Source organism: Phacochoerus africanus, chromosome 2 (genome assembly GCF_016906955.1).
Source record: "Phacochoerus africanus isolate WHEZ1 chromosome 2, ROS_Pafr_v1, whole genome shotgun sequence".
NCBI lineage: Eukaryota > Metazoa > Chordata > Mammalia > Artiodactyla > Suidae > Phacochoerus > Phacochoerus africanus.
The window spans coordinates 181,962,548-182,034,636 of NC_062545.1; the positions used below are offsets into that span (position 1 = coordinate 181,962,548).

Below are 72,089 nucleotides of genomic sequence, written 5' to 3' on the forward strand. Positions count from 1 at the left end.
GGTGTATACCTGGACAAAACTACAATTCAAAAAGCACCAATGTTCATTGCAGCACTATTCACAATAACCAAAACATGGAAACAACCTAAATGTCTATTGACAGATGAATGGATTAAGAAGATGTGGTACATATACACACTGGACTACTACTCAGCCATAAAAAGAATGAAATAATGCCTTTTGCAGCAACATGGATGCAACTAGAAATTCTCATACTAAATGAAGTAAGTCAGAGAGAGAGAAAGACAAATACCATATAACTTATACGTGGAATCTAAAATATGGCATAAACGAACCTATCTATGGAACAGAAACAGACTTACAGACATAGAGAACAGACTTGTGGTTGCCATGGGGATGGAAGGAGTGGGATGGACTGGGAGTTTGGGGTTAGTAGATGCAAACTACTACATTTAGAATGGCTAGAAAAGAGGTCCTACTGTACAGCACGGTGAACTATATCCAATCTACTGGGACAGACCATGCTGGAAAATAACATTTTAAAAAAAGAATGTATATACATACATATACATATATATATTTGTAAGACTATGTATATATGCAAGCATATATGTGTATATATATACATGTATGTCTGGGTCATTTTGCTGTGCAGCATAAATTGGCACAGTATTGTAAATCAACTATAACAAAAAATTTTTTTCCCTTTGGATATACACTCAGAAGTCAGATTGCTGGATCATGCAGTATTTCTATTTTGACTTTCTTCAGGAACCTTCATACTGTTTTCCATAGTGGCTGAACCAATTTACATTCCCACAATAGTGTACAAGGTTTCCCTTTTCTCCACATCTTTGGCAGCTTTTATCTAAGGTTTTTTTGTTTTGTTTTGTTTTTACTTTGCAAAAAACAAGATCATGGTCTGGCTGGCTGGGGTTTTGATCCTTCAAAACATAACCTGGATGACAGTTAATTTTTAGGCACTAAGCGTTAGACTAGATACTCCCCTCATCCCAAATGGGATGTCTTAGTCTGTCTACAGAACCCCACTAATGCAGCTGAAGATATTTATAAATTAGTCTTTGGGGGAATGTTCAACAAGGAAGAGCATGGGATCAGACCCAGAGGCTTTCTGCCCTGGTTGGGGAGAAGGCTTGTGGGCAAGAGGGGTCTGGCTTGCAGCCTCAGTAACAATCTGGCAGGAGCAGCGGTGGAGGCTGAGGCTGCGGCTGAGGCTGCACCCAGGGTCGCACAAACGTCAACAGCTGGGTCCGCAGAGAATGCCGGAGGAGGATGCCGGCTGAAGTAAAGAAGGCGGAAAGATCACAAACCAAAGAGAGAAAGGACAGCCAATGTGACTGTCGCCTGCCAGGACAGCCAGCCAGCCCTTCCCGCTGCGGAAAAATAAGAGTGGATCTTGGACGGGGTAGAGCAGACGAAGCCGGGTGAGACCGTGAGGCCCCAAGGGAAGGTGGAGCCACCAGGGGGCGGAGAGGCGGGGCCCCCTGGGGAGGAGTGACAGGAAGGGGAGGAGGGGCCTGGGGCGAGTAGGGACGCGGGGGTGGTGGGCAGGGGTTGGGGATTGGGAAGGAGGGAGAAAGAAGGGGTGGAGAAGGAAGGGGACGAGAGGCGGGGCCACCTAGGGGAAGGAGAGGTGGGGCTTCTAGAGGCGGAAAGGCAGGACCCGCAAGGAAGAGGAGGGAGCCGCCAGGGGGCGAGGTGAGTAAAGTACCCACAGACACCTCGGCACCGCCCCGCTCTCCCCCACCCCTCGCCCGGGTCCATTCATGTTCCTGGGCCCCACATTTTGGTAGATTTGCTTGCCGCCGCTCACCGATGTGGGGGCGTTTGTTACAGCTGGCAGGATTTTCATTACGATGCGTTATTCGCATTTCAGAGACATGCCCCTGTGGGCTGATCCTGATTCTATTACATTTAACGAATGAGAATTAACACTTTAACATAATAAACATTTACTTCTTGAAAGCACTGCACAGAGGAAAAGCCTTTAATGTGGTTAATACGCAATATTTCACAATATCCATCATCGACCCAGAAACTCATTTCTTGTGGCAGGTTTTCAAATATCAGAATAAATCCTAAGAGTGGACACAGTTACTTACACAGTGTCACGCTACTAGGCCTGTAAATATAAGTTAAACTTGCAGGGCTATTTTCTTCAATTTGAATATATTTTGACTTTCATCTGACAGTTTTGCCGAAATGTTTGAAAGTTTTAGTACTTAGTAGAACTCCATTATAGCATGACTATTTGTTACATTGATTCTGATCTGACAGGGAATAAATTATGTCCCCAAACCAAAACTTCATATATTAAAATCTCAATATTTAACAAACTTTATTGCAGCTATTGATTCTGTCTTTTCACACCAGTGTGGCAAAAGCTTTCTGCTGTATTTAATTTATTTGTTTTGAAGGTATTAGAATGTATTAGAATGTTTCACTTTCATCAGATAACTTTTTAAAGAGTGCTTCCTTTGTTTGGGGACTCCCTAGTCTTAGGCTAATGTCATACCCGGCTAGAAGAATTGTCAGATTGATTTTTTTTTTGTAAATTTCTATTATCAAGGTTAATTATTTAATCGAGGTCAATATATTTGAACAGCCTGGCTTTGGGTAGAAAAATAAATACTTTAAACAGCATGCAGCTTTTTTTTACTAAGGTGAGAGGGGATCAAGATAACATTCTTTGTTTAAATCATTCATTCACACATACAACAAATAACTCTTGAGCACCTGCTATATGTTAGGTGCTCTGAAGTGTTGACTGTTAGTTAACATTGGGGATAAAGGTTAGTTTTGAGAATAAAAGTGTTATCAGAGAATCAGTTAAGGAATTTGCTTCACATGGTACAAATAGTCTATAAAATAGGTTTATGTCTATTCAACTTGGACTGGGAGGAAAGGGCATAATTTCTTTCTTTTTTCTTTCTTTTTTTTTTGTCTTTTTGTTTCATTTTGTTTTATTTTAGGGCCAAACCCACACCTGTGGCATATGGAAGTTCCCAGGCTATGGGTCAAATTGGAGCTGTAGCCACAACCACAGCAACATGGGATCTGAGGGGAGTCTGCTACCTACACCACCCATCACTGCAACGCAGAATTCTTAACCCTCTGAGCCATCCAATGAGACCTCATGGATACTAGTGGAGGTTTGTTACTGCTGAGCCAGGATGGGAACCCCTGGGCATAATTTCTAAAAGAGGATTGATTAGGAAAGTTCTAATCTCACATGACTAATATAAAAATCCTAGGGCTTTCCCTATGTAGAGATGGGAAGGAGGGTAATATCTTCCTGTAGAACTCTTTCCCTTACTATGAATCGGTGGAGATCATAGGGGGCCTTCTGGGGTTCAAATGGCAACCTACTTTCACTTTTATTTTGGAGGGGGAAATTTTAAACTTTTCCAGTGTGGTTTAGACAACTCCTTAATATTACTCGTTGAGACTGTATGATGGGATGGTTGAATATATAGAACCATGGTGTTTGCTAGGGGATGCTTTATAAACACATTATGTTACCACAATTTACATGGTTAGTAATTCAAATATATTACGTTACACTATGTGTTCTGTGTACCATGATTTATAATCAAAGTGATTCACAGTTTCCTGCTTTTAAGGCTAATGTGAACTGTTTATACAGAGAGTAGTGAAGGCACAGATTGCTTGTGCCTGTCCAAGTGAGCCCTCCCACTGTACATTGGCAGATATCTCATTCATTTTGTGGTCCAGCTCATTTCTCAAAATGCAATGGCTTGGCATGTGGCAAGAAACAAAGACAAAACCATCACATAATAGTTGCAATATTCTATAAAAGTAGACAATCTATAGTCATCATGAGGTATGGATAACCAATATTATATACTGCAAAAAAAATTGTTTGTATAATCAAAATAAATATATACATATGCCACTATGATTTATCATTATCAAAACCAATGTTAATGCTCTTTCATGGTAATATAATAATAATATAAACTGGAAGAGCGATTTATCCTCTGTGATTAAAAAAATTTATTAAAATAGTACATTTCTTTATGCATTCATTCATTCAGTCTACCCCTTAATTTTACACCATCAGTCATTAAGGAAATGTAAACAAAACCACAATGAGATACCACTTACACCTACTAGGATCACTATATACATATATATATATATATTTTTTTTTTTTTGCCTTTTTAGAGCCATACCACAGATATGGAAGTTTGCAGGCTAGGAGTCCAATCAGAGCTACAGCTGCTGGCCTACACCATAGCCATGCAAGTTCCCAAGAGGCGTCTGCAGTTCTCACCATAGCTCACTGCAATGCTGGATCCTTAACCCAATGATCAAGGCCAGGAATTGAGCCCCCATCTTCAAGGATACTAGTCAGATTTGCTTCCACTGAGCCACAGTGGGAACTCCAGGATCACTATAATTTAAAAAACAAAACTGGATAATAACAAGTTATATGTATAACAAATATATAACAAATGTATAACAATTATGTAACAAATGTATAACAAATATGTATAACAAATGTATAACAAATGTACATTTTTGGTGGGAATGAAAAATGATGCAGCTGCTATGTTAAACATACAATTGCTATAAGGTCCAGTGATTCCACTCCTAAGTATATACCCAAAAGAATTGAAAATCAGGAGTCAGTTACTTAAATACAAATGTTTGCTGCAGCATTATTCACAACAGCCAAAAGGTGGAAATGACTCAAGTGTCCCAATAGAAGACTGGGTGAACTAAATGGAGTATGGAATATTGTTCACCCATAAAAGGAAGGAAGTTCAGATACATTGCTATAACATAAATGAACCTTGAAAACATTATACTAAATTAACTATGCCAGACACAAAAGGACAAATATTGTATGATCTCATTTATATGAAATAGGTAGAAAAGGCAAATACATAGGGACAGAAAGTTGAAAGAGGCTAAGGGGAACAGAAGATGGGGGGTTATTGCTTAATGGAAGTAAGGTTTCTGTTTGGGATGATGAAAAACTTTTGGAAATAGTGCTATACATTTCCCTCTCAGCACTGCTTTAGCTGTGTCCCTCAAATTTTTACATGTTGCATTTTCATTTTCATTCATTTCAATGTATTTTTCTTTTCCTTAAGACTTACTCTTTGACTGGTGGGTATTTCAGAAGTGCATTGTTTACTCTCCAAGTGTTTTGATATTTTCCTGTTACCTGTTATTATTTTCTAGTTTGATTTCATCGTGGATGGAGAACTCTGTATGATTTACAGTTCTTTAAAATTTGTTGAGATTTGTTTTGTAGCCCAGGATATGTTCTATATTAATATATGTTCCACTGGCATTTGTTAAGAATGTGTGTTCTGTGGTGTTAGGTGAAATGTACTATAAGTGGTTTTTTTTGGTTGTTGTTGTCATTTTGTCTTTTTAGGGTCACACCTATGGCACATGGAAATTCCCAGGCTAGGGGTCAGTCAGAGCTGTAGCCACCCACCTATGCCATAGCCACATGGGATCTGGGCCAAGTCTGTGAACTAAGCCACAGTTCACGGCAGTGCCAAATCCTTAACCCACTGAGTGAGGCCAGGGATCAAACCCACGTATTCATGGATGCTAGTTGGGTTCATTACCACTGAGCCACAATGGAACTCCCTGTAAGTGTTGATTATCCTGTTGGTTGATGCCATTGTTGAGTTTTTCTATAATCTTGTTGATTCTCTAGTTTGGTCTATCAGTTATTGAAAGAGAGGTATTGAAGTCTCCAACTCTGTGAGTTTATCTATTTCTTCTTTCAGTTTTATCAGTTTTTGATTCACATGTTTGTGTTCCTTTGCTATTGTTTATAGTTGCATTTAATATTTCCTCTACATACATTTAGAACCACCCTGCTGTTATAAATTTCTGCTGGAATCATCAAACATAATTTATAAAACTCAAAAAGAGAAGGTAAATCTATTGTATTTACCTGTATTTTTGCTTACCATGTTCTTTTTTCTTTCTTGATTTTCCAAGATTCTTTTCAAAAATAGTCTTTTATTTCTGATCAACTTCTTTTGGCTGTAAGTTAGGATAGGTCTGCCAGTGAAATTCTCTTAGTTTCCTTTACCTGAGAGTGTCTTGATTTTTCCATTCATCCCCCAAAGATATTTTCACTGGTTATAGGATTTGGGGTCAATAGTTCTTTTCTTTTAGCACTCAAAAAAATGTTATGCCACTTCCTCCTGGCCTCTATGGTTTTTACAGATAAGAAATCCATAGTCATTTAAACTGTTTTTTCCCTTGTAGTTAAGGTACTGTGTTCTCTGCTTTTGTTCAATATATTTTCTTTGTCTTTAGTTTTCAGAAGTCTGACTATAATGTATCTTGATGTGGGTCTCCTCATATTTATCCTTTTAAGAGGTTTGTTCAGCTTCTTGAATCTGTAGGTTTATGTCTTTTGCCAAATTTGGAGAGTTTTAAGCCATTATTTCTTCTGGAACTTTCTCAGCCCACCTGATTTTTCCTTTCCTTCTATGAGTCCAATGATAAGAATATTAGAAGTTTTGTTACAGTCACACAGATCTCTGAGGCTCTTCTCATTAAAAAAAAAATTTCTACTTGCTCTCTGTTATTCAGGTCAGGAAATTTCTATTACTATATCTTCCAATCCACTGATTCTTTCCTCTGTTTTTTCATTCTGTTTTGAGCCCAGCCACTGAGCTTTTTATTTCAGTTATATTTTTTTACTTCTGAAATTTTCACTTAGTTCTTCCTTATATTTTCTATGTCTTTGCTGAGACTTTCTATTTTTTTCAATTAAGTGGGTTCACAATTGTTCTTTGAAGCATTTTTATGACGGCTGCTGTAAAATCTTTGTGAGATGATTCTAACCTCTTTGTCTTCATGACATCGGCATTATTTACTGCCTTTTTTGTTTGTTTGTTATTTTTAGAGCTGCACAGGTGGCATATGGAAGCTTCCAGGCCAGAAGTTGAATTGGAGCTGTAGCTGCTGGCCTATGCCACAGCCACAGCAATACAGGATCCCAGTGCATCTGCTACCTACACCACAGCTCACAGCAATGCTGGATCCTTAACCCACTGGGCAAGGCCAGGGATTGAACCAGAGTCCTCAGGGATACTAGTTGGTTTGTTACCACTGAGCCACAATAAGAACTCCTTGACTGCCTTTTAAAATTCAGCCTGAGATCTTTGTTTGAGAATTTGATTTTTTGAGAATAATGTGTGATTTTTGGTTAAGATCTCAATATTGTGGGTATGATAAAACTCTGATCTTATTTAACCTGCTATTTTAGCTGGCTTTCTCTAATACCTCTCTAGCAGGGAAAGTGGTGCACCACCTCACTACTGCTGGGGCGGGGTGGGGGGTGGGTGTGGGAGCAGAAGTCCAGGTTCCTCAGTAGGTGGGTGGCTCTTTGTTCCTCCTGGGTGAGAGTAGGAGTACTGGCTCCCCACTAAGTCTTCAGTATCTGCAAGAGGTAGAAGTGCCTAGTTACTCTCTCCACATGTTTTCACTGACACCACACCAAGAGGGGTGAGCACTGGTAAGGATGAGGAGGATAATGGTGAGAGAGGGGGGGCTGGCCTCCATATGGTGAAAGTCTGGACTCTGCAGTAGGTTTCCTCTGATATCACCCCAGCAGAAAGCAGAAAGCATACTTCCTTACTACCAAGTGGAGGTGGAAGTCCTGGCTCTCTGTGGTCTCCAGTGGCCCCAAGGGCTTGGGTGGGGCTCATCACCACCTAATAGGGATAAAAGTCCCCATTCCCTACTATGCCTGGTGGGGAGGGAAGAGATTGGGGCATGTTATTAAGAGTCTGGCAGGGGTAGAAGTCTAGGCTGCTCACCTAGCCCTGGCTAAACTGGGTGAAGTTGCGGCTGTGGTTTTCCTTTGGGTTTTGGCTGAAGTAAAGTGGTTATTTTCTAAAAGTTTTCTGACTTGCCAGGTTGCCCCTTTCCTTATCCTTTGACTAAAGAGAGCATGTTTTTCTTGAGGCTTTTGGGCATTTCCAAGTTGCCAGCTTCTTAAGCTCCAATTCTGGGACAGATAAGGCAAAAAGAAAACCCAGGGGACCCACTGCCATGTCATTCCTTTGGTTTCTAGTCAGTCTGCCTTCTTCTTTCCATCTTTCAAAGTCTTCTTATGCTTGTCTTTTATGTAATGTCCGGGGTTGTTAGTTGTACTCAGAGGGAAGAACTGGAAAAAGTTTGTCTTTCCCATCTTCCTGGAAGCAAACTGTATTAACTTTTATGATTACCTTCTATTCAGGGAAAATGATATTGATTGAAAAAGTCCTCCAGCAATTTTGTGATGTCTCCTTTCCTCTAACGTTAAGAGAACTATTGTTATAGCATAAGGGAGTGCATTAAATTATTGTAAGAGCTCTAAAAAGCAATTCAGGGATAGGTCAAAAGACCAGGTCATGGACAAGTTTAGAGCTTTTTATAAGTTGAATTAGATTTTTCAGTAGTCTCCTCCTACCTAATGGTGGTTTTATTATGTAAGAGTGATGGTAGTGTATAGTTATTTTATATTAGATATTCTTAAATCATACATATTATAATTATCCATGAAGCGTTAATGCCTGAGACTTTGATATTTATTTTATTTGGTTATTAAAATTTTGTTACGCTTGCACAGTACATTGATACTTTTCATAAAGCTATAACTTTTCCTTGTAAGTAACAAAGGCCTAGTGGAGCTTGCTTTAGCAAAAGGAAAGGTAACTGTATATAAAGTTACAGATGTGTCATGAAGTTCAAGGGTTGGTTTGAAGATAGACTCCAGGAAGATCCTGAAACTAACTGTGCAGTGGAGCCTGAGGAGTCATCTGTTTTGTCCCCATTCTTCTCTGTACATTTTCTTTTCCTTTCTCCCCAAGACTCTGTCTGCCACACAGGCAGAACATGACTGTGACATAGTCCCTAGTTAGCAGGATATGGACTCACTGGGAAGAGACAGACTGATATGGTCTTCCTTCAGATCTGATTTTAAATTCTCAGAAATAAGAATCTGATTAGCAAATCAGGATTAGTGGTCTACCTGTGGCCCAGGTGGTATGGCCAGACATGTATGTGTGGAGGGGTCTCATGGAAAAACCAGGACTGACAGGAGCCTACTCCTGTATTCCTATGGATGGGGGGATGGGTGGCCATTTCCAGAGACAGCCTAAAAGGGTCCAATATACTGGTATCTTGTTCTACTCCTAGAATCTTTGATATACCATTAATGATGTGTCCATACTGAAATTGTCATAAAGTCCCAGGTTAACCTTCTTACAGTTGGTAACCGTTATTACTGTGTAAGCAAGTTGAATTCATGACTTATGTTTCTCGTAATGTTAAAAAGACATAATAAGCAGCAGAAAGACCCTTTTTTACATTCAGAAATGAAGTTGTACATCAGCAACTGTTTCAGAGGTTCTAGAACTTTCCTTTTCCAGCATTAATCTAGTTAACTTGGGAAGTCAGTGCACAGGGTAGCAGGCCTTCCCATGATGAAGGGACTGTTGCCTGGTTCAGGACTCTTGCCCTGGTTCACCAGAGAAACATACCACTATCGACCCTGTTTTATGAAACTGTAATGTTACCCCTGAAGCCAGTGTAAGCTCAGCAGGCTTATGTTATCTGACTATTATTTGTGGTCATATAATCCAGTAGGTGTCTTTCTAAGCCTTTTGGAATATAAATCTTTCTTACTTGAAGTGGAAACAAACTCATAAATTTTGTCCAGCTAAGCCTTTGTTAAATTGGTTATATATAACATTTAGCTAGGATTTTATGACCATTTCCACACTTATAAATCTTGGTCACTGTGCTCAGAACTTTACATTAGAGTAGAAGCAACTATAGACAATTATACACTGATGGTTCAAAGGTACTGAACAGCAAGAACTGTTCTTGGTACCCATAAAGCAGTATTTTTAAAAAAGTCTGTGGAGGAGGAAATCTCACACAAATCTAACTGGTTTATGCTTTTCTAGGGAATTCTTCCTTTCAACCCAAAGCTGGGTTTTGGATTAGGCCAGGTTTACCACACTGTCAAGCTCTACTTTTCAATACAATCCTTTTCTTTTTTCCTTCCTTCCTCTCTTCCCTTTTTCATTCTATCTTCCTTCCTTTCTTCTTCTCTACTCACTTTTTTCTTTTTACTGATGCACCTGTGGCACATGGATGTCCCCAGGCTAGGGGTTGAATCAGAGCTGCAGCTGCCGGCCTACAGCCACAGTGACACCAGATCCAAGCCAAATCTACGATGCATGCTGCAGCTTGTAGCAATGCCAGATCCTTAACCCACTGGGTGATGCCAGGGAACCTGCATCCTCACAGACATGACGACAGGTTCTTAACTTGCTGAGACACAATGGGAACTCCCCTACTGACTTTTTAATTCATTCATTTATTCTCTCTCTTTAAAGCAGCCCTGTGTGGCATTTAAAATCATTATATTTATTTAGTTTCCAGTCTATAAACAGTTGTAAATTTACTGGCTTACCAATTGTTTCTTGAGATTTGAAAGATTAATTCTTTTCTCTAGGTTCTGTAATATGGAAAGTTCTTCACTTTTATGACCAGCCTAGCCATTAGAAAGATAGCCCAGAGAAGCTGAATCTCTAGCCAGCAGGTCAGAAAGTAAGGCAGATCAAATGCAAAATACTATGCTAGAGGCAAAAAGTAATATAGAGATAGATATTGCATGATGTCTTAATTAGTAAATCTACTTGTTTAGTACCATTGAGATTTGTTCACCAATTAGAGGTCAGTGGTTTGCTTATATGCCATTTTTTTTCATCTATCTCTAAAAATAAGGGAAAAAGAACACAGAAACAAAATAAGACAAAGCAAAAGATAAAACTTGTTAAGTTAGGAAATTTAAAACTGGAACCACCAAAAGATAGGACAAGTACTTCAGCCCTCAGATCTTTGGTGTCCCTTGACTGTCTTCCTGAAGAGCACGCTATGCACCAACACGCTACTATATAGTACGTTATTGTAATTTTTTAATAGGCAAAAAATAGATTTATTAAGATGTTTGTGAGAGAAGTAAGCAGGCAGGCAAGGAAGCTCTGCTAGTACGTTACTGTATGATAACAACACATCCATGAAACTGATAGCATAGGGCCCAACAACTGTTACTGCAAACACACCTCACACTGTTGTTTTATTACTTAATTATAAGGTTTGGAGTATTCAGTCAATTAAGAAGTCTGAATGCCTTAGCCTCTCTGTTCCAAGCATAACTCCTTTTCAGAGCAGTCAATATTGCAAACTGTCAGTTTAGGCCAAAGTAATAATTTTGCTTTACCTTAAAAATACTCTTTTCATATTGAAAATTACATTCCTGAGATTATATGCTTCTTCTTAACAGGAGATATTATAGATACTCCAGGATATGAAATGTATCTCAGTATTTTAGTGATTCAAGTAGTTGATCTGAAAACAATACATTCAATAAACTTCCATGAGAAGGAACATAATTTAACAGGTTAGAAATGATGATTAGTCTACACTTTTGCTTGTCTGATTCTTTTTTCAAATGATCACCTAATGGGCAGAATTTATAGAATTTTTGACATGGAGGGAAGTTAGCAGTTAGCTCAGTGGTTCTCAAATTTAGCTACACATTCGAATCACTCAGGGGGCCTTTAAAAAATTGTGGTGGTTAGAACTTCATTGGCCACAGATATTTTGATTTCATTGATCTGGGGTGGGTGTTCAAGCATTTATGCAGTTTAAAAGTGCCCCAGCTGATTTTCATGAGCAGTGAGGGCTTCCTAAGTTCACACAATAGAGAAAAGAACACCAGACTTGGATAAAAACAACAATGACAAGAACAACAAAAACTTAATTTGAATCTCCTCTGTACTATTTATTGATCTTAAGAAAGTTGCTTACCCTCTCAGTGACTTGGCTCCTTCAACCAAAAAGGGAAATGACATACTGCCCTAATCATTAAGAGAGATTTCTCTATTGCAGGAACAGAGCAACCGATGATCAGTGACATGAACAAATTATCTAAATTAAACCTGTTAAGAAGTGTTGGGATTAAGTTAAAGATGTAATTTAGCTTTTTCTATTCCCTTCTGCCACCAGACCATGTTGCCCCAGTGTTTATATTTATGGTCTGGAGTCATAACTCTTAAGCAATTTTCTATAACATCAACTGTAATTCAAACTTTTGTTTTTAGTTCTATCTTTCCCACATTTTTCAATTTTTTTTTTCCTTTCCTTTTTAGGGTCACACCCAGGGAATATGGAAGTTCCCAGGCTAGGGGTTGAATCAGAGCTTCAGCTGCCAGCCTACTCCATAGCCACAGCAACACCAGGTACGAACCACATCTTCACTTTATGCCAAAGCCTGCAGTAAAGCTCGATCCTTAACCCACTGAGTGAGGCCAGGGATGGAACCTGCATTCTCATGGATACTAGTCGGATTCTCAACCCACTGAACCACAACAGGAACACCCCCACTTTTCACATTGCTGAAAATGAGATGAAGTCTTCATACTCAGGCATAGCTAAAATAATTATCAAGGTTTTAATGAGAATACCATTTATTTATGGCTAAAGAGGAGGAACTAGCAAGTGTTTCCTCAGTTGACACACGGAGAAGAGGGAGTAAACTACCATTCTGGTTTCCACAATGTCCCTTTAGATATTTTAAAAATTTGCATCCATTAATGTGACCAAGAATACTTATAAATGAAAATGATTTGTTTTCACTGTATGTTTTTTTGTTTTGTTTTGTTTTGCAATCCTGCAGCACATGGAAGTTCCCAGACCAAGGATTGAACTTCAGCTACAGCAGTGACAATGTTGGATCCTTAACCAACTAGGTCACCAGGGAACTCCCTTCACTGGGCTTTTCGGTTTTATTTTTGAAAGTCTCAATCTTTACTGTGTTACCATCAGAAATGTTTGAAACTTTTTTTTTTTACACTACTTACCAGGAATCTTGCTGGGTATTAAGGATTCAAAAATGAAAAGAATATGAAATCTTAGAAAGCTTGTAAACACATAGGTATAATACCAAGGTATGTGGGTGGGGGGGTGGCTAATTATCTGGTCTCAATTAGTTTCAGTTGGGAAGGATTAGAAATTTTTCTAAATCTATACTTTGCTTTTTATTCACTCTTTATTTCTGCTGCGAATAGGTTTCCTGGGGGCTCAATGGCTTCTTTAAAGTAGCTCAATTCTAGGTGAACCTGGACTAAGGGCTCAAAATGAAGCCATGAGCAAGGCGAATAGGTATGAGGTGAGACCACCTTCACTGAGTGGTCAGAATTTCCCTGGCCTTACATAGGATAGAAAGAAATATATGACAGTCATACACTCGAGTGATTTTCAAGAGCTATAGGAATTCAGATACAGGGCTAAATAGCACAGGGTGCCCCTGTTAAAGAAGACACTTATTTCATTTTAAAAGTGGAAAGCTAAGTCATTTTCTGAAAGTAAGTATTTTTTCTTATAAGATTGTGTTTTAGTCAGGGATGTGATAAACGTATTGTATGAGGCTGTTGAAGAGATTAGAAATTATGTGTTTTCTAAAAGGGAAGGTTGGTTTGAAAGCAAACTGGAGAAATCTCTTCATTTGCAGGCTTTGAGTTAAAAAGCAGAGATCTGGAGTTCCTGTTGTGGCTCAGAGGGTTAAGAACATGACTAGTATCCATAAGGATGAAGGTTTGATCCCTGGCCTCACTCAGTGGGTTAAGGGATCTGGCATTGCTGAGAGCTGTGGCATAGGTTGCAGTTCAGCTCAGATGGAGCGTGGCTGTGACATAGGCCAGTAGCTGTGGCTCTGATTTGACGCCTAGCCTGGGAACTTCCATATGCCATGAGTTCGGCCATGAAAAGAAAAAAAAAAAAAAGGCAGAGATCCATTTTTCTATAATAGTTAGTCTTTGAAACTTTCATTTGTGTCTAAAACTTAAAGCAGTGAAACAGAATGCAAATAGAGATCTAACCATTTTTTTTCCAAAAATGTAAATTTTATTTGTAAAATACTTCACTGAACAATGTTTTTAAAATTGAAATTTACCCTTTTTAAACTGTTCACTGTTTCAGGAAAACAAAATTTCATCAGTGGTATGATTTAGTAGTCACCCGAACTGTTACTTTTGCAGTAATTTGGTTTTATAGAAATTCATTTACTTAAAATACTTTTGTATATATACAGAGTTAAAAATTTTCACTGTCTGTAATTATATTCTGGCCATTATCTGCTTTATGATTATTACTTAAAATGTACTGTATAACTTACTGTATGATGAGCCACTATAAGATACTCCACTGTATTAAGATTATTAACCGATTATTTCAAACCCCAGATAAAAATAATATGTGCCTTTCCTTTTTGTTTTATTTCATCTGTGGTATAAAAGGCATTCATTCATTCAAACAATGACTGAACTCCTGATACCCAACACTCCATCACTAAGGATATCAGGTTGACAAGGCAAAGTCTCTGCCTCCATTTATTCTGGTAGAAGATAAATGGAAATTGGCTTTCAAAAATAAACTTTTTTAGGCCTAGCACAGTGCCAGTGCCAGGTAGATGCTAGTGCTTCAAGCTGCTTCTATCTTTTTTGGCCACACCTTGGGCATATGGAGTTCCCGGGCCAGGGATCAGTACTGAGCTGCAATTGCGACCTATGCCACAATTGTGGCAATGCAGGATCCTTACCACTGTGCTGGCTGGGGTTTGAACCTGGATTGGACCTGTGACCCAGTGTTCCCAAATGCTGCTAATCCTGTTGTGCCACAGCAGGAACTCCAAGTTGCTTCTATTTTTAATAATATCACACAGTCCACTGAAAAATAAATCTAAGCCCAGGAGCTCAATCTTCCATCTGGATGGAAAAATTGGTATCTGCTCTGAGAAAACTATTATGTTGGAATGAGGCAAAATATAGCACTCACTACCACATATAAAAAATTCCTTCCTCAAATGTAGTAGTAATTACTATGACACTTTCTTTATAGTTATAAAGCATTTTAAGAAATACAGCTGACCCTTGAATATTGGTACAGGGCTGGGGATGGGGGTAAGGTAGGGTAGTAGGGCTGACCCCAGTCTAAATTCTGAGGATAACTTCTTAGATGGCCCCTCACATCCCAGGTTCTGCATCCGTGGATTCAACCAACCCAGATTGTGTAGTGACAAGTGTACATATTTATCTAAAAAAAGACAAGTACAAGTGGATCTGTGCAGTTCAAACCTGTGTTATTCAAGGGTCAACTATACTGTAATCAGATTTCCAAACAACTTTGTGAAGTACTTACAGGGGGTGAAAGAGCCTAATTTTGGGGTTGAGAATGAATAAATTCACCATATCAGCTTTGTGACCTTTGAAAAATTACTCAACATCTCTAACTCTCGGTTTCCTCCTAATTAATACTAATTAATGAACCTCAAAGCTAACTCACATGGTTGCAATGCATATTAAAATATTTGAAGTATTTAGTGCAATGTTTATAACAATCAGTAAATAATGACTATTTTCATTCATGGTATCATTCTTCATTTGGTTCAACAGGTAAAGAAAATGAAGTTTGCAAAGGCTGAGAGAAAAGGATTCACAGCTATAAAATGGAGGGTGACATTTGAAACCCCAGTCTTCTGACTGCACATCCTTTCAGTTTTAAGACAGTACATATTAAGGAAGAAAGTAAATTAAATCATTGCCAAAATATTAGTAACTTCAGTAAATTTACTTCAGGCTGAAGCTTAAAGGTTATCACTTAACCAATCTACCATTATCAAATTTTTTTTAAACTGTGAAAAAGTATGTTACCTTATGCTATCACATCATATTCTTTAAAAAAAAACAAACACGCTATTTTCCTGTTTTTCCTCCTTTTGGTTTATTTCAAGCTTTCTTCATATTTGAACTTAAAGTCTAACTTTATCACTAATCATTTGATACAAAGAGGGTTCCCTTTCTACAAACATTATACATATAATAATAAAAGCCTTCAAGTGGGCTTCTAGACAGTGAGGTCAGAATTACACTCAGTTTACGCGTGAGATCAACTCGATAAGGTCAAATGTCCGAATCCAGGCGTCAGAAGTAGTTTTTCCTATTCTAAATCCAACGCTAAAATTATGTAGACGAGGCTGCTGAAAATTAAGAATGAGAAACTACTACTAATCACAGTGAAAGATATTTAAAAAGGAAAAGCATGGGAAGTCTTGAAAATACTGTAATTTTTAAGAAAGGTGGATTGCTCCTGACGGCTCACTCAACAGACGGACTTTAGAGGAAACCCAAACCCGGTGAACGCGCCTCACTGAACGGCAAATCCCACGCGAACCACTGGCCTCCCACGTGTCTCTCGGGAAATGCACAAAACGAAGGAAAAAGAAAGCCAAAGGGAGTTGGGTGAAAGGTTTAAAACAGCAGATAGGGATTCACAGGGAGATGGAGGGCACGCGAAGCCTGGGGTGGGCAAGAGAGAACTCGCAGAGTATCTGGCAGGCGCCGAGGACGGAGAAAAGGCCTGGAAGCAAAGCAGGGGGAGGCTTTCATCTGGAGAGCGGGCGGCCAACGGGCCCCACCCAATGGATCTGCTTCTCAGGTTCCAATGGGGGCGGAGGAGGAGAGCGCGCGGAAGAGAAAAGCAGAGAGGGGAGAAGACGCTAGAATAGCTACAGGTGGGCGCGGGTCAGAGCCCGAGCTGCGCGGGAGCAGGGCTGGCTCCACCTGGGAGCCTCCGAGCCGCCGTAGCCCCGCCCCTCCGCGCGTGGCGCCCCTGACGCTTGGCGCGCAGGCCGCTCTCCTTACAGAGGTCGCTCTTGTCCCGAACGGTCGGCCTCTGCTGCGCCTGCGTCGTCGGGAGGGGAAGTGAGGCGGTTTCCTCGGCGCCTTTTCCGGCGGCGGCGGCGGTAGAACTGGGAGGAGGCGGTGGAGGCCGGAGGGAGCCCGCGCTCTGGGCGGCGGCTGGAGGTAACCTCCTGGGCTGAGCTGGAAAGGCGGGCTCCTTCGGCCTCCGCTCTCTTCTGGGGCTCCCGCAGTAACTCCCTTTTTCCTCTCTGTGTTTCTGCAGGCAGCGCACCGAGTTCCCGCGAGGATCAATGACCCGACGGGGCGCCGAAGCCGCTCTGCTCTCGTGTGGCCTGGGTCAGTGGTGAGCGCGGTGCTCCGCGGACCGGAGGCCGGGCCGAAGGGCCGCAGTCTCCCGCGGCGGAGTGAGGTGAAGGCGGCCGAGCGGGAGCCGGCGGCGGCGCTTGTACGGCGCCTGCGGGGGGAAGGGCAGTTCCGGGCCGGGCCGCGCCTCAGCAGGGCGGCGGCTCTCCCGACGCAGACTCAGGCCGCGGCGACGGGAGGAATCAAGTTGTGTGGTCGGTGATGCCCGCATGAGCTACGGGTCCGGGCCTCTGCCCTGAGGAGGCAACTCCCACGCAGGCCGCACGGGCCCCCTCGCGACTGGGAAGCTCCGTTTCGGTTTCGCGGCGGCGGCGGCGTTGTTGGAGGGGACCCGGGACACCTGAATGCCCCCGGCCCCGGTTCCTCCGAAGCGATGGGGAAGGTGCTATCTAAGATCTTCGGGAACAAGGAAATGCGAATCCTCATGTTGGGCCTGGACGCGGCCGGCAAGACAACCATCCTGTACAAGTTGAAGCTGGGCCAGTCGGTGACCACCATCCCCACCGTGGGTTTCAACGTGGAGACGGTGACTTACAAAAACGTCAAGTTCAACGTATGGGATGTGGGCGGCCAGGACAAGATCCGGCCGCTCTGGCGGCATTACTACACCGGGACCCAGGGTCTGATCTTCGTAGTGGACTGCGCCGACCGCGACCGCATAGACGAGGCCCGCCAGGAGCTACACCGCATTATCAATGACCGGGAGATGAGGGACGCCATAATCCTCATCTTCGCCAACAAGCAGGACCTGCCTGATGCCATGAAACCCCACGAGATCCAGGAGAAACTGGGCCTGACCCGGATTCGGGACAGGAACTGGTATGTGCAGCCCTCCTGTGCCACCTCGGGGGACGGACTCTATGAGGGGCTCACATGGTTAACCTCTAACTACAAATCCTAATGAGCATTCTCCACCCATCCCCCAGAAGGAGAGAAATCAAAAACCCATTCATAGGATTATCGCCACCATCACCTCTTTGAATTGCCACTTTCTCTTCTTTTGAATTTGAACTTTGGAGTTACAGTTCTACGGTTTGGGGGAGGGGGTTAGGGGTTTTCTTTTTTGTTTCTTTTCTTTTTCTTTTTCTTTTTTTTAGCTTTGCGTTAGGATGCTCTGAGCTGACTTTTGACACGAACACAAAGTGCTTAGATACTCTCGTTGACTTCCAGCAAATGGGATGGGGGAAATACAGCAGTTCTTGATAAATTCCTTTATAATAATGGTTTGATTTTTTTATTTCGAGAGAATCTTCTTTTCCAATGTATGCTTTTTTCCTTTTTGCCCAGTTTCCTTATCACTTGCTGTAGATGGCTTATTTTGCATTCATGCAGACTATGTTGCAAGTCTGTTTCATCTAGTAAACTGAAAATTATTGCTTAATCAAACTGCCGTTTGTCTTTTATATTTAAGGCCTTTTCCCCCTCCCTTATGAATTCCAACTTAGTAAATTCAAATGTGACCTTTTATATCTAAGACCAGTATAGTAAACTTAGCCCACAGGGGCAAATAATGAGTAATATCATTGTAATATGTTCCAGTTGCACATCAGTATGTTAAAACAGGTAATGTAAGTTCTTTGAAATGTCAGCTTTTAAGTTCTGAAACATACATCATGCATGAGTAAGGATAAAACTCAAGTTCCCCTTTACAGAGCTAACTTACAGTGCATAAAAATATGAAAATGTAACCAGTCAAGGACACAGATTTTTTTTTTTCACTGCAAAGTTAGCAACTTTGCTGTGTTTTCCCTCTTTTATAACTTTAAAAACAGACTCTTCCAGAAAATGGAGCAATAATGTTGTATGCCATATACAAAAGAAATATTTGTAGATATTTTAAGTGACTTTTGGGCAAAACTGGAATATATCTTTTACTATGTTTCAAATGTCTAAGACCAATCATATTAAAATTACCAGAATGTTTACTTTGTTCATTAATAAAGCATTTAACAATTCAAGTTATATGCACCTTTTACCTAGTTGGAAAGAAAAACATTCCTGTTTCCACATTACAGCAACTGAATAAGCTGAAGATGTCTTTTTTTAATAGACGAGTGATTCTTATCTCCATTAATTAGAACACTGGAAAAGATGTTTTATAAGAAAGGTATTCTTTTTGATTGTAGGATTAACTCATGCAAATAGGCAGATATCCTGTTGGTTCAATGATACACCATCTCCTTTAAGGAAGGAAATGTGAGATGAATGAATGATGTGTAGACTTGAAGAATGACAAAGGGGAAGTAGGATGTAAAGAAAGAACCTACAGATGACAATGAATGTAAACTTATTCAAGGGTAAGCAGTGTGCTCACTGGTGATATCCAGATCTTAACAAGATGACTTGCTTAGCTGGTTAGGACCAGTAACATGATTATTGAGACCACTATGGTAATACTTTGAACCAAATGTTAATGCTTGATACAGAATTGTGTGTAACAGCATCTGGTTCTTATATAGCCTTAAGGATTAATTTTAGAGATCCTCAAGGAATTAGGGTATTTCACAAATGTAGACTGCAATGGCAGCATACAGGAAAAGGCCGAGTGGGTTTTGTTTATGAGGGTATCTGAAAACTAAAATTGAGCGGGATGTCATGGTATATGATTGGACAGTATTGGTCCTTCATGCTTTGGCCATATTGTATAACGGAGCTTTTACCAAAGATGTTTGAGCAACATAAGGCTATAAAAAAGTAACTTCAAACTTTTGACAAACATTTTACTTAAAGTAGAGGAGAAAAGGTGCTATGTTGTAGGCTCCTAATGGTGCAGAGGGATTTTTGAATTCAAAATGCAACTAAAGTATAAAGTTCAGTTTCACTTTAGTAGAAGCATCTCTAGAAATGAAGCTGATATATCTAAATATTTTAGCTGCTTTTAAAATTCCCAGTTTCATCATAAATTTAGTGTTTTAAATGATTACTTATTAAGGTACATAAACATGGATTATACAGATATCAATGTTACATCCTGAAACAAGACAAGCACAAAGGTATTAATGCCTAAACTGGAGGAAACTTGAAACCCTCATGTAATTCTTAAATGTAGTATTCTAACTTGTGACAGACAAATTGGTAGGCAGCCATTTTTTTGTGTCTTAAAAAAAACTGGGGGCATAGTTAAAATTTTATACATCAAGTGATTGCTATGGAATGTAGCAGGTGAGATGTTATTTTTAGTTTATTTGAAATGTCTAACTGAAGGTTGGGGGAGGGGGTAGCAAATATTTGAAATTTGGAAAACCCTAAACATTTTGGTAAGAAATTGTAATTTTCACTTATATTTTCTTTAAGGATATAAAAGGTTGATAATTGATAAATTGAACCATAACCATTGGTGATCATGGAGCAGGTAATTATAGCCTGCAGAAAAAGTTATAATCTTAAGAGTTTAAGAAATAAGATCCTGAAGTTTTTGTTTAATTGCATCAATTTCTGTATTTTCTGTGAATTTATAAACTGCAGTAAGTTTTGAATGAGGTTGATCTTGTCTAATATAAGTAAATGAGTCTGTAGACTGTGATCTCCCCAAACTAAAAAGTACAGTACTTGGAATTGTGTTCTTTATGGTTGTAGTGTTGGTAAAGCACTAATATGCAGAAAATAAAGGAATTACACAGTGCAGTTTCTCCCTTTATGTTACTCGTTTGAACTAGGTTAAGTGGGATGTGTGGTGTGTTGGGCCATGTTACTCTCCAGGGATATATGGTATAAAGTGACTTAATTTGGGAGTCAGCTAGTTTTTAATAAGAGCAAAAAAGAATCATTTTGGTTCTTGTAGTCCTGGCTGTTTAAGAAGATTTTGCCCTGACTTAGTTCCACCAAATTTAATTTGATTTTATTATAACTCATGACACAGAAACAGTTGAAAACTTGAAAAAAATTAAGGTTTTATAGCAGTTTTTCAATGTTACTGTGAACATTTTTTTCAATATAACTGTCTTTTCAAAAATCACAATCTTAGTGTTTTTAGAACAGAATTAGGTCTCTATAAAGAATTGGCCTACAGAGTAGTCTTAACCCTTGACAATTAACTTTTGGATTTTAAAGTTTGTCTTTTGAAAACCAAGGTTGCTGATAAGAATGGCAGAATTGTAGCCATATAGAAAATAGATGAAGAATAACTTGTTGGATAAGGGGCTTTTAAAATAAATTTCCTTTCTTATAGATACTCCTTGTATTAGCAATTTTTTGTAGTTTGATTTTGGAATGTCTTAGTATGAGCTCTAGTATGTATTAACCCCCATGTCAATGTTATTAATATATTTAGTTCTTTGTTTTAATTGCTATCAAATATCGATTTATCAGAGACAGAAGGTATTTTATACTTTAGTGGGTTTTTATGTTTTGATATGTTTAGAAATACAGTAGCCATAATCTGAATGGTAGCAGAGCTTACTAAATTCTCCAAGTTATTTCCTCGATACCTTGCCAAGTATATATATGGGTTATGGTAAGGCAGATCTTTCCTTATAGGTAAAAATTACAAAACCATGAATAATAGCCGTTAAAAAAATAACTTATATAATCACTGAGCATAGTGTGTTTGGAGTATAATATTCAATAGAATCTAGCCTTTTGTTTTTATAAAAAGGGAATTTGGGGAGTTCCTGTCGTGGCGCAGTGGTTAACGAATCTGACTAGGAACCATGAGGTTGCGGGTTCGGTCCCTGCCCTTGCTCAGTGGGTTAACGATCCGGCGTTGCCCTGAGCTGTGGTGTAGGTTGCAGACGCGGCTCGGATCCTGCGTTGCTGTGGCTCTGGCGTAGGGTGGCAGCTACAGCTCCGATTAGACCCCCTAGCCTGGGAACCTCCATATGCCGCGGAAGCGGCCCAAGAAATGGCAAAAAAGACAAAAAAAAAAAAGGAATTTGGGAGATGGAGCGATAGAAGAGACAAAGTAACTTTCTCCCTGCTTTGCTAAACTTGAAAGTTGGGGGTCTATATTAGTGAGTTGAATGGGCAGGAAACATAAAGATAAGGTCAGAGGTGGAACAGGACTTTAGAGGGGTTTAGAAATAACAATTGAAATTTGTTATTAAATAAGCCAAAGGTAATGATAAACTGGAGAATGAGCCTATAAATAACCTTACTTTGTGGGACAGTAAGAAATAATTTTGAACTTTTTTTCCCTTTATTTAAAATATTTTATGGCTACTTGAAACAGTTTTTGAAAAGTTATCAATCTGGTTTTTGCATCGCTTTTCAGCTGTCTTCAGTTGACCCTTGAAGAACACGGGTTTGAACTGTGTGGGTATAAGTGGTCTCATTTATACATGAATCTTTTTCAATAGTAAATACTGCAGTATGACACAATCTGGGGTTGGTTCAACCAGTGAATGCTGTGTAACTACAAAGGCAAGGATTTGGATTTTCCATTGCACAGAAGGTCAGCGCCCCTTACCTCCAAGTTGTTTGAAGGTCAACTGTACATTTACTTCATGGTATTTGTTTCATAAGGATGATGGTGGGTTTATTGAGAGTCTACTGATGTGCCTGGTGCTGTTCTAGGGATAGGAGATATATGAAAAAGAAAATCGTTCTTCATGGAACTTATATTGGTGTTTGGGGTGGAGGTGATAAATAAAAATGTGTTAGGTGATATATATAGGGAGGCAGGCATGTATTCAGAGAAGGTGACATTTGAGCAAATATTTGAAGGAGGAAAAATTAATAACAGTGGAATTGACATAGTAAGAAAAAAATATGTATAGTATAAAGCAAGGGTGGGGAAACTGGACAAGCCAAGTCTGGTGAAACCTGTTTTTTTAAGGGACTGAGTTAAGAACAGTTCTTTATATTTTTAAGAGATTTTAAAAGAACTTGAAAAAACAAATGTGAATATGTAACAGAGACACTATCCTGAAAAGCCTGGAACATTTACTATCTGGATCTTGATGAAAAATGTTTGTTGACCCCAGATCTAAAGCCCAATTTTTATAACATTACCAAAATATATAAGAATCCAACAAAAGATCATTGTTAACTAAGTCTGATGAAAATGAGGAAACAGTAGCACACATAATTTACCACATTTGAACATTTAGTGATCTTTGAGACTTGTTATTAAGCAGTCTAATCTGGATTTTTTTTTTCTCCTAAATAAGTTTAAATGTGTGAGGTCAATAGTTTTTCAGTAACAATTTTAACATTCTTAAAGTTTTTATGAATCATTTTATTAAAATATTTCCTTTATTTTTATGGTAGTTTTCCTGGTCTTTGGATATAAGTTAAACATGTATTTCTGTTCAAAGTGCCCTTTCCCTCACACAACCTAGATTAGTTTGGAATAATTTCAGGTAACATCATTGAACTGTGGCTTTTATACAGTTGGTATTATTGTAATCAAGTCCTGAATCCAGTACTTTTTACTATGAAACTTTGTAAGAGGAAGTGTTTTATTGACTTGAAAATTAATATGATGCATGATTTTGGTTTCTTCTTGTATTATTCCTCTAACTAATATAAACTAGAAAAAATAATTTACTTCAAACATGAATTATTTCATGCCTAGACAGTTGTTCTATACTACTTAACATAGTAGGATGTGGAAATCCATGACTATCTTAAAGAACCTAAAAAAAATTTTAGGAGTTATGGAAATAGGTTTTATGGAGGACATTTACAAGTGGGCTTTAAAAAGTAGAAACACTTGTTCATAGAAAGACCAATGTGAAACTGGTTATTCATGACTTTGAAAGTTGTTTCCTTGGATTAACCAAATAGACTAGCCTGAGAAGGTCACAGCATGAAAAAATAGGCAAAACTCAAATTTGTTAAAGGAGTTATAGGAGCAGGAATCTGGACCTTTGAAGTTTATTTTAATATGGAAAACCAAAGTGCTTTCTCTCCATATCTTTTTTTTCTGAAAAGTTAGTTTTGTGAATAAGTCATAAGTTGGAACTAGGCCTGAGGAAATCAAATTGGGAAACACTCTAAGAGCAATAAGAATTAGCATTTTTTGAATGTTTGACATGTGCCAGGCATTGTTCTAAGCATTTCATGCACATTTTCTCTCTTTCTTAAAATATGGAACGCTTCACAAATTTGCATGTCATCTTTTGTGCAGGGGCCATGCTAATCTCTGAATTGTTCCAATTTTAGTATATGTGCTGCTGAAGCAGGCATTCATGCATATTCTCTTAATCCTCCCAACAACATTGGGAGAAAGGGCTCTCATTTTATAGCTGAGAAAACTGAGGCTTATATGTTAATAAGTAGCAGAGCCAGACTTTGGACTCAGGTAGTCTGTACTATACTGGAAATGTGACTAAGGTGAACCATTGGTTAACAATGTACTTAAAATTGCGTGCGTGTCTGTTTATAAAAAGCTTTCTCTGAGTAGTATCCCATAATTTTCTTATTTAATCATCAACAGATTTTTGAGTCCCTGTATAATTTGAGTCTTCTGTACAACAGAGAACATGGTATTGTATTAGAGTGCTTGAGAAGTTTTTTTTCTGTAAAAATCACATGTGACTACTTCATAGATTGTGAATTTTACAGATCATTGTAAAGAATAGGGAAAGTTAAAGTTTTCATTGAACTGATTATTTGCATGATTATTTATATAGGCTCCCCCCTCCTTTTTTTAAGGGCCGCAGGTGCAGCATACGGAAGTCCCACACTAGGGGTTGAAACAGAGCTACAGCTGCCAGCCTGCACCACAGCCACAGCAATGCCAGATCTGAGCTGTGTCTTCGACCTACACCACAGCTCAGGGCAGCGCCAGATCCTTAGCCCACTGAGTGGGCCCAGGGATCAAACCCACATCCTCATGAATACTAACTAGTCAGGTTCATTTCCATTGAGCCACAATGGGAACTCAAATATAGGCTCCTTTTGATTTAAGAAAGTTTTAGAAATTCAGAGAGCACAATTTATATTGTCTTTGCCTGATAAATTCATAACTATAGACATTTAAGTTATTGTTGGAGTGAATTTTTTGCACTTTAGATCTTGTTACAGCTCACTTTTTGAAAGTGAGGTTTACTGAATACTAAGTCCTCCTGAGAACAAGAGTCAAGAGCCTCCTAGAGTCAAGGCTCAGCTAAGGTGTTGTATTCATGTACTTTATTTTTATTTTTGCCTTTTAGGGCTGAACCCATGGCATATGAAAGTTCCTGGGCCAAGGGTTGAATTCAAGCTGCAGCTGCTAGCTATACCACAGCCACAGCAACACAGGATCTGAGCTGCGTCTGCAACCTATATCACAGCTCACGGCAATGCCAGAGCCCAACCCACTAAGTGAGGCCAGGGATCAAACCTGCGTCCCTGTGGATACTAGTCAGATTTGTTTCTACTGTGCCACAAAGGGAGCTCCTGTACTTTATTTTTAAATTTCTTAATTTTTTCTTTTTATGGCTGCACCTGTGGCATACGAGCGTTCCTGGGCCAGGGGTTGAATCAAAGCTGCAGCTGGAGCCTGCGCCACACCCATGGCAACACTGGATCTGAGCTGCATCTGCAGACCTACATGGTAGCTTGTGGCAACGCTGGATCCTTAACCGACTGAGTGAGGCCAGGGATGGAACTATATTCTCATGGAGACAACATTGGGTCCTTAACCCACTGAGCCACAATGGGAACTCTAATTTAATCATGTGCTTAAGAATTTAAGCTAGGACTTAAGAGTAAAATTTGATAACTTTGATAAAATACAAAATCCCTTAAATAACAATCCTATTTTATTTCCCAGTAATTTCTATGTGAGGTAGAAATTTAAGGCTAGGTAAGACATACATATGAAATGTTCAAAGTAAGTAATCAAGTAGTCTATCAAATACTAAGGAGAGAGATGTAATATTATGGACTGGAGTGGGCTAGAGAAGGCCAGTGGGAATTGAGTGGATGGACCAACAAAATCAGAGGAATAATAGCATTATTACTTATTGCATGCTCATTGTGTGCTAGGCACTTTTCTAAGGGCATGTATTATCTCATTTAAGATATGTGAGCAAGGGTGGTAATCTATGTATAGTATTTGGGAAAGAGACTAGACTTGTCTGACTAGGGTTGCCAAATTTAGCAAATAAAAATACAGGGCACCCAGTTAAATTTCACTTTCACAAAAACATTAATTTTCAGTACAAATATATCACAGATATACTAAAATTATGTACTAAAAATTGTTTATTTAAAATTCCAGTTTAACTGGGTGACCCATACTTATCTAGAATCCTGTATCTGACTGGGTGGTAGAAGAGGAGATAAGATTCAAAATGGAAATTGAAAATGAGGATTTTAGAATGCCTTAAGAGCTAGACCAAGTGGCTTGTATATAATTTTGTGTCATGGAAACCACTGAATCTTAAAAATATTTGTATAGCAGGAGGGAGTCGCAATGTTTAGGAATATTAATCTAGTAGCTTTGTATAGAATCATATATTAGGGTCATGGGTAGAGGCTGAAATAAAGAAGTCTTGTCAAGAGATTGTTAATAATTTAATTGATTAAACTAAGACCAAGTATAGCATAAAGACAGAAACAAAAAAATGAAAAAAAATTACACAAAAAAAGAGAGGAACAAGTAAGATAAACTAGTGGACATAACATAATTGTGGAGGGAGAAAGAATTAAAGATTGTGATCCTAGTTTTTATGTAAAAGATAATGATAGCGCAATTGATAGAAGGAAACCAGGATATACAGTAGCTTTGAATAGAAACATGATAATTGGGTAAAGTATCTCATTTGCAATCTTGAAAAGAGGTTGTCTCTTTTGTAACTATTTTCTCCTAGCAATGCTGTCCAATATAAATACATGCAAGCCGCATATATAATTTTAAATCTTTTAGTAGCCACATTTTAAAAAGTGAAAAGAACCAGTTGAAATAAATTTTAACAATATATTTTATATAACCCTATATATCAAATATATTATTTCAAAGTCACTGGTATAAAATAATTATTAATGAGCTATGTCACATCATTTGTTTTAAATGAAATCTTCAAAATCCAAATGTGTACAATGTTTTTATACTTAAAGCACATCTCAATTAGGACTAGTCACATTCCAAGTGCTTAATTCCCTCATGTGGTTAGTATCTATCATACTGGATAGTTAATTTTTAGAGGGTGGTCATTTCTTCCTGATACCAGGACTGTAATTTCAGTAACCGCATTAGAGGTTACTAATTAAGATCATTGTGATTCAATGGACTTCCTAGGCCAGGGTTTGTCCAACTATGATCTATGAGCCAAATCTGGCCCACTGCCTGTTTTTGTAAATAAAGTTTTACTGGAATGTAACCATCATCATTTATTTGTGTATTGTCTATGGCTGCTATTGCTCAGCATCAGTAGAGTTGAGTAGCTATGACAGGGACCATATGGCCCACAGACCCTAAAATGTTTACTATCAGGCCCTTTACAGAAGAAATTTGTTAACATCTTTCTAGGCCCTAAACTAAAGTTCCAAGGATAAAACTCATACTTTATACACTTAAGTGAAAGAAATAATATTGAAACAGTTAAAAGATAATGTATATATTGATTCATTTGTTCACCATGCATTCGTCTATTAAGGTTCCAGGCCTCATAGCAGGAACAAATAAATGTCTTTAATCTTCAAGAAGGTTATGGTCTAGTTGAAAAATCGAGATGTGTACAGAGAAAATGACAAAGATGTGCTATAATAGCCAGTGCATTGAGTGTACACCAGTGAGGCACCTTCCTCTGACTGGGGAATGGAGTAGTCAGAAGAATGGAAGACTTCAGAGGAAAAAGACCATCTGAGGAGAATTTTAAAGGATAAATAAAACTCAGATAAACAAGAGGTGGTTGACATTTTAGGCAACCGAACAGTTACGTGCAAAAGCCAGAAGGTGTTAACAAAGCACCATCAGGAATTTATAGTTTATTATACATGAGCATAGGGTGGACAGGTGTGGGATGAAGATGGAAGGATGATCAAGTGCTGGATCATGATGTGCCTTTGGTTTTTTAAAGAATTTTGGATTTTATAATTTGGGTACAGGGAAAACCTTGTGGGATTTTTAAGCAGGAAATTGTGAGATTTACACTTTAGGGAGCTCACCAAATACTGTGTAAAGGATGAGTAAAGATCTAGGCAGGAAACCTACTGTGTAGACTAGATGAGATAGAATTTGCTAGTTGAATCAATGGCTATGTTGGTGGAGAGGAGACATTTGAAAAACACTTGGATGATACTTTTCAGAGTATGTTCTGTGGCACAGTGATCACAGAAGATAATCTTTGGAAAAAACCCTTCCAAGCTATTTGGGAAAAGCTTCATATTATGTCTATATTTGGGATTTGCAAGGCACTTCAGCTGTATATTGAAGATTCTTAGAAGTTTGCCTTAACCCAACATTTCCCAAACACATTTGAGCACTGAACTGCAATATTTAAACAACAAAAACAAAAACAAAGTCTCCAAGAAGTATAGTTTGGGAAACCCTTTTTGGAAATGGAATAAGCAAGTTTGGGCCAACCAAATGAGAGGGAACAAGGGGAAAATCTGCAGCTAATGAAGACTATATTTATAATAATACAGACGGAAAAGAGCAAGTTTAAGGGGAGAAAGGAGATTACATACCTAGTTTTGACAACAAAGTTTAGGCACCTGCAGCATGGACATTTACATGGAGATATCCAGTAGATTGGTCAGGAGACATCAAGTCTACAGATAGCGGTTTAGGAGTTAGCTTGCGAATAGCTTTTGAAATCATAGATGCTCGTGAGACTTCTTGGGAGTAAGAAGAATAAAGGGCAGAGGATGCAACACCTCTCTGGGGAATAACAAGTGTTTAAGGGGTGGGTAGAAGAAGAGGGTGTTAACAGAGAAGACTGAGAAGATGTGGGACAGAATATCAATGACGTCATATCCTACAGGGGGATCAAGAATGTTGAAGTTCCAAATGAATTCTTTAGAATTGATGTAAGAAAGTCATTGGGACCTTCCTTAGATAAGTTTGAGTGATGAGGTCAGAAACTACTTTGCAATGAAAAAGACAGGAGGGTAGTTGAGAAGCTCTAGTAGAACTGTTCCAAAAATCTGGAGATGAAGGGGGTGATAACACCTTAATACAAGGGGGTCATTTAGTTAGGTTAATTTAATTAGCATCATTAAGTATTGTAAGTATTGATTATTGAGGATGGAGTGGGGAATGAGGAACATGTGCTCCCCATTACCAGTTTCCTAGCAGGAAGGGAACATTGAAAAAAAGACTCTGTTTGAAAAAATGTTCATCTTAGTTCCTTTCAACTTCTTTTTTTGCATAGTTAGACCTCTCTTCTTGGAAATGCCTACAATGACCAAGGCCAAATAATTCTAGTCCCACTATAATGACAGGTAAAGATGGTGGCACCCTTATCTCACAAATGTGGAAAGTAAGCCATGGTGGCTCTGACTTGTCCAGTAACTCATAGCTATTAGTTGATATGGCTAAGACTAGACTCAAACTTTTTTTTTGTATTTATCAATCATATAGCCATGGAGTAAAATTTAAAAGAATTTCTAATATGTAGGCAGCGTGATTAAACTAATCCCTAACTAAAATACAGAGTTACCAATTTATTATGAAATTTAAGATTTGCAAATTGACACTTAATACCTTCTGTCAGCATCAGTTCTGAACTTTACGATACTTTCTTCTGAAATGATTTAGGAGTTAGAGGGAAAATTCTTCAAGATGACAAAATGGAGTATAGAATTAAATAACAGTACACGTTATTGAATAATTATTATGTGCCTGCCAGTATGCTACAGGCTTTAATGTAATCCTCACAACAGACCAGCAAAATAGGTGGTATTATTTCTCATTTTACAGGTAAGAAACTTAATATACAAAATTTAAGAAATTTGTCCATCATACCATAACTATTAAGTGGGAGAGCCTATAGCCATACCCAAGTCTTGTTGACTCCAAAGCAAAAGGCTTTAGCAAGGGAAGGTTCTAACAAACTGTATCAATTTTCCTCCTCCCTTCCTTCCTCCCTCCCTCCCTTCCTTCCTTCCTTCCTTCCTCTCCATCTCTCTTTCCCTCTCCTTCTATCTTTCTTTCTTTTGGCCACACCTGGGGAATACAAAGTTCCTGGGCCAGGGATCGAACCCACACCACAGGAGTGACCTAAGCCATAGCAGTGACAATGCTGGATCCTTAACGCATTGAGCCACTGGGGAACTCCTTTTTTTTTTTCTTTTTAAAACATGGAATCCAGTAAGACTGGTGGTGGTGATCTGGAGGATATGTCATCAATCCAATTTACCACGTGCTGTGGGTATTCCTGGAGACAAAGCAAGATTTTGGAGGGGCAGGGACTTGTTTGAAGTGTATGAGGAAAGTACCTCCCTCCAATGAGTGAAAGAGTTGGCAATTTTTTTTTTTTTTTGTCTGTTTAGAGTTGCACTCATGGCATATGGAAGTTCCCAGGTTAGGGGGCAAGTCAGAGTTACAGCTGCTGGCCTATGCCACAGCCAGAGCAATGTGGGATCCGAGCCGCGTCTGTGACCTACACCAGAGGTCACAGCAATGCTGGATCCTCAACTCACTGAGCTAGGCCAGGGATCAAACCTGTAACCTCATGGTTCCTACTCGGATTTGTTTCCACTGTGCCATGGGAACTCCAGAGTTGGCAATTTTAAATAACTCTCAAACATTCTTCCTTATGTATTCACTAGTGTCTGAAGGCCTGGTTGACAAGAAAAACTTGGGGGTGGGGGGGTGGGGGCAAATGGTTAGAAGGAAGAGGTGTTTTTCTATCCTATGTTAGATAAGGTGACATCAACCTAGTAAACCATACCTCTATATGCCCTCAATTAGATGCTTTGCAAGCTGTTCTTTTCCAACAGCAGCTATCAGTATACATGATTTCTGAACTCTGTTTAGCTGGCTAGATATCATCCTTCCCCTTGGAGAGGAGGAGCCAGATGTATTATTTCTGTTGTGCATTTGGCCAGGAGTTATGGGCGTGTGTAGACATGCCTTTGGTGTATTTGTGTGTAATTCTCTTTCTTTGCCTTTGTGGGTCTGGACTTTGTAATAGGTAAGTTCATGAACGTATTCATAAGGAACTCAACATTTGAGATACATAAATATTCAAAGAATACATGGAAAAACAAGATGAAGCACAGGCTTATTTTCAAAGGTTCGTGCTGTGTAGCAGAAATATACATGTTTTAATGAAATCATCTTTGTACTAGTGACATTTTTGAGAGGTGGAAAGAACACCTCTGAATTTTTTCAATAACTTTTGGAAAAATCCACGTAGCATATTTGAGTTTGAGCCATTGTTTTTTTTTTTTTTTAATAATGATTTTTATTTTTTCCATTACAGCTGGTTTACAGTGTTCTGTCAGTTGAATGATATAATAGGCCTTCAATATAAAAAGTGTATAAAATCTAATAGAAAGACTTATTTAGAAGATTATGTTGTGGTAGCCCAGGAAAGCTAGCTCTGTAGTGTCAGAAGTTTATTTCCCCCTTGAACCAAATTAAAATTGGAAGGGGGAGGGGAAGGCAAGTCAGTGTTAAAGCCAGGAGGTTGAATCATCTAAGGAAATGAGTCAGTGGCTATGAACCATAACTTTCTTTTTTCTGAAGTTTTGACTTTGAGAGCTTAATGTTAAATTATTTTAAAAAACCTTCCTTCCTTGCTACAAGTGAATTTAAAATAGTTTTTTAAAAGCTTTTTTAATATTAGTATTTGGGATTCATTCATTATTTCAACACATATTTGGTAGAATACAGGGATATTAAAAGTAGTAGTTGTATATACTTCAAACTAAGAAAGTACGTAGTGATCTGTTAACAGGGTGTTATGTCAGTATCTTTGTCTTTATATTTAGCTCTAGGTAACCAATAGTGATTCTTAATCAGCTTTTAAAACAAAAAATTTTTTTGGTCTTTTTTGCCTTTTCTAGGGCCACACCTGGCATATGGAGATTCCTAGGCTAGGGGTCTAATTGGAGTGAGCTGAAGCCACCAGGCTATGCCAGAGCCACAGCAACACCAGATCCGAGCCAGGTCTGTGACCTACACCACAGCTCACGGCAATGCCAAATCCTTAACCCACTGAGGAAGGCCAGGGATCGAACCCACGACCTCCTGGTTCCTAGTCGGATTCATTAACCACTGAGCCACGATGAGAACTCCTAAAACAAAATTTTTGAGGTCAATAACCAATGACTCATTTATAGACTTAGGACAAACCTGGGAGGCTGGTGTCTATTGTCACATCGTATTTCTATTTGATACACTAGAGTTTTTTCCTAAGCCATGAATTGTTTCTTAGGAACCTTCAGCCTGTAACTGAAATGGACATATTGCATTATGGCTCATTTTTGAAACTTTAAAAGTCTGACTGTATTATCAGATTTGAGAGTAAAGAGAGGTAGATATCTCAAAGTAAACACTAATACTGGTGAATGAAAAATTCTTAGCCTTTTGTGGTTGATTGCTTCTCTTTATGATTTGAATTCTTTTATAAGATTGAATTACATTTTTCATTCTTTCCGATTCATAGATAATACTTAAGATAGTGATTGCATTTCACACAAGAACCTAATATTCAGAAACCTACTTGAGGAATCTTTAGCCCTATTTTTTTTGTCATTGAGACAAACGAGTTATAGAACAAAACATTAAAACATTTTTTTTGGGGGGGTCACACCTGCACCATATGGAGGTTCCCAGGCTAGGGGTCAAATCGGAGCTGTAGCCGCTGCCCTACACCGCAGACACAGCAACACTAGATCTGAGCTACGTCTGCTACTGACACCACAGCTCACTGCAATGCCAAATCCTTAACCCAGAGTGAGGCCAGGGATAGAACCTACATCCTCATTGATACTAGTCAGATTTGTTTCTACTGAACCATGATGGGAACTCCTATATTTTTAATATATGCTAACGGGTACTCTTTTATCATTTGGATATCTCATTGAATAGAATATAGACTTTAGCACAGCAAAATTTCTAAATTACATCCCAGGTAACTAATCTTCCAGTTAGTATGATTGGCAGGGTTATTCCTTCCATAGGCTTGTTAATATTAATGTTAATATTTCTTTTTCCACACCCACGATGATTTTTAGGCTGTTTTTGTTTGTTGTTTTTTTCATTTTATTTATTTTGGTTTGTTTTTTTCTTGATGCATGTCCCATCCTAATAAAACCTAAAGTATGCTGCCTACAGGTATACCTCAAAGTCCATGTTGCTTTCCTGAGCTTCAGAAGAGAGAATTAGGAAACTGTGTGGCTTTTGGATTCTGGATTACAGTATTAGAAATACTAGAGGAATTAGGCTCTGGAAACATCCTGTGTATGTTTTGAATACCATTCTTAGCAGAGAGGGATGACATATGGAAGAGATCTGCCTCTTTTCAAATAGGTCACATAAGATAATTCCTACCTCTTCACAGGCATTTTTAGGGCCCTGCCTGACAGGGTTGGTGTAGGAAAAGAGCATAGGGTTCTTGGGGTTTTTTTTTTTTTTTTGGTCTTTTTAGGGCTGCACCTGTGGCATATGGAAGTTCCCAGGCTAGGGATCGAATTCGAGCTATAGCTGCCGGCCTACACCACAGCCGCAGCAACACAGGATCTGAGCTGTGCCTGCCACCTATAGCACAGCTCACAACAATGCCAGATCCTTAACCCACTGAGTGAGGCCAGGGATCGAACCCACGTCCTCATGGATACTGCTCAGGTTTGTTACAGCTAAGCCATGATGGGAACCCCAAGAGCATAGGGTTTTGAGTCAGACAGAACTAGGTTGGAATCCCAGCCCTGCTACTCAACAGCTAAGTGACATTGGAAAGTTTATCTCTTTGACTGTTTTCTTTTCTAAACATGGGAATGGTAATGTTCACCCAGCAAGATTTTATCATTAAAAGTGGTAATTTTGGAGGAAGTCTCCGGCATAAACATCTGGCATGATAAATCACTCAATGGATGTTAGTTCTATTTTCCTTCTTCCCTTGAATTTAATAATTAAAAAAATTAAAGCAGAAATAAAATTCAAAATTTATGCAAGCATCATTGAAATACATAAAGATGAAATTATGACTAGGATTTGTATTAAAATAATCTGGGTGTGAGGAGTGGATTTATAGCTGAAACCATATTGATCACGAGTTGGTAATTCTTTTTTTTTAAAGTTACAGAAGAAGTAACTCCTTTTTTTTTTTTTTTTTGTCTTTTTGCCTTTTCTAGGGCCACTCCCACGGCATATGGAGGTTCCCAGGCTAGGGGTCTAATTGGAGCTGTAGCCGCCTACGCCAGAGCCACAGCAACGCAGGATCCAAGCCGCGTCTGCAACCTACACCACAGCTTACGGCAACGCCAGATCCTTAATCGCCTGAGTCCAGGAATTGAACCCGCAACCTCATGGTTCCTAGTCGGATTCGTTAACCACTGAGCCACCACGGGAACTCCGAATTGGCAATTCTTGAAGTTGGGTGAATGGGTGTTCATCATTTGTATATTTGAAATTATCCATAATGCAAAGATTAAAAATTATGCTGCACCTGAAAACTATCTAGTAAACAAAAACTTTCTCAAGGTGATGAGGAGCTAACTGTTGTATTGTACCTTTTCAGAGATGATGACTGAGAATAGGTACTGCTGATTTATGAATGGTGGGAGTTTTTCCCCTTTAACTACACAAAATGTGTAGTCACCAATTCTTTGCCTAAGAGGAAGGAATGTCAAGAGGGAAGTCTGAAAAAAATCCTGGAGAGGTTTAAATGCTTTTGTCTAATTATCTGAGTCACTCCTCAGGGTGGAGGTTCTGTGGCATGGCTCTCAGCCAACATAATTTTCAGCTGGAAAAAGAGAGCAGTTGAACCAGAAAACACAGTAACCAAAATGACTGCTATGACATGCAGACATTTTCTCTGTTTTCTCAGGCTAATAATGGATATGTGCTAGTGGTTCCTATTCTACATCATGTTAAATTTTCTAAGAATGAATGTATACTGAGTTACAAACATAATTGAAAAAATTCCAAAGAGTGAGCAGTTTGACCACTTACTCATAGAGATGTGGGTGTTCTATACAGCATTGAGATGTAGAAGAAAAAAACATGGATGACTTTTTTGAGATGAATGAGTGATTAAATGCACATTCATTACTGCAGAAAGCAAATCTTGTTGGGGGTGATTTCTGGAGATGAATGTTTTTGAGAAAATTTCCTGGAAAAAGGAATTTGCTGTCAATGGGCTTAAACAATTGACATTCATAATACAGGAGCATAATTTGATTAATGTACTTTGTATCTCAGTCAAGTTTGGTATTCTTGATTGTTAATTGTAGACTTTTATTATTATTATTATTACTTTGCTTTTTAGGGCTGCCCCTGTGGCATAAGGAGGTTCCCAGGCTAGGGGTCGAATGGGAGCTGCAGCCGGCTGGTCTATGCCACAGCCACAGCAAGGAGGGATCTGAGCTGTGTCTATGACCTACACCACAGTTCACAGCAGTGCCGGATCCTTAACTCACTGAGCAAGGCCAGGGATCGAACCTGAGTCCTCATGATGCTTGTCAAATTCATTTCCTCTGAGCCACGACAGGAACTCCAATTGTAGACTTATTTTTAAAGAACAAAATTAGAAGTCAACGGTCAATTCAGGGAGAACAGGGACTTTCTCTTTTCTCTTCTACATGTATCAAGTAATTCTATCTTTCTGGAGGATGTTGGTATCCTTACCAGAACCTGGTGCAGTAAAGTGATATTTAAATAACTTTTCCTTACAGTCTCAATTCAGGAATTATGACCATTCAACAGTGACAACCTGTCTGTAGAATATTACTATGAAAGAGGTATGAGCAAAATGCTAAAGGTACCCAAAGGGTTGCAGGTGGTGAGAGAAGAAGGCCAGGGAAGGAAGAGCCCTAAAAGGGAACTAACGTTCATTGAAAATTTTCTAATGTGGGAACCAAGTTTTTAAATGTACTTAATTTATCTTGTGAGAACTGCTTAAAGTTACTAGTGATTGACAGTGGTTTTTCCAGAGTCAGACTGTATGATTTCCCATCCTGGCACCTTCTAGCATATATGGCTATGAGACCTTGGGCAAGATGCATAGGACATAATCATACTAAAAATATTCATTTGTAAATCTGAAATTTAAATTTCACAGAGTGTCCCTTATTCTAACGGACAACCCTATCACAGAGGATTAAATTACTAAAATCTTAGAAGTTACCTATAACTGTATAGGTGCATGCAAGTGCTTCCCAAATGTTAGTCTTTAGTTTTGGAATTACCCCTCCTCCCCCTTTTGTTGGTCTTTTTAGGGCTGCCCCTGTGGCATATGGAGGTTCCCAGGCTAGGGGTTGAATTGGAGCTACAGCTGCCAGCCTACACAGCAGCAACAGTAAGGCGGGATCCGAGCCACGTCTGCAACCTACACCACAGCTCACGGCAATGACAGATCCTTAACTCACTGAGAGAGGCCAGGGATTGAATTCTCATCCTCATGGATACCAGTCAGATTTGTTATCACTGAGCCATGACAGGAACTCCATGGAATCATCCCATTTTATACAGGATGGAAAACTCAGATTAAATAGTTTGCATTTTTCTCCATGGTAAAAAGTAGTTTATCTGAATTGTAAAATGCTGCAGTGACCTTGGAAAAATAGTTTGGCTGTTCCTAAAAATGGTAAACAAAGAGTTACTATATGACCTAGCAATTAAATCCAGCCCACACTCCAGGAGAGCAGATTAAAGAGAGATACAAATATCTGGAGATGGGGGACACTGAGGGCCACCTCAGAGGATGTCTACCATAGCATGGAGTGGTCATCTGTCCAGATCAGGACAGAGGGTATATCAGAGTTTACTCTGAGGGGGTCACACATCTCTTTTTTATTTTTTATTTTTATTTTTTTGTCTTTCTAGGGCTGTACCCAAAGCATATGGAGGTTCCAGGCTAGGAGTCCTACACCACAGCTCACAGCAAGGCTGGATTCTTAAACCACAGCTCACAGCAAGGCTGGATCCTTAAACCACAGCTCACAGCAAGGCTGGATCCTTAAACCACTGAGCGAGGTCATGGATTGAACGTGTGTCCTCATGGATGCTAGTCAGATTTGTTTCCACTCAGCCATGATGGGAACTCCAAGCCATGATGGGAACTCTCCATCTCTTTTTAGAATGAAAGCAAAACATTAATATATAAAAATTTGCTAACAGACCTCTCTTTTTAGTTGCAGTAAAGGAGAACCAAATGCTTACAGAATAACTTAAACATACTGCTATGAAGAACTGAAACTCGCTCCTTAATGTTCAATGTTTTCATTTCCTAGACTCTCTGACCCTCAAAGAGACGAGCTTCTGCAAAAATCTGTAACTGGTGGGAGATAAGTGTGTCTACACATCTCAGCTAACTGTTTATTAGATGTATGTTGGAACTATCAAGTGAATGTTAATTTTTGTGCATAAAAAGTGTCACATGAATTTATTAGCTGTAAAGGGTATGTTACTGTTTGAAAATAAATAATGGAAGCATCTATGTATATCCATTTGGAATTTTTTTTTTCTGTAGCAAACAACAACAAACAAACAAGACAGGCAATTATAGCCTAAACAATTAAGGGCTTATTTTCTTCCATAGTTTAAGTCCAGAGATAGGAAATCCTGGCCTGGTATGGCCTAGGGATGTAATCAGGGACCTTGCAATCTGTGTTTTACCAGGCTGTAATCCTTAACGGGCTGACTTGTCTATGATCCCATGATGCTTGCTGCAGCTCTGGGTACTGTGCCCATCTTTAAGGCAAAAAGGAGAAGGTGCACAGCACTGTTGGCCAGACCTATATCACATGGCCTCTCCTAATTCCAAAAGAGGCTCAGAAAATAGGCACTGAAATTTCTTCCTTTTTTTTTTTTTGCTTTTTAGGGCCTTATCTGTGGCATATGGAATTTCTCAGGCTAAGGATTGAATCAGAGCTGTGCCTACATCAAAGCCACAGCAACACAGAATCTGAGCCAAGTCTGCGACTGACACCACAGCTTATGGCAACTCCAGATCCTCTGAGCAAGGCCAGGGATCAAACCCACATTCTCTAGGATTCTAGTTGGTTTCGTAAACTGCTGAGCCAGCAGTTAATTTTTCTAGCCTTGCTAGTGGAGAGGACAAGGATAAAACAGGTTGAGAATGGGTTTTGAGTTAGTTTTGTCAAAGGGAAACAGTCAAAAAGTTGAGAAATACTGCTGTAAATGTTCAATAGGACTTGGAGAAGCTGAGAGGAGGAAATTAGATTAGCGGTACAACATACACAAAGGGTGAAATGAACACTGTGGATTGCTTCATGGGACACTGAGGAGTCCAGACCTATAAGGTGGAGAATAATGTTGAGAAGCGATGGAAATTGAGTGTGGAGCTTAGCTTGGCTATAGTGATTAACAGGGCATTGCTAAAAAGTTCTGTGCAGGAGAATAATCTATGAAGAAAGGGATGAGAAATATTTGGCAATATGAATTATAAGGAAGTGAGCCGGGAGGTAAGAAAGCTAGGAAAGTGCTGTGATAATGCAGTTGTGAAATGCCAGTTACTAAGGTTGAAACATATGTCATTCTAATATTCAGCCATTTTTGACTTGTGTCATTAGATTCATTTATGCTTGAGGTGATGGCAGGATGTACAAGTGGAAAAGTCTGGTAATAAATAAAGAGAGAGGACACAGACTTTCTAAGAGTAGAGTATTGGAGAAAAATGTGAAGATCTAGGTAAACGAAGATACTTTTTTTTCTCTTTTTTCTTTTCAGGGCTGCACCCATGCCATACGGAAGTTCCCAGGCAGCAATGGCAACATATGATATGAGCCACATCTGTGACCTACGCTGCAGCTCATGGCAACACCGAATCCTTAACCGATTAATCGAGGCCAGGGATTGAACACACATCCTCATGGACACTAGTTGGATTCTTAACCCTCTGAACCACAATAGGAACTCCTAAAAGTAGATACTTTTCATTCTATATTTCCTGGTTGATTTCATTTCTTTTTCTTTTTCTTTTTTTTTTTTTGTCTTTTGTTGTTGTTATTGTTGTTGTTGTTGTTGTTGCTATTTCTTGGGCCGATCCAGTGGCATATGGAGGTTCCCAGGCTAGGGGTTGAATTGGAGCTGTAGCCACCGGCCTGCGCCAGAGCCACATCAACGCGGGATCCGAGCCTCGTCTGCAACCTACACCACAGCTCACGGCAACGCCGGATCGTTAACACACTGAGCAAGGGCAGGGACCGAACCCGCAACCTCATGGTTCCTAGTCGGATTCGTTAACCACTGTGCCACGACGGGAACTCCTCATTTCTTTTTGATGCTTAAACTGACACTTGCCAATGGCTATAACCCCTACATTTATTTCTAAACTCCACTCTTTCATATTCAACTGCTCTCAGGACAACTGTGGACTCTTCCAACTCACTAGGTCAGAATAGGTATTTTTTCCTTCATTTCCTTTGCCTTTTCTCTCTCACACTGGCCTCACATTCTTTGTCTCATTTAGTGCTAGAAATATCCCACTAGCTGATCATGCTAAAAGCTTTGAACTTGCCTTTGATGGATCTCTCTTTACTCTCTAAATTCTTTTGCTTATAGGTCTGATCATTTCTGCCTCTTGAATCCATCTTTCCTCTCCATCTCCCACTGCCATTCTCTTAGTTTAGTTTCCCTTCTCTCCTGGATGAAATGCTTTTTACCTGGTTGGATCTGAGCAAAGGAACATCCATATTGCTACCAAAGGGATAGTTTTGAAATTCAAATATGACCTTGTCTTTTTCTTGCTTAGCCCCTTTTAATGGCTTTCAATACATAATGAATAAAGTTGAAACTTGTTACCAGAGCTTAGAAGAACTCTCCACAGCCGTCACTTTATCTCCAGTCTCACTTCCTCACACCTCCTTGAGCTCCCCTAAGTTCTTCCACATCAAATGTCCTGTCCTTATCCAAACATGCTATGCTGTGTCCTTGCACTCACTGTCCCCTTAGCCTGAAATGGCCATGTCCACATGTGAACATTTTGGTCATCTTTTAGCAATATCTCCTTCTGTGAAAACTTCTCAGATGTCAGTCGTGCCCTTCTTTCTGCTCCCATAGTAATTTGCATTAACCTTTAGTAGAGCACTTAACACGGTATATGGTTGTTATGTAAGTGTTTTTCTTTGGACAATGTGTTCTTGGCAGGTCCTGGTGTAGAGTACAGTGCCTGGGTCATGGTTGGTGCTCAGTATGTGCTCAGTGCATTACTATGAATGGGGATAAGTTATCCTCAGGAAAAAGATTAGGATGAGGGAGAAAGGACCAATCCAAAGCGCATGCTCATATTAGAGGAGGGGGAAAAAACCCAACAGAGGATGAATCAGAGAGCTGAAGCAAGACTCATTCATTTACCACGCTGTAGAGCACTGTATTGGGTGTAAGGAAGTAGGCTGATATGTTAAGCTAATGATGTGTTTGTTTTGGCTTAGTTTTGTCTCTAGGTTACATCCAGTCCAGATAGCTAAAGCAGAACTTTTCTCTGTTGCTTTGGTTTATAGTTTCAAAACAACTCTTATAAGTACTGTCCTATTTTCTTAGGATAGTACTTAGGTTTTTGTACAGAAGTATGAGTTAATTTTAATTTGGTGAGGATATCTACAGAGGGAAAATGTCTGAATCTAAAAATCCCAGAGATACGTTCCTTCCTAGAGCCTCACCAAGTTGACACAGGCCCATTGTCACGTTTTGAAATTATACACACTTTTTGGGATGTTATTGCCCATGATCACTGTTGGTCTCCCAACTAAGCTCCTGGAGAGTGAAAGCGAGTACCAGACATGATATGTAATCTCTTCCATGCTCATCAACCACAGAAGTGACATTATTGCATAAAATCTAGAGGAAAACTAATAACCACTATGCTCCAAATATTAATTCCTGTTATAACTTAGTGTTCATACTTCACTATATATTTAAAAAAACCTTGATTTTTTTGTGTGTGATTTTGTAGTCTATTGATTGACTTAAATATGCATCTACAGCAACACCTGCATTGAATGTTTACTTTAGTCTTCCTATTCCACCTGTTATTTAGGTAGTCACTATATCCATATATTCTGTTCTGTGTTTGATTTTTTTACTTCCTATTGGTCTTGACTCCTAGAACTGTATGAACTATTTATTTTGGGGTTTGTACTATATGTGTTTGATTATTTCCTAATCCAATTTTCCAAGTCATAGCTTCATCAAACTACTTCTCCTTTCACTAGCCTATCTTACTGCCAACATCTGCTCTTGGTCAGTTGCCAAGTGACTCATGGTATCTCCTGGCTCATTCAACTTACCCAAAATCACCCTCTTGAATTTTTTTCTTATTTCTTCATTCTTTTGAATTTTTCTCTTTGAATTTTACCTTCTCCAGTTCCCCATTAAGTATCTCTTTAAAATTATGAAAGTGATCCGTGGATGTAAAATTTGGAAAACGCAAAAACAACAGGAGTGGGAAAGGAAAATAATCTCTAGTTTCACCACCCAAAGAAATCTACTGACATAGATATTTCTACTCTTTTTTCAATTTTTTCTTAGAATTAAAAGTATTTCCCAATGTTATAGACTCAAACATAATTTGTAATGGTACTATATGGTCCAATTTTAAGATTACAGTGTCACTTTTCAGTTAGAACATTAAATTAAAGAAAAAGATTACTAACACAAGGCCAAATTGCTTTCTAAGACTGTTTAAACCAATTTATGTTCCCAACAATAGCATGTTAGTGCCAATAACCCTGCATTTCTCCCAGCAATAATTATTAATACACTAACTTGATAAGCAAAATTTTCTCTTTAAAGATTATCAAGAGCCCTGAAAAACAGCAGCAATGAATTCTCGTAGCTCAGAGTGAGAATTTAGGAGTTAAAGGGAGCTGAAGAAATCATTTAGTCTAGTTTCCTCATCATTCAAATGAAGAAAAGATTCTCCAGTTGATTTGCCCAATGTCATAGGCAAATAATGATAGAGTAGGGGCTAGAGTTTAGGTTTCTTGAGATGTGGTTCATTTTTCTCCCCATTCTGTTCCTTAAACTGGTATGAAATTAAGCCTCATTTTGTACTGATATTGCTTTGAATACAGCTTTTAGGATGGATTAGCATAACAGAAACTTTTACAGTTGTTTTTTTCTCCCAAATTTCCAGGAGTAGTTTATCACTTAGAATTGTTTGGCTACAAATAGAAAGTTACCAAATAATACTGGCTTAAATTCATCTTATGTCATGAGAATTCTAATATATTTGTTACTTAATGCTGCATAACAAATCATCCCTGAAACTTCATGGATTAAACAGCCATAATAATTTATTCTTGTCCATGATTTCAAGAATTCAGGAGCAGTTTGGCTAGGTAATTCTTTCTTGAGGCCCTTGATAAGATTGCTGTCTGTTCCCATGGTTGTCATCATCTGAAAGCTTGACTGGGGCTGGAGGAGATACTCCCAAGGTGGTTCACTTTCATGATTGGCCAATTGGTGCCAGCTGTTGGAAGGAAGTCTTATTTTCTCTCTACATACGCCTCTTCACAAAGCTCCCTGAATGTCTTCAAAGGATGGCTACTAGCTTTCCCCAGGGTGACCAAAATGAAACAGCAAAGCAGAAGCTGCAATGCCTCTTAAGATCCAGCATCTAAAGTCACACAGCAACACTTCTGTTCTATTCTACTGATCACACAGGCCAGCCCTGATTCACTATGGGAGGCACTACTCAAAGGTCTGAATACCAGGAGCTGACAACCAACCTGGATGCTGGCCACTACAGTAAGAAATCCATAGGTAATATGGAGATTCAGGTATGTTATGGATTCAAGCTCTTTATCATCTTATCAGTCTACCATCCCTAGTCATGAACCTCTGTTCTATGGTTGAAATGTGGCTGTGGTACTGCCAAGTGTTACTTTCAGGTATCAGACTGGAAAATGGGGGAAAAGAAATAAGAAATACAGCACACTACATTCCCTCATACCATACACAAAAATAAACTCAAAATGGGTTAAGAACCTGTATGTAAGACCTGAAACCATAAAACACCTAGAAGAGAACATAGACAGAACACTCTGACATAAGTTGTAGCAATATTTTTTTGGAGACATCTCCAAAGGCAAAAGAAATAAGAGCAAAAATAACACATGGGACCTAATTAAACTTAAGAGCTTTTGCACAGCAAAGAAAACTATTGACAAAACGAAAAGACAACTCATGGAATGGGTTTGCATTTTTGCAAAGGATGCAACTTGACAATGGGTTAATATCCAAAATACACAATGAGCTCATACAATTCAATATCAAAAAAACAAACAATCCAATAAAAAAAATGGGCAACAGACTTGAACAGACATACAAATGGTGAATAGGCACATGAAAAGATGTTCAACTTTGCTAATTATTAGAGAAATTCAAAACCGCAGTGAGATATCACCTCACACCTTTCAGAATGGCAATCATCGAAAAGTCTACAAACAGCAAATGCTGGAGGGGGGTGGAGAAAAGGGAATCATTGTACACTGTTAATGGGAATGGAAAGTGGTAAGCCACTATGGAAAATAGTATATAGTTTCCTTAAGAAATTAAAAATAGAATGACCATATGATCCAGCAATTCTTGGACATATATCCAGAAAAAATGAAAACATGCATTTAAAAAGATATATGACAACACTGAAAATCAACTACACTATAATAATATTTTTTTAATTAAAAAAATAAAAAGATACAAGAACCTGAATAGCGGCACTATTTACAATAGCCAAGACCTGGAAACGACCCAGGTGCCTATGAACAGAACAATGGATTAAGAACACACACACAAACACACACACACACACACACACACACACACACTTTGGAATATTACTCAGCTATGGAAAAGAATAAAATGATGCCATTTGCAGCAATGTGGATAGACCTAGAGAATATTATGCTTAATAAGTCAGAGAAAAATAAATACTATGTATGACATCACTTATATGTGGAATATAAAAAAGAATACAAATGAATTTATATGCAAAATAGAGGCAGATGCAGATATAGAAAAAAAAATTTGTGGTTACCAAAGGGGAGAGGGAAGGGGGAAAGGCAAGTTAAGGGTATGGGATTAATAGATACAAACCACTATATATAAAATAGATAAGCAACAAGGATATACTGCATAGCACTGGGAATTAGCCCTAGTAACTTGTGATAACCTATAATGGAATGTAATCTGCAAAAATTACTGAATTAATGTTTTGTATACCCGAAACTATTGTAAGCCAACTATACTTCAAATTTAAAAAATACTGCACACTTCCTATTGTGTCCTATTGGTCAAGCTGTGTCATGTGACCACACCAAGCCACCAAGACAGCTAGGAAGTTGTTTTTAATTTTTATACTTTCTTTAGTAGAGACAGGCAAGGGAGAAGTGTGTTTGAAGTGTTGGCTGGTCAGCCAGCATGGAGGGAAATAACACAGAATTTCCCTCTTAGAATTGTTTAGAGTAAAGTGATTACAGGCCTAATTTGAAAAGAACTAAAAAGATCAAGGATATACAAAATAATGCTGACTTCTAAATGGTTTTATGTTTAGCTTTCTGCTATACTAGATTTATGGTATTCTACAGATGTTTTAGTTTTATCCTAGCATCATAAAAACATGATTTTTATTTTAATGTAGATGTCATGCTACATATGTATAACTGCATAATGCTTATATTTATGTCATATTTTCTTCTTTACCAGTAACAGTCAAAATTTACAGTTGACAGCAACATGAAAGTGCTTTGCACAGTTTCCTTTGTGGTTCAGCAATTAATGAACCCGACTAGAATCCTTGAGGATGTGAGTTCAACCCCTGGCTTCACCCAGTGGGTTAAGGATCTGGTGTTGCTGTGGCTGTGGTGTAGGCCGGAGGCTGCAGCTTTGATTGGACCCCTAGCCTGAGAGCATCCATATGGATGGGTTCGTCCCTAAAAAAAAAAAAAAATCGTTGCCCTTGAGGAATTTATAATCTAGTTGGGGTGGTAATAGGATCACGCATGAAAATACATAAGCAAAGGAAATATATATATTATATATACATATAACATATAATATATACAAAAATAACAAACTTTTTGGAAAAGATAAGAGTATAATGTTTCAGGAAATAAATATGAATCATTTGAAATTAATTCTTTGAGTTAAAGGGACCAACTCAGGTAAGACAGAGATAATGAGTTACAGAAAAAGAAGCAGAAAGGTAATTTGCATGATTTCAGTTCCAGTAGGAGAGGCGATGGTCATATTTTTGCTGCAGTTTATTTCTTGGTGTTGTTCTGGAGTCAAAAGCTCTTATGTGCCTTTGGATTGCACTGAAGGGTGTTATATTTAAATAGGAGATTTGACACACAATATACATTTATCATAGAACACATAGTTGAGAGTATGTAATACAGAATCTCTAAGGGTCTTCCATGTGGGAACCTGCAGAAGATATTCCTATGCCCAGGGTCAGGCTGGGGTCAAATTGGAGCTGCAACTGCCGGTCTACACCACAGCCAAAGCAACACAAGATCTGAGCTGTGTCTTTGACCTACACCACAGCTCATAGCAATTCTGGATCCTTGACCCAGTGAGTGAGGCCAGGGATTGAACCTGCCTCTTCATGGATACTAGTTGGGTTCATAACCCTCTGAGCCACAATGGGAAATCCAAAATGTTCCATATTTTGATGGGGGTTTGGGTTATACAAGTGTATGTTCTTGTTAAAACAGTAAATATATGCATTGTCAAAATTCAGCAAATATTAAACATTGTATATACATTCTACATTAACAACTGTAAATAAATCTTGAATTCTAGTTAATAACAGGCAGGAAATATTTAGGGGAAGTGTACAGATATCTATAATTTTTTAAATGCATGAGAAATATAATGAATTAATAATGATAGAGTGACAGATAGTGTGATACAACCAGTACAATAAAATGGAAATGATTGAATCAAGGCAGTATGTATACAGGTGTTCATCCAACAATTCTTTCAACTTTACTGTTCATTTAAAGTTTTTCAGGAGTTCCCATTGTGACTCAGCAGTTAATGGACCCAACTAGTATCCATGAGGATTCGGGTTTGATCCCTGGCTTCACTCAGTGGGTTAAGGATTGGGCGTTGCCCTGAGCTGTGGTGTAGGTCAAAGATGTGACTCAGATCCCACGTTGCTGTGGCTGTGGTGTAGGCAGGCAGCTGCAGCTCCAATTCGACCCCTAGCCTGGGAACTTCCATATGCTGTGGGTGTGGCCCTAAAAAGACCAAAAAAAAAAAAAAAGAGTTTTTCATAGTGTGATATTGAGGGCAAATGCCCTTAAACCTTCTTTGATTTGCTCTGGCTGGGTGTATCCTTTCTTATTAATATCTCACATAAATGTTCAATCGTTTCCTCTCAGGGGAAGCTATGTCACATTTTTCAGAATTTATATAATGTCTAATCTATTTCACAGGAAATTAATGAATGGCCCTCAGCCTAGATATAATTCACTTTAAATATCAGGAGAATGATGGTATATTTTGATACATTTTGTCTTGATATACTATGTTCATGGTGGAATATTCTCAGGGATATTGGGCACAAAGCCAGTTGCATGCCCTGCTCAGGATTCAAGATTTTTCATATCTCTTACGACACCAAAATAAACTCAGGCTTAATGACTTTTTTAAGACTGAGACCCAGCAATCCCACTCCTGGGCATATAGCCAGACAAAACACTCATTTAAAAAGATATATGCACCTCTATGTTCATTGCAGCACTATTCACAATAGCCAAGATATAGAAACAATGTAAATTCCCATTGACAGATGAATGGATTGAGAAGATGTGGTCCATATATGCAATGGAATACTACTCAGCCATAAAAGGACAAAATCATGCCATTTGCAGCAACGTGGATGGAACTAGAGACTCTCATACCGAATGAAATAAGTCAGAAAGAGAAAGACACCGTATGATAACAGTTATATGTGGAGTCTAAAATATGACACAAATGATGTATTTACAAAACAGAAAACAGATCATGGACATGGAGGACAGACTTGTGTTTGCCAGGGGGAGGGGGAGGGAGTGGGATGTATTGGGAGTCTGGGGTTAGTAGATGAAAACTGTTGCATTTGGAGTGGATGGGCAATGGGATCCTGCTGTACAGCACAGGGAACTATATCCAATCACTTGTGATGGATAAGGATGGAGGATAATGTGAGAAAAATTATATATATATATATATATATATATATATGTATAACTGGATCACTTTGCTGTACAGCAGAAGTTGGCAGAACATTGTAAATCAACTATAATAAAAATAAATAAAATTTAAAAAATTTTAAAAAGATTAAGAAAAATTCCTGTTATGTTAGCAGGAGACCTGGTACATCAATAACACTGGTATCAAGTGTTATTTCAGCATCAAAGTCTGCCCTCTTTTCACTTAACTAGTTTGGAATTCAGTAGCCTAATAGACCAGGAGTGTGGGTTGTGGGGCATCTTTATTCTAGGAAAAGCCAAGTTAAGCCAGGACCATCATTCCAATTCATTCCCTATCTGAGGTTCTGTGTTGATTTATTGTAAAATGACTGCCAAGGTTGGCGAACAGAAAGGCCAGTCAGTTGAGATGGCTGAGGTCCCCCTTGACTGGGTCTGGGAGGAAATGGATGATGGAGAAGAGAAACCAAATGATGAAGGTCGGATTAAGGCAGACTCAGACTCTTTTATAAATCAGATTTAAACTCCTGTTTGGGCTACTTCCAAGGAGGAGAAAAGTAGCTAATGAAAAATCATACACTTCAAGCAGGTGGACTTGGCCAAAAAAAGAAACCCTTGGTGGTGGAGATGTAATGCATAATAAAGAATTGCTTTAAGTTGCAGATATTGCATTGACTAATTTTAAATGTTTTAAAAACCTCACAAACCATAGTATTTTATTTTTCATAAAAAGGCTTTTGCATTGGTCACCTATGCTTTGGGTTTAGTATTCCAAAAGGATTTGCTCTCTCTACCCACCTCCCTCTCCTCCCCACCTCTCTCTCTCTTTCTCCCTCTCTCTCCCTCCCTTCCTCCTTCCCTCTCCCTCTCTCCCTCTCTCTCTCTAAGTGTCTACCACAAGCCAGGCACTGATCCAGGAGCTGGCAATGTGTGGTGCCCAAACAGGCCAAATCCTTCTTGTCTGGAGTTTAATCTAATGAGAGAGGACAGTGAAGAAAGAAAAGAACAAATATTTTGGAAGAGTGAAATTCTTCCCCTGAATTGTTGTGAGAGGCCTTTCAGAGGAGGTACCATTTGAACTGAGACCCAAACATTGAGGAGGAATCAGCCTTGGGGTGACTTTGGAATAAAAAGTTTAATGAGGACACAGCCAGTGTAAAGACGTTAAGTGGGAAGAAGAGCCAACATGTTCCCAACATGTCTGAGATTGGGAGAGAGGTCATTTTTGCTGCATTAAGGAAGTGTCCATGTATTCCTATTCCAAGAAGAGTTTTTTGTTTTGTTTTGTTTTTTGGGTTTTTTTTTTTTTTTTGCTTTTTAGGGCCACACCTGTGGCATATATGGAGGTTCCCAGGCTAGGGGTTGAATCAGAGCTGCAGCTGCCAGCCTATGCTACAACCAGCAACACAGGATCCAAGCCACATCTGCGACCTACACCACAGCTCATGGCAATACTCTATCTTTAACCCACTGAGTGAGGCCAGGATTGAACCCCCAACTGGTATTGGGTTCTTTAACCGCTGAGCTATGAAGGGAACTCTCAGGGAGAGTTTTAGATCAAGAGGTAATATTGCATTTTTATCAAATCCTTTTATAGCATCTAGAGACATAGTCATACATATATAACTTTTCTCCTATCAATATGGTACATTATATTAATATGTTTTCTAAGATTAAACCAAACTGGCATTCCTAGAAGGAAACCAACTTGGTGTATTGTTATTTTAATATGATGCTGGCTTCTGTTTGCTGACAGTTTAGGCTTTTTGACATTGATAATCATCAATAATGTTGTTCTGTAGTTGTTTTTTGTGTGTGTGCTATCTTTGTCATATATTTTGGCATCAGTGTTTTATTTTTATTTTTTAAGGCCACATCCATGGCATATGGAAGTTTCTGGGCCAGAGACCTACACTGCAAGAGTGGCAATGATGGATCCTTTAACCCACTGTACCAGCCGGGGATTGAAACTATGCCTCCTCAATGACCTGAGCAGCTGCAGTTGGATTCTTAACCCACTGACCAGTGGGAACTCCAGTACCAGTGTTATCTTAATCTATGTCATTACAGATGAGCACTATAAATAATATTATAAATTAATTATTATAGTTAATATAGTTACTATTATAAATTAATATACAAGGTAGTGAGATTAGTAGTAATATTATAAAGAATTTACTTTGTAAATTATTAATAATAATTTCCTTTACTTTTCTATGCAAGGGAGCCGTTTAAATAGCATCTTTAATGTCTTTAATAATTTGATATTCTGGTTCTCAGCCTTGGTGAAATATTAGAGTCATTTGGGAGCTTAAAAACTTTTCTATCTTCCCTATTATCAAGAGTTTCAAATTTATGGAGTTCCCATTGTGGCACAGTGGTTAATGAATCCGACTAGGAACCATGAGGTTGCGGGTTCGGTCCCTGGCCTTGCTCAGTGGGTTAAGGATCTGGCGTTGACGTGAGCTGTGGTGTAGGTTGCAGATGGACCCCTAGCCTGGAACCTCCATATGCCGCGGGAGCGGCTCAAGAAAAGGCAAAAAGACAAAGTTTTAATTTCTTCTGTATCTGTGACCATTTTTCCATGTTTCATTTATTTTGTGTATTTAAGATTTCTCTTTTCCCCTTGATTTGTTAGACAACATTTTATTTGCCTTTTTTTGTTTTTTAAAGCAACAGCTCTTGAGATTTATTTCTACCTTTTCTGTTTTTAAATTCATTAATCTCTACTTTTACCTTTACTGCTTTATTCTATTTTCCTTAGAAAAGAAACAAAAATAAACCTAACATAATGAATGTCACAGTTTTCATTTTTTCTTTCATTTTTATTTAGGCATAATTATTATCTAAGACTATGAGATTCCCTGGGATCACTGTTTTGGTTGTACCCCTAAGATCTGATTTGTAGATTTTTTTTTTTACTTTTTAGGGCCACACTCGCGGCATGTGGAGATTTCCAGGCTAGGGGTCGAATCAGAGCTACATCTGCCAGCCTACACCAGAGCCACAGCAACACCAGATCTGAGCAGTGTCTCTGACCACAGCTCACAGCAACGATGGATCCTTAACCCACTGAGTGAGGCCAGGGATCAAACCGGCAACGTCATGGTTCCTTGTCTGATTCATTTGCGCTGCGCCACAATGGCAACTCCTGATTTGTAGGGTTTTCATTAATGCTATATTTCAGATATTCTGAAATGTCAACTTTTATTTCTTCTTCTTCTTCTTCTTTTTTTTTTTTTTTTTTTGCCATCTCTAGGGCCCCTCCCGTGGCATATGGAGGTTCCCAGGCTAGGGGTTGAATCGGAGCTATAGCCACTGGCCTACGCCAGAGCCACAGCAACTTGGGATCCGAACAGTGTCTGAGACCTACACCACAGCTCATGGCAACGCCGGATCCTTAACCCACTGAGCAAGGCCAGGGATCAAACCGGAAACCTCATGGTTCCTAGTCGGATTCGTTAACCACTGAGCCACGACGGGAACTCCTATTTCTTCTTTGATCCAAGAGTTTTCTATTATGGATGGGATGGTTGATACTGTACTTAATCCTCTATTTCTTTAGCCAATATCTATTAATTCTCTACTGTGAATACTGATGAGATTAGTACACATTATTCCTCTTTATCTCCCTTCCCTTTCCTTTACCACATCATCTTAGTTATATTATCTACATTATATTATTATAAAAAAGATTACAGTATGTTTTTTGTAACTTAACTATGCCTATATTCTCATTAATTGATTTCTCAGTTTAAAGAAGTCTGGAAACACTGTTCCCAAGAGCTCTTTCTGAAAAAACTATCAGAAGACAAATTTCAGTCAACCAAGACAAGAATGGAAAAGCTACAGCAAAGATGTACCTGTGAACTATTTAATTGTGAGACTAGGACTAAAAATAAAAGTGGAAATGATGGTTATAGAACAAAATGTAAATGCTATAAACTCTGCCAAAGTGAAAACAATCTGAATTTTTAAAATTGTTAAGGAAATAGGGAAAGTAGAAGGTAAAGAATACTGATTTCTCTATCTTTCTAGCTGAGGGCCACCAGACTTCTTTAAAGAATCACGTTATTTACAAGGGAGAAAAATCAAATTAGCCCCAGATTTCTCTATAACAGCATTCAATATTAGACAGAGAGTATAGCAGTATCTGGAAAATTCTCCCAAAACGAGTGTATTCCAAACCATCATTCACTTCTAAGGGCAGAAAGCAGTTTTGAACATGTGAAGAAGTCTGGTGGCCCTCAGCTAGAAAAGAAAAAAAACAGAGAAAATAGAGAAATCAGTGTTCTTTACCTCCTCCTTTCCTTATTTCTGTAACAATTTTAAAAAATTCAGATTGTTTTCACTTTGGCAGAGTTTATAGCATTTACATTTTCTTCTGTAACCATAATTTCCACTTTTGTTTTAGTTCTAGTCTCACAATTAAATAGTTCACAGGTACTTCTTTGGTGTAGTTTTTTCATTCTTGTCTTGGTTGACTGAAATTTGTCTTCTGATAGTTTCTTCAGAAAGAGCCCTTGGGAAAAGTATTTCCTGGGTGTTTGCATGTTCAAAATTGCTTCCTGCCTTTAGAAGTGAATGATGGTTTGGAATACATTCTTTCTGGGAGAATTTTCCAGATACTGCTACACTCTGTCTAATATTGAATGTTATAGAGAAATCTGGGACTAATTTGATTTTTCTCCCTTATTAATGACATGATTTTTCCCTTCAACCCTTCCCACCCCCTTGGGCACTAAAAGAATGTTTATTTTAAAGTCTTTTAATTTCAAAGTCTAGTAAACTGAGTATGACTATAATTGATCAAGATTTTTGTGGGTCATAGCATGTAATTTCCATTAGTAAATGCAAGTCTTGTCTTATTCCAGGAAAATTTTCTTGAAATATATCTTTCAATGTTTGTTTTCTTCCATTATTCACGTTATCTTCCTCAGGTCCCTTTATTTTGTGAATATTGAATTACCTACTCCGGCTTTGATATTTACAAATTTCTCTCTGAACAATTTGGTCTTTGTTTACATTTCATTCTGTACCTTTTTCTCATTTCTGACCCCTGTGTTCCATGCTGTATTTTTTTTACCCTTACCCTGTTTCCAGTTTTGCATGCATCTCCTCATGATTTTACTTTTTTCTTTTTTCATTCCTTTTCTGAGCTCTGTCAGCGTATGTTTCATCTCCTTCAGTCATCTCAGCCTCCCTTCTCTGAGTGTTATTTCTTTGTTCCATGCTCATTTTCTGGAAACTATTGCTCCATTACCTTCTTTTTTTTAAATTTAAGGCAAAATATGTGTTTAGAATTTTCATCTGCTCTGAGGTAACATTTTCATGGTGACTGGTGGCTATGTTCATCAACATTTGTTTTTCTATTCATTTTTCATTTTTTTCCTTGTATCTTTGTTGGTTCCCATTTCGTTCCTCATCTTTGAATGGGGAGAAATCCTCCTAGATTAAATATTTATTTACAGGAGGTTTGTGTTGTGAAGGGGCCAAGGACACCTCTTACATCATCAAGAATTTTTCCTTTGACCCAGGGTTTTGCCAGTGAGACATTTTATCCTTTTCTTCTTCCTAGCCGCTGCAGATAGGCAGTGCAGAGCTGTTCACGATACAATCTCTTTTTTCTCCTTGTGAACCTGACTTGCTGTGAATGGCTTGTTTGTGGGGTTCTAGTTTAGTTCTACCTTCTCTGCTACTCAAAACCAAACTAGGTCCAGGGAAACTCATGCTACTTGACTACCCATCTGTACTAATCAGCTAGAGCTGTTATAAGAAAATACCACCAATCAGGTGGCTTAAAATACAGAGATGTATTGTTTCACAGATCTGGAGGTTAGAAGTTGGAAATCAAGGTGTTGGCAGCGTTGGTTCCTTCTAGAGCCTGTGAGGGAGTATCCATCCCACACTTCCATTCTAGCTCCTGGTGGCTGCTGGCAATGCTGGGAAGTAAATGTATCACTGTTACATCTGTCTCCATCATCACATAGCATTCTCCTCTCTGTGTCAAATTTCCCTTTTATAAAGACATCAGCCATTGGATAAGGGCTCACCCTAATCTAATATACCTTATTTTATCTTGAGTATGTCTGCAAACCGTATTTCCAGATGTACCAGCGGTTAGGAATTCAACACATCATTTAGGGAGACACAATTCAACCCATAACACCACCTTTTTCCTGCTGCTGTACCAACAGAGCCACTGATGTTCCACCTCAGTGTGCGCATCTCATTGGCAGAGCTATTAAGCTCTTTCTGAGATATGCAGCCTTGGGTGCCCTCTCTCAGCTTCCTTTCATGTCATTGCTCAGACTTCGCTGCTTTTGGTATATCTTCCACCCATTTTGTGGTTAAATTAAAAAGATTTTTTTTTTTTTGGTGTTCCTGTCGAGGTGCTGCAGAAACAAAGCCAACTAGTAACCATGAGTTCACGGGTTTGATCCCTGGCCTGCCTCAGTAGGTTAAGGATCTGGTATTGCCCTGAGCTGTGGTGTAGGTCACAGACGTGGCGTAGATCCCGCGAGGCTGTGGCTGTGGTGTAGGCTGGCAGCTACAGCTCCGATTTGACCCCTAGCCTGGGAAACTCCATATGCTGAGAATGAGGCCCTAAAAAGAAAAAAAAAAAAGATTTTATTTTTTTGAAAATGAGATTTTTATTCCTGCCTCTTTTTCCTTTGGTTTTCAAGAGATGACGGAAATGCCAATTTTATGTGGCATCTCCCAACTGGGAATGCCTTTGTTCTCCCTCATTTTTAAGGAGTCACTGCTACATTGAATTGAACAAGAAAGGAATGTACACAATTTTTAGTACTTATTTCAGTAAATTATTCTTCTAGTCTCAACCTGGCATGCCAGTTCTAACCAACACTAATTCATAGGTAGGAACTAATAGAATTTACTACAGGGAGACTTAAAAATCTTTCATAAGGATCATATTGAGCTGATACACAATTGTAATGATTTTTTACATTTATATAACAATCAGTGTCATACTTCTTTATATGATAATTAGAAAGTTAATATTTATTTTTCTCAGTATTTAACAAGTCTGTGTTTCATCTTTAGAATTATGTAGAGTGGAACATTTTTTTTTTTAAGGTTTAGATTATTTTTGCTCTAGTTGGACTTTCTAAAAATAAACATTTTAAGAAATCTAAAACTATTCTGTCAACTTAACAGATTCATTTCCAGGAATAACCACCACTTCTTATGTATGAAATATTTTTAAAAAGTTGTAGCCTCCAAATATTCCTGGAATCTGCTGATTTATTGAGATTTATTCTTACAATACTTTCTACTATGGCCTACTAAATACTTGATTTCATTAAATGCTAATAACAAGTCTGGCTTTTCAAGTCTCTCCAAGCTTGTCAATTTTGAATTATTACCACTTCAGTTGCACTGTGATTCTTCTGAATGGCAGAGTCAGCAGTTACATTCTGCTAAGTAATGGATGCATTTGACATACAGAACTGCTCAGAATTACAGAGCACACAAAGATGCTCATTTTAACCATTTCTTTGCTTAGGACAATGAGCAGTAAATTACAGTTGCGCAAATGATTTTTGCTGGGGTCAGCATTTGGGGAAAACATTTGTGTGCTTTTTAATTAATTAATTAATTTTCATTTTCAGCTGCCCCTTGGCATATGGAGTCCCCAAGTCAGGTATCAGATCTGAGCTGCAGTCACAACCTAAGCCCAGCTGAGGCAATGCTGGATCCTTAATCCACTGTGCTGGGCCCAGGATTGAACCTGCGACCCAGTGTTCCCAAGATGCCGCCAATCCTGTTGCACCACATCGGGAACTCCTTATGTGCTTTTAAAGATAACAACATTCCTGGGCTACCACTAACCTAATCACACCAGAGCCAATGTGCACTGTGTTCAGATCTTGGTTCTACAAGCTGTGTGAGCTTGGGCAAGTTTCTTAACCTGTCTGTGCTTCAATTTCTTCAACTGGAAAATGAATGGGATCAAATGGTGTTGGATTAAATGGGTTAACATATATAAAGCATTCTGAACTCTGTCTGGTCCACCTGAAGCACTGTGGGAGTGTTAGCCATCATGGCAAACATTAGTTATTTTGTTCATTTTCTCCCTGGACCTGCAGCCAAGCTAGCACAGAAGCAGCTACTGACTAACCACACTGAGAATTACTAGCCTAGTGCTTCGTAGGTATTTAGAAACCACTGTTAAATCGATGATTAGAGAAGTTGTGTAGTAGGAAGGACACCCAACTTGAATGCTCACCTCAATATCTACCAGACAGGAAGTTGCATTCAAGAGAGAAAAAGCCTCAAATCTCCAAGAACAGTGTCTGGCGTGTGGGTGCTCTGTAGCTCTCAGTGGAATCGGAGTAGTTCAGGAAGCTATTTCAGAGTGGGAATGTTTACACCCCTTATTCCAACTACAGAGAAGGGAGGGTAAGGTGCTGATCACCAAGGAATGGAGAGACTCTAAAAGGGAAAAGTCAACTTGTGACTCTGCAAGCAAATAAAAATTGCTGGTCGAGGAAATAAGCATGTGGCAAAAATGAAAGAGATTAATATGGGCAAGCTACTATATCCGATCTCTTCTGTAAATATTTTCATTCTTGTGAGTAAAATTTCTCCCTTCTTTCTTAGGAAGAATTTAGGATTTTTTTTTAACAATTAGACGTTCTAGGCAAAGTGTTTGGCTTCCATCTCTGTCTGTGTGGAAAAGCCCAGTGGGGTATTGTGGCCTTGTTTGTGTCTCCCCTCAAGCCCCAACCCCCTTCCTTTCCACAGACCTCAACTTGCTACTCCTTGTGAGCTATTTCAGTTTTCCTGTTGGGGAGGTGGGCAAGACTTATAAAGCTATTTTGTTTCAGGTAACAGGAAGCCTGGGGATTGGATGGAAAAATGAGAGCCCTGTTTAATAAATCAGGTGGTGCTATGAAAAGAACAAAGGCTTTGGAGGTAAAGACCAATCTTTCAGTTAAGGTTCCAGGATTTACAAGCTGGGTGGTCTCAGGCAAGTTAGTTAACTGCTCTGAAGCACATTTTTCCTATCTGTAAAACGGGACTAATATTTTTCTAACCCTGTTGTAAGGATTAAAAATAATTTGTGTAAAATGCTGGGACGAAGTAGGCCCTAAACTAAGAGTTGTTTTTCTCACTGTTAACTGAAGACAGAAGCCTCTGACCTGATTCTTTTTAAGCCAGCTTGATATTTCCTGTCTCTAGCAGTGAGAGGAAAACTAGAAATAAAACATAATTTTATATACGAAGATTCTATTCAAGGTCTCTATGCATTATGGGATAACAGAGGATCTACATTTTTAGAAAATCATCTATTTTGTCAAATAATCAGAACACTATAGCCAACTGCTCACAAGAAAACAAATGGTTTGATGTTAGCTGAGTAGCAGCATAAAGTAAGATTTAGATGCTAAGGGCGGAAACTATCTTCTGTAGGTTTCCCGGAAACAGCTGCTCTTGTGTGGTGTACACAGGAAGTGCTGAAAGTGCTTGTGAAGTATTTTACTGAAGTGCACTTTACACATATTTATACACACATACATTTTTATAACTCATTTCTGGACAGTTGAGAATGAATCTTAGAAAAAAATGTAGTCAAGCAAAGCCTTTCTTAGGGTTGTCAAGGCTAGGCTTGAATACTGATTCATCCTTTGTCATTGTCAAGACCTCCTGGTGCTGCACGAACAAGCAAGCCTGGGTAAGCAAAAAGATGGGAGGGAACTCAACACCAAGGCAACCTCCTGTTCTGCTAGGGCCTGGGCTTCAAGTAATTTTCTTTTACCTCTGTTTTAATTTTCTTTAGTGAACATACTTTTATACTTTTAAACCCTGATCTTTCTCCTTCAGTCATGGATATGCAAGTGCATATGCATCCCCCACCTACGCCTTGAGGACACAGACATCCTATTACAGAGGCCAATTTGACTAGGCTGAAGCTAAACTAAAACATTAAATGTAGGACTAAGGAGTTCCCTGGTGGTCCAGTGGTTAGGACTTGGCTTTTTCATGGTTTTGGCCTGGGTTCAGTCTCTGGTCTGGGAACTGAGATTCCACATCAAGCTGCTACATGCCATGGCAAAAAAAAAAAAAAAAAAGTAGGACTGAAAGACTGAACAAGAGAGTCCTCATTTCATCATTCTCTTGGGATTTAAGTACTGATATGTCAGAACAAGATCTAAAGAGTTCTGATTCTTTCACATACAAGCTGGATTTACAACTTTTGTTCACAGTCCTGAATTTTGGCATTGGTTAGGAATACCAAAAAACATATGAAAATATTTTTATGCAACAAGTTTGGATTTTTTTTTTGTCTTTTTGCCATCTCTAGGGCCATTCCTGTGGCATATGGAGGTTCCCAGGCTAGGGGTCGAATCAGAGCTGTAGCCACCAGTCTATGCCAGAGCCACAGCAACTCGGGATCCGAGCCGCATCTGCAACCTACACCACAGCTCACAGCAATGCCGGATCCTTAACCCACTGAGCAAGGCCAGGGATCAAACCTGCAACCTCATGGTTCCTAGTCGGATTCGTTAACCACTGAGCCACGACGGGAACTCCAGGTTTGGATTTTTAAAATCAAAAGTTACATAAGCAGATCATGTAGAGTTACACAGTTTTTGTATTGGTTATCTACTGCTGCATAACAAATTACCCTAAAATTCAGTGGCTTAAAACAAGGAGAAACATTTATTGTCTCATAGTCTGTGGGCCAAGAATTTGTGAAAAACTTAGTTGGATGGTTCTGGGGTCTTTCTGGGTCATTCATGAAATTGCAGTCAAGATGTTGGCCAGGGCTGCAGACATCTGAAGGCTTAACTGAGCTGGAGGATCTGCTTTCAAAGTGCAGCTTATTCTCATGGTTTGCAAGTTGGTGCTGAATATTGGCAGGTGGCCTTGGTTCCCCACCACACGGGTGTCCCCATAGGGCTGCTTGTATATCTTCATGGCATAATAACTGGCCTCTCTTAGATCAACCAATTCTCAAAAGAGCAGGATGGAAACTGCAATGTCTTTAATGACTTAGCTTCAGAAACCCCATTCCATTCTTTCCATGTATGCTGTTGTTTACATGGGTCAGGCCTATTCACTGTGGGAGAGCACTACACAAGTGTGTGAATACCACCAGACAAGAATCAGAGGCTGGCTACCCAAACACTATAGAATTTGATACAAAAAACATTGATTTTTACATCTGTGGAGTAGAGATGGGGGTTGTGTGTGTGTGTGTGTGTGTGTGTGTGTGTGTGTGTGTGTGTAGATTTCCTTCTCTCCTGAGATAACCATTTTCAACTTTCTTTGGGTATGCATACTTTTTTCTTTTTTTTTTCAGGGCCGCACCTTCGGCATAAGGAAGTTCCCAGGCTAGGGGTCCAGTCGGAGCTGCAGCTGCTGGCCTACCCCACAGCCACAGTAACACGGAATCCAAGTCACATCTGAGACCTATACTACAGCTCACGGCAACACTGGATCCTTAACACATTGAGAGAGGCCAGGGATTGAACCAGCATCCTCATGGATACTAGTTGGGTTCATTAACTGCTGAGCCACGAAGGGAACTCCCAAGAAGTGTCTCTTTAAGAGGTAGATTCTGATCTGAGTTTAAAGGGCTGGAGGGGAGGATATGGAAAATTTTAGGCAAAGACTATAAAAGGAAGATAATTATCTAAAAAAGTTAGGCAGAAGCTGGGGATGGGATGGGGTTGGGTGTCTCTTAGGGAAGATTTCAGGGAAAGAACCACATCCTGTGTAGCTTAAGCAAAAAATGGGACCTGATTAGCTTGTAGAAGTGAAATCCAAGATCCAGACGGGGCTGGATGCAAAGCTCTATGGTGTTGGAGGGGAAGGCCCTGCCTCCACCGGGTAGACAGATTCTCTACAAGGGGTGAGCAAGACCCACTTTCTTCTAGCTCAGTGACCAGAGAGAAAGTTTTATCTGAGAACTTGGATTTTAAGAGGTTTGGCTCGACCTGGGTCACACGTCCACTGTGGCCTTGGACGAATGGGGGATGCTCTGGCGGGGTGGGGGGAGGGGAGGGTCAGCTGACTGAACCACCTGGATGGGTTTGCCACCACCAGGAGGGCTTTCACTCCCTGCAAGCAGGGCAAAGGATGCTGGGCACAAGACGGTCGTAGCTACAGGTAGTAATGCTCATCCTGTGGGCATCCATACCTTCTGTTCCAGCTTGACACCAGCCCTCCAAGCCCACAAGACCCTCTGCGGTGTTTGTGAAGTCACAAGAATTCCTGGAAGTCCCATCATACACCAGATAGTTGTCAAGGGGACAACGTATAGACAGTTTCTTTGTTCCCAGAGATTTGGAGCTATGACAGAATTCAGTGAATATGAGATTAACAGAACAAAGAGCAGGGCGAGGGTACTGACCAGAAAGCAGTCAGTGAATGTGGTGACTGGAACCATGTGGGGTCTGGCTTCAAGTTGGAGGGAGTCCAGTGCTGGGCAGGTCACAGTGGACTAGTGGTGAGTTATCCCAGATAAAATGCTGACCTGCTAGTACTGAGTAACCTGTGCAACCTCATTTCCAGTGTCTTTCCCATGTACCATATGTGGTCTTTAGCTCACTGGACTATTATTCTTTCTCTGTAGTAGAACAATCTCAGGGACATTTTTAGAGAGCTGTTTATTTACAGGGAGAATTAGCACACATCCTATTCTTGATGTGCAGGCTTCAAAGTCTTCTGGGTGAGGAGGCACCAGGGGCTGGGGCATGGACCAGAGGAAAAAATGAGCACAGGTTACTAGAATGCTTTAAAAATCCCTTTCTGCTCCAGATAAGTGGCTAATTAAATCTGGGGTTGGCTCTTGGAAAAATGCCAGTTATGGAAACGAGCATCTGTTGATCACACTTTGCCTCGGATGCTTGGCGCCTGCCTAGAGCCGTGATGGAGAGAAAGTGAGGAGCCGTGCTAGCACCACAAGCAGCCCTGGGAGGAGGAGTGATTCATCATATTTACTTTGAGGCGTTCATCTTGTTACAAGATTAATTCAGTAGAATTCAACTTCCAGAGAAAAATGGACCGTTTATTGTTTTAGATTCAAGCTTATGCGTAGCAGGTGGATTTTTTTTTTTTCCAAATTGCCTCATCTGACATTTCCTAGAAATGTAAGCTAACATGATTCCATTTTTTTTTTTTTTTTGGCAACAGGAACGTTATATTTGAACATTCTACGAGTCACTTGGCAGGACTGGGAATTTCGAACACTTAACTATCGTGCTTGAGCTTGAGCTTGAGCTTGATTTTGTCAAGTGATTTATAACTGTGTGACAGTCCTTTTTAGATCTGGAAATCATCTCAGAAAATTTAAGTCTTTTGCCAAAGGTCACTGAATAGTGTACACATTAGAGCTGGAGACTAATGGATGTTGATTAGAATCCAGTTCTCTTGTATCTCGGTGTCACTTGGAGGAAGGGACGGTAATTTGCGATGTATATAACTTTGTTTAGCACTGCAAATAAGTGTAGATTTTTGACAACCATCTTCTGCTGGCCTTTCCTCTGATGCTTCCAGGGCTTCCTTACTATGATGTCTGTTCCTACCTTAAATGAGCATGGAAAGCTGCAAAACACCTTTACTTTCCTACTAGAAGCACAGGTTCCTGCCGTGTTGGGCATATCCAGCAGGCAAATCCACTCTGCTCACAGTAATACTATACTCCAGGTAATGGTGTCCTTTGTTCTTTCCAACTGGAGTTGGGTAGGCCTAAGCAAGTTAAATCCAAGCGAGTGCATTGGTTAATGACTTTTTAATTATTAGATGCCTGATTCCTATCAGTTGTCTCTAATATACCACTTTAATTCACTATTTTAATATATTTTTCTATATTCCTCTGGGGATTTCTTTATTCAATAATCCTTTAGGTTACTCTTTAGTGTTTTGCTTGTTTGTTTTTATGTGTCATAGATTTTCCCCGTATTCCTCTATATCTTTGGGATTATTTCACGTATGCAGTCTTTTCTTTCTTTTTTAAGGGCTGCACCCATGGCATATGGAGGTTCCCAGGCTAGGGGTCAAATCGGAGCTGTAGATGCTGGCCTATTCCACAGCTGCAGCAACACCAGATCTAGCTGGGTTTGCAACCTACACCACAGCTCATGGCAACGCTGGATCCTTAACCCACTGAGCGAGGCCAGGGATTGAACCTGCGTCCTCATGGATCCTAGTTGGATTCATTACTGCTGAGCCACAATGGGAACTCCCAGTCTTTTCTTATGAAATTTCTGATGTTTTAAAATAACTCTTAGGTTGATAAAATTTAGGCATTTACTAAGACTATGGGTTTGAGAAGAGATGAGACAGTGGATGAGTTTGGATTTAGATTTATTTACTTAGGTGCCTCTAGTATACCTACATGGATATGACCTAGATGCACTTGGAAATGGCCTTTAACGTAGACAAAAGTTCAGAGCTAAATATAAATATTTGGAATTATCAGTTTAAAGTTATCTGTGAAACCATGAGAAGAGATGTAAATATGTGAAGGAGAAAGTGTAAGTTGAGAAAAGGCTGGTTTCCTAAGTGCAGCTAGTGAGGTGCGAATGGCAGTGGAGAGTCAGGAGGATATTGTATTCGAGGAGATTGGCAGTGAGAAGGTGGGAAGCAGAACTGAGAGTTTTTTCAGGATGAAGACCATTGGCCATGTTTCTCAAGGAGCAACAGGGTGGCTGGGCAGGGGTGGGGGAGGAATTACTGGCAAGGGAGATAAAGAAGAAAGAGGATGGAATCTTAGATGGTCTGAGGATGGAGTCTTAGATACCACCATGGATGCTAGTCAGATTCGTTTCCGTTGAGCCATGATGGGAACTTCTGGTCATGGCATCAGAAACACCCCGTGGGTCTTGGAAGTGGGTATACATTCCTTCAGCTGGAAGGAAGGAGGTGAGTGAAAATGTCAGTTAGGAAGAAGAATGGAGAGAAAGGGCAAGAGCTCTCAGTCCTGGTGTCTTTCCCCTTCTTCATGAAGCAGGAGGTGGGCTCTTCTACTGAGTATGAGGGAACACTGGTCAAGTTTGGAAGCATCTTTATAAATTGAAATATGTGGTGTACATAGAGCCTGTGGAACTTATATGTTACATTTCCATTTTGGATTCAAAGTCATTTTTCAATTCCTTATGGAGCCTAAAACATCATGATAAAGAGCCAGCAACTCACACCAGAAGCCATGGAAGCATGAGGGTCCCCATCACTGCTTGTAAAATTCATCCTAGGAATTTTCTGACCAGCTGGTCTAATGTAGCAAATCTATGCAGATCTTCTGCAGATCTGATTGATGGCTGAGTAATTTGTGCCTTAACTAACCTGATGAATTGACTCACTCTTTGAGAAGGTTGTATCTTCTTCGGAGATGCAGGAAAAACTCCTTGGGGTAGGGAGTTCCCCTGAGAAATGTTGGTGTTCCTGCAGTAATCATAGACTGGAAAGCCTTTTATTGTGGGATGAGTGTGACAGCTAAGAAACGGAAAGAAATAAATGTGAGTCACACAGAAACCACATTCCATGACCTTCAGGTGCTGTCAATCACATTCAAGAAAGTGTTGCGAGGAACTTCAATATCAGATATTTTATATTAATATTCACAATTGCTATATACCTTAGTTTCACCTCAGATGAAATGAAGCAAGTATGTAGTTTCCCTTTCCTTCTCTGATTCAACATACTTGCTGCTACACAAGGCAGAAAGCCCTTTAGCAGAGTAATCAGCCATGAGGGGAATGACGGGGGAGGAGATATAGGCTTCTGAGTCTCAGTGGAGCTCTTGGAATTTTAAAACTTGCTCTATTTTCCTTCGGGACTTTTTACCTTTGCCCTGGGTTTCCCACTTCAGAGCCTAACTTGGAGTAAGCCTAGAGCAGGCTCCCCCACCCCCAATCACAGAATTTGCCTGTTCTTGTCTGGGTTTCACACCGCACCTCAGGGTTGGGTACAAAGTAGCTTGCCAAACCTCAGGAATGGCCTGCCAGAACCTGTTTATTGTTGGCCAGTGGCCAACTTTGGAGCCACTGGTGCTGTAGCTCTCCAGGTCCTGTTCACTGGTCCATTCAGTTACACACAGGGTGGGGGAGGTGGAGGGGGCCCAGTCTGGGGTGACTCGGCCCTTCCTTTGGCCAAACTAACAACGCAAGACCCTTCCATATAGAGTGAACCATGTGAAAAAGTTATGGAAAATTATAGCAAGAAGCTGTAATAGGAAAATGTTGCCTTTACTTAAAATTTCCCAACTTTCCTTTTTAATTGATTTTTATTTATTTTTTATTTTTGTCCTTTTAGGGCCTCACCCATGGCATATGGAAGTTCCCAGGCTAGGTGTTGCATCAGAGCTATAGCCGCCCACCGATACCACAGACACAGCAACGCCAGATCTGAGCTGAGTCTGCAACCTACACCACAGCTCATGGTAACACTGGATTCTTAACCCAGTAAGCAAAGCCAGGGATTGGATCTGCATCCTGATGGATACTAGTGGGGTTCATTACCGCTGAGCCACGATGGGAACTCCCCAACTTTCCTTTTAAAAGAAAATCAACTAACTAGCATTTATGGGTGCTGGCCACTTATGGCCTCTAAATACCTTCTATGGCTTTGTAGTGCTCTTTGTAGTGTAGGTCTGAATGTGCCCTTGAACCTCATCTAGTTTTCCACTCGCTGTGGCATTTGTCTCCTCTGCCATGTCCTGAATCCTGATGAACCTCTAGAGAAAAGGAGATTCTCTTTCAGACTCAGATCCTGAGGATTTTTCCCTCTGGTGCTGACAGATGGGAAAGGCCTCGGCCTCTAACAGACTCTGTCTACTCACTGTGTCCACCATCCAAGGCTGGAGAGGCAGCAAGCTGCTGTCACGGCTATGGTGACGATAAAATTCCATGGACAGCCTCTGCCTCCTGGGCACGTGCATCTTCCTTCCCATTTTTATTAAGTGCTGTTTTCTCCTGAAGCTTCAAACACCATCAGTGTCTTACTTACTGTTGAACTTCTCGAGACTAGTACTTTCCTCCCTCTGAAGAACTTAAAAAGCAGGCCATTTTCCTCTTTTTCTGAGAATTTTGTTCAGCCTCTAAGCAGGCAGGTGAAAACAGCATACTAATTTTATGATCCGTAAGCTGATCTCCCCCCTCTTAACCTGATCAGGTGGCCGACAGGACTCTTGTGCATCAGGGTGGAGGTATAGTGTTGAGAGCTTGAGTGGAAGTGCTGTTCTGAACATGGATGTCTGGCGAGGGCTGGGGAATTGCTGCGGTAATCTAAAATCAACAGAAGAAGCCATCCAGGGCCAAGTACAGGGCAGGAATCAGGGTCATGGGTTACAAATTGATCAGGGAAGAAAATTATGAGCCTGTATAAAGCTTTTACAGAGCTCGATTCCAGGAAATAAGGCAAATGCCTTTCCAAAGTAGTTAATTTAAAGCTAAAGCTTTCAGAACTTTAGCAAATTTTGTTCTCCATTAAGTGGTTGGGAATGTGGTGGACATTTGTCCTGTGTGTTTCTTTTCTGCTCAACATGGAGGCAATTCCCCGTTATGTGTCCTATTGGGGCAGTGCAGTGCTCCACCATGTATCAAGTTGACCCCCCCTTTCCAACCCCGGACATTTAGGGTAGGACCCTGGCTCAGCCAGTCAGACCCTCCCCTCCTGGACTTTGAATATCAAGGCAGTAAAGCAAAGATTCAAAGATTATTGAGAAACCATTTGTGGTGACAGTGTTGTGCTGTGGGCAGCAGTACTAGCAGCAGTACTAGCAGGGGTACTAGCTGAGGCATGACCTTGGCTGTAGTCCCTACTGCTCCTCTTCTCTTGGTGTACAGCCAATTTCCTGAGCCTTGTTCTCCAGCCCTCCCATTCATCCTATGGACTCTTCAATATCCTCCCAATACATTCCAGCTTGGATAAAATGAACAAGGCCATCTTCTGTTGCTTGCAACCAAGAAGTAGATTGGGCCATCTGCTCTTCCTGTCTCAGATTTAAAGAGGTGTTTCCAGAAAAATAAACTCAAAATGGCTTAAAAACTTAAATATAAGACATGACACCATAAAACTCCTAGAAGAGAACATAGACAAAACATTTTCTGACATAAATCATACCAAGGTTTTCACAAGGCAATAGAAATAAAAGCAAATGTAAACAAATGGGACCTAATCAAACTTGCAAGCTTTTGCACAGCAAAAACCATACACAAAATGAAAAGACAACCTATGGAATGGGAGAAAATATTTGCAAATAATGTGATCAACAAGGGCTTTCCGAAATATACAAACGCTCATTCCAAAATATACAAAACTCAACAAACAAACAATTCAATCAAAAAAACGGGTAGAAGAACTAAATAGACATTTCTCCAAAGAAGACATACAGATAGCCAACAGGCACGTGAAAAGATGTTCAGCATCACCGATGATTAGAGAAATGCAAATCAAAATGACAATAAAGTGTCACTTACTGTCAGAATGGCTATCATTAAAAAGTCTACAAATAACAAATGCTAGAGAGGGTGTGGAGAAAAAGCAACACTCCTACACTGCTGGTGAGAATGTAAATTGGTGCAGCCACTAAATGAAAGGTCCTAAAAAGCTAGAATTGCTGTATGATCCAGCAATCCCACTCCTGGGCATATATCCAGACAAAATTTTCATTCAAAAAGATACATGCACCCCTCTGTTCATATTTACAATAGCACTATTTACAATAGCCAAGACATGGAGACAACTTAAATGTCCATTGACAGATGAATGGATTAAGATGATGTGGTACATATATACAATGGAATACTACTCCAGCCATAAAAACCCAGAAATAATGCCATTTGCAGCAACATGGATGGACCCAGAGATTATCATACTAAGTGAAGTAAGGCAGAAAAAGAAAGACAAACATCATATAATATCACTTATATGTGGAATTTAAAATATGGCACAAATGAACTTACCTATGAAACAGATAAAGACTCACAGATAGAGAGAACAGACTTGTGGTTGCCAAGTAGGAGGGGAATAGGGGAGGAATGGATTGAGAGTTTGGAGCTAGCAGATGCAAACTATCATGTATAGAATGGATAAACAACAAGGGCCTACTGTATAGCACAGGGAACTATATATTCAATATCCTGTGATTAAACTATAATGGAAAAGAATACAAAAAGAATGTGTATAAATTTATATGTGTATATATATATACATATATATAAAAAACTGAATCACTTTGTTGCACAGCAGAAATTAAAACAACATTATCAATCAATTATACTTCAATAGGAAAAAAAAAAAAGATGTTTCCAGTGCTGCTAGTTGGTCTCTATTTAGAATGGTCTGGCAAGCAAGCATGGTATGCCCCTTCACAGGACAGCAGCTGTATTTATTGATTTGAAGAGAAATCTAGAGTTAGGGTTTCTGGCATGTTCCCAAAGTGGACACAACTAGCTTCATGTAGAAAGAAATTTGAGTATGGGTCTTAAATAGTCAGTGTTTGCAGGCATGAATCCCAAGACACAGACCTTGGTGGCAAGGAAAACTGAGTTTCTTCACGTAGTTTTGTTCTGTTTTGTTTGTTTTGGCCATGCCTATGGCATGTGGAAGTCCCCGGGCCAGTGGTGAAACCTGTACCACAGCAGTGATCTGAGTCACAGCAGTGACAACACTTGATCCTTAACCCATTAGGCCATCGGGGAACTCCCTATGTATTTAAGTCAACTTAACTTCACCTCACTTTTTCATACACAGCAAGAGGGAAATGTATCCACAAGCATACCTGATCACCTCCAGATCCTTCACACCCCAAGGGCTGTTTAGAAGCCCAGGATCCCATACTGCCAAGATACTGGGGAAGGCCCACTGGTCTTCAGTCCTTGGACTATATTGGTGACCTCTGAGACACCCACTGTCCTGGCCAGTACAAACCTGCAGACTCTTTCTCCTCCTGAGGCACTTGAAGCACAGGGACCTTTGGTAAGCCTGCTACCTAGAGGTCTATCTCCTTGGGTGTATCATAAAGCTAAGTCTTTGAAGATTTGTTCACCTCCTCAGGGCATACAGGGATGGCTCTCAGCCCTGATTCTTGAGGAACCTGTAGACCTCTGTCCTTTTCTCCTGTCTCTGGGAATTGTTTAGTTTGATGAACATTCTACTTTCTTCATCTTTCCTTTATAGGTTCCCCACAATCCCCCATTGCATACACACTCCACAAATTAATCTATGGCTTAAGGTTTTGAAAACGAAAGTCAAGAAGGAAAATACATTGCAGACAACTTGCGCTTTGCTCTCTGCCACAAGCGTCCTTTGAGACGGGGAAGAAAAGAACCTGTTCTTTGCTCAAATGGTAGAAGGGAGAGAGGGGGACACTGTGTGGGGTGGGAGAAAAATAAAAATAAATTCATAGGTTAAAAAGTCTTGTCAATAGCATTTAAAATTAATGCGGGGGAAAAAGAAAACAAAAGCGCGGAAAGGCTATCATCTGCCAAATAGAAGGGTTAATTGGTTTTGTATTTGGTGTCACTACCTTCTGTGATTCCCTAGTTTCCCAAGTGATGCAGCTTCATCTCTAAGTTCTTCTGGTAAGAATAACGTCATCCCCTCCTTTCCCACTCTAACGTTTTAGGATGAGGAGTGAGGAGCGTTTCTTGTCTTTCTTCTGTACACCAAAAGTCAGCAATTCTAGCTCACATTAACATTAACATGGGACTTCTACTCCAGCTGGAAACAAATATTTGTGTTACAAATGAAAGAGCATATAATCCACAACTGAGCTTCTTCCTGAGCCCCATGCTCAAGCTGCTTCTCTGAATAGAGTCCACTCATTACAGACTCTCCAATCTTGAGTAGCAAGGCAGCTTAGTGGAGGTATCTCTGCAGGCATATGAGCCCTAATAATTAACTGATACATTAAAAACAGGCAGATGTTAAAAATTTTTATTTGTTACAGATGCTAATTCTGAGAAGCTAAGACTTAACATTTTGAGAACTTACAGGTCTAATTCATTCCATACCTATGAAGGCTGGATTCTGGTAAAACTGATGAATCACTAGAGGAGGGAAGGTCAAGTCTTCATAAAGCCATAATCACAATTGACTTTGAGTCACAGAAACTCTGATTCAATGAGCTTAAACAATAGGCAGATTTACTGTTCCATTTATCTTTTTTTTTGGTCTTTTTAAGGCCTCACCTTTGGCATATGGAGGCTCCTAGGGTAGTGGTCAAATGGGAGCTATAACTGCTGGCCTATACCACAGTCACAGCAATGCCAGATCTTAGCTGCATCTGTGGCCTACACCACAGCTCACAACAGTGATGGATATTTAACCCACTGCTCGAGACTAAGGATCAAACTTATGTCCTCATGGATACCAGTCAGAGTTGTTTTCTGCTGAGCCATGGTAAGAACTCTCCATTTATCATTTTGCTTATTATTTTTTGGCTGCAGCTGCAGCATGCAGAAGATCTGGGGCCAGGGATGGAACCCATACCACAGTAGCAACCCAAGCCACGGCAATGACAACAACTGGTTCCTTAACCCACTGAGCCACCAGGATGCTCCCTATTGTTCCATTTAAAAGGCCATAGATGGGTTGGTTCTAGCATCAGTTAATCCAGGGGCTCGGTGACATCTTGGAAGACCCACACTCTGTCCATCTGTCCTCTCTGCCACCATCTATGTGCTGGCTCCTCCCTTATGGTCCTGCAACAACTGAAGCACTTCTGAGAACCAAATCCCAGCAGGATTTCTGGAGTTAGAGGAAAGGAATGGTTAACTGTTGCCTGTCACTCTTTGTGAGGCGACTGTGATAACCACTACACTATGGAAGTGGGGCCTGGCTTGTCTGTCACTCTTTAATAGCAAGAGAATTTCTCCCAGAATGGTGCCTCCCCACCCCACCGCCCCAGCAGATTTCTCCCCATGTCTCATTGGCTAGAAGTGAATCGAGAGGACTGCCTCAGGGCTTGACCCACTGGGCCCTTCCATGGCACTTGGCCATGGGGACCAAATCCAGTGTTTCCCAAGGAAGGAAGGGGTAGATTTAGACAGGCAACCAGCAGTGTATGTACATCATGCCAGCTTATCCCCCATGCACTAATAAATGGGTTGTAAATGAATTTTCTGGAATGTAGGTCGAATGTATGATGTTAATGGCCAGATGTTTCATTTGAACCTTCATCAATCTTCAAAAGTAACAAAATAATGTAGAATGAGTTCCTTAATGATGTGGGTCTCTCTTAATCCAGATCATTTTCACCTATGTCAGCGACGTCTTAGGAGGCGAGGCCATGTTAAATGATTTGGAAGCTCCTACTTCTTGAGAGTCACCCCGATTCTCAGACGTCTACCCCAGCTTCTCTTTAGGCTCTTCCAGTCACTGTCTCAGCATCTTGGTCCTTTGCTCTTCGCTGTGGTCTCTACACACCGACTCCTCTGGAGTGGGCAGCTACTTATGCGATGTTCCTATAGCAACCATGTGAATTACGCCCCAATATGCAGTTTGGTTCTTTCTTTTAGATTGACGGATATTTCCTATTGGGTATATTGCTAATAACCCAGATTCAGCACACTAAAGGCATCATACCTTCCCTCATACTCTCCAGCTTTATTCCCCTCATTTTTTATTTATCTTTTTTAGGGCCACACCTGCAGCCTATGGAGGTTCCCAGGCTAGGGGTCCAATTGGAGCTATAGCCACCAGCCTACACCAGAGCCACAGTAACATCAGATCCAAGCCAAGTCTGTGACCTATACCGCAGATCATGGCAACGCAGGATCCTTAACCCACTGAGCAGGTGCCAGGGATCGAAACTGCATCCTCATGGAGGCTAGCCGGAGTCATTACTGCTGAGCCACAACAGGAACTCCTATTTCCCACATTTAATCAAGACCACCAAACTCAAATCCTCTCTTCTTTATGAAGCACTTTCTGATTGTCATTCATCCAATAAAATAATATGTATCAAGTGCCTGTTCTGGGCCTTGACTATCATAGACCAGAGTATAAGGTGTGTGCAAGCAGCCGAGTCCTGGTCCCCCTGGATCATGCATCCCTGTGGGGTGATGTATCAGGTAATGACGGACCATCTTGGCAGACGGCGGTCTCTTGTCTCTGCTCTTCTAAAACTTGCATTGTCTCTACAATAAATATACAGCAACAGCACAGGCTTACCTTGAAGACAGTTTGGCTATTTTAAGTACTTAACACGTAGTAACTCATGTAGCCTTCACAACAACCCTGTGAGGTGGCACTGTTTTCCCTACCACCCTTTATACAGAAGAGGAAACTAAGACACAGAGAGTTTAAGAAATTTGCAAAGCTAGTTTACAATGCTAGTAAGTGATGAGTTTGCTTCCTTGAAGGCCAGGAAAGTAAAATGATAATAAATACTATGTTGGGTAAAAATAAACTACTAAACTTAAAGAATGTGATTTTAATAAACCTACTTTTAAATTTTCAATATTTTCTCAACTATATCAATGTCCCGGAAAAAAAAAAATTAGAAAATACAATGAAACATCTCTGTAAGGATGCACTTTTTTTTTTCTTTTGCTCTGGGCACCAGGATAACTTGACACAGGATTGTTGGAGTTTAAACTTTTGCTATTTTGTCCATCATGAGTTTTTTGCATTGATTTTGATTCTTTAAATATTGCATTAAAATATTAGTTATCTTAATTACCAAATTTTTGGCACCCTTTTAAATTTTTTGCCCTCGGTGAGTGTCTCACTCTAATCCTGGCCTTAAGGTGTGGAGCTGGGGGTTCAAACTGAGGCAGTCTGGCTTCAGGTCTGTACTCTTGACCACTGCACAACTCATGTCCTAGATGTGTTGATTTTATATCTACATCTACATATCACTGCTCATTCCAATTAAACTAAAAATGCCTTGAGGGCATGGACCATTTATCCTACTACCCTCTGTTCCTAAAGTATCCTGGCACATAGGGTGCTTGATAAAGGTTGGCTAAAGGGAGTCAAAAGAGGCTTTTCTAGTGAGCTAAAATTTACATCCTCACTAGGTACTTTCTTTTTTTTCTTTCTTTCTTTTTTTTTTTTTTTGTCTTTTTGCCATTTCTTGGGCCGCTCCCACAGCATTTGGAGGTGCCCAGGCTAGGGGTCTAATTGGAGCTGTAGCCACCAGCCTATGCCAGAGCCACAGCAACGTGGGATCCGAGCCATGTCTGAGACCTACACCACAGCTCACGACAATGCTGGATCGCTAACCCACTGAGCAAGGCCAGGGATCGAACCCAAAAACTCATGGTTCCTAGTCGGATTCTTTAACTGCTGCGCCACGACAGGAACTCTTTCCCTAGGTACTTTCACCACAGCATGTAGTTTTGCTTTCTTTACTACAATTTCCCTCTTACACACTGCATTTTAATTTTATAAAAATAATTACCTGACAACCTATCTCATATAAAGATGATGAATGAACACATATGAACAAAAACATTATGAAAATAATATGCTTTCTTCAACTCAGTGTTTTCGTTCCTTCTTTCTTTTTACTTTATAGCCACACTTGAGGCATATGGAAGTTCCCCAGCCAGGGGCCAGGGATTGAATCCAAGCCATTATGACCTATTCTGGCAATGCAGGATCCTTTAACCGACTGTACCAGGTGGGGATTGAACTGTACCAGTCAGTAGGGAGGCTTGCCTCCACAGCGACTGGAGCCACTGCAATCAGGCTCTTAACCCACTGTGCCACAGCAGGAACTCCCCCAGTTTTCCTTTTAGTGAAACTTTTTACCTTTTGCAGAAATAGATGGCCTTTGGGAAGAACATC

The 72,089-nt window shown here is 39.7% G+C and overlaps 1 protein-coding gene, 1 long non-coding RNA gene and 1 pseudogene across 2 annotated transcripts in view; 2 read left to right on the forward strand and 1 right to left on the reverse strand.

The window, feature by feature from the left end:
- Positions 1-17,266: 17,266 nt before the first annotated feature.
- On the forward strand, positions 17,267-20,735 carry ARF6 (ADP ribosylation factor 6). Its single transcript, XM_047767273.1, has one exon. It carries the CDS (start codon positions 17,485-17,487, stop codon positions 18,010-18,012), a length of 528 nt encoding a protein of 175 aa, XP_047623229.1. The 5' UTR covers positions 17,267-17,484; the 3' UTR covers positions 18,013-20,735.
- A 3,399-nt stretch (positions 20,736-24,134) lies between these two features.
- On the reverse strand, positions 24,135-24,235 carry LOC125121663 (uncharacterized; annotated as a pseudogene).
- Positions 24,236-68,665: 44,430 nt separating this feature from the next.
- The window catches only part of LOC125121237 (uncharacterized), a 16,693-nt gene continuing 13,269 nt past the window's right edge, over positions 68,666-72,089 (forward strand). The window contains exon 1 of the long non-coding RNA XR_007133410.1: positions 68,666-68,693. This is a non-coding gene — a long non-coding RNA (uncharacterized LOC125121237). The remainder of the gene's footprint in view (positions 68,694-72,089) is intronic.

Excerpts from the sequence above, each read along its gene's own strand:
- ARF6 (XM_047767273.1), top strand. The coding sequence starts at position 17,485 with ATGGGGAAGGTGCTATCTAAGATCTTCGGGAACAAGGAAATGCGAATC.